The 72,089-nt window shown below is 49.5% G+C and overlaps 1 protein-coding gene across 1 annotated transcript; it reads left to right on the top strand.

The window, feature by feature from the left end:
• Positions 1 to 41,577: 41,577 nt before the first annotated feature.
• Positions 41,578 to 67,380, top strand: LOC139837991 (uncharacterized). Its single transcript, XM_071827337.1, has 4 exons — positions 41,578 to 41,677; positions 41,761 to 42,099; positions 42,334 to 42,647; positions 67,324 to 67,380. The coding sequence occupies exons 1-4, from the start codon at positions 41,578 to 41,580 to the stop codon at positions 67,378 to 67,380; spliced, it is 810 nt and encodes a 269-aa protein (XP_071683438.1).
• Positions 67,381 to 72,089: the final 4,709 nt, after the last annotated feature.

Raw genomic sequence — 72,089 nt, 5'->3', positions numbered from 1 at the left:
TTGTTATATGTACCTCCTGAAATCTAAAGATGAAGCTCTTGATCACTTCAAAATCTTTAAAGCTGATGTAGAAAACCAACTTGATCGAAAGATCAAGCGGCTAAGGTCTGATCATGGTGGAGAGTATTTTTCCAACGAGTTTGATTCTTTTTGTGCGGAACATGGCATTATCCATGAGAGGACGCCTCCCTATCCACCTCAGTCAAATGGGGTAGCCGAAAGAAAGAACTGTACTCTAACTGATTTGGTTAACGCCATGTTAGATACATCGGGACTATCCAAGGCATGGTGGGGGAGGCGATATTGACTGCATGTCATGTCCTAAACCGTGTCCCCACAAAGAAAAAACCATTATCCTTTTTGAGGAATGGGAAAGGAAAAGGTTGAAACTCTCTTACCTACGAACTTGGGGATGTATGGTGAAAGTAAATGTGCCGATATCCAAGAAGCGCAAGCTTGGACCGAAAACCGTGGATTGTGTTTTTCTGGGATATGCATTTCATAGCATTGGCTACAGATTTTTGATAGTAAAATCCAAGGTATCCGACATGCATGTTGGTACAATTATGGAGTCGAATGATGCAACTTTCTTTGAGGACATCTTTCCTTTGAAAGAAACGTCTAGCTCATCAATTCAAGAGATGCCCAGTTCATCTACTCGGGAATTATTTCCTGAACCTACCATGGCTATAGAACACTTTGATAATCCTTGAAAGTGCATGGAGCCCCCATGTGTGGTTTTGGTAATTAATGACAATCCCTATGGACTAATGTTTGCATTGAGTTATATTTGTAGGAGTTGTCCATAGGCAATGCTTGAACCATATGTTGGCTTCAAGGTTTCAATAAGAAGAAATTGATGAAGGATATCAAGTGTCAAGTATGTCTTGAAGATGAAGATGAAGTGAGCCCTCAAGTTACTTCAAGACATCAACATGATGAAGAATGAATAAATGAAGTGCAAGTTCAAGATGATCCAACTTGAAGAGATCATATGCTCGAAGCTTGCCATCCATATGGTGATCATGGATATGTGAAGATGCGCCGAAGAAGAAACTCTCCCATAGTGGGGTATGGGGGAGCATTTTGCATGACTTCATCAAGCAAGCACAATCAAGAAAGGCGTTCCATCTTGTTGCGGTCAAGATCGTCATCATCAAGATCAAGTGGAATGTCGCAAGGTTAAGGTTTGATCTTGATAGGGTTTCTTTCTCACCGGTCTCATGGTGTAGTTGGAGACCGGTTTATAGTTTAGTTGCCATACTATCAAGAGGGCTCTCGAGTGAGTAACTCCATCATATCCTTCGGAGAGCTCAAACCTTTGCATCCTTGCATCATATTTTTTGGTTGTTATTTGGATCTTATCCATGTGATATTTTAGAGCTTGTGCTTATTCTCATGACAAGTTCTAGTTCATCGAAAACGGATTCCGCATGAATCACTTGTTGCGTTTTCGATATTGGAGTTTTTCTCGGTTTCTCGTATTGAGAGCTTCACTCTAAATTACATAGAAAAACCTACCCCACTTTTTCTTAAGCTTTTCAATCTTTGTGGGGTAGCTCTTGTCATCCTCTTTACAACAAAATTGGTTTCACCTAAATCCAAGTCTCCTATCTCAAGTTGTTGCATTTTCCATATTGGAGGCTTTACCGGCTTGTCTTTTTTAGATAGGTCAAACCTTTCATCATTTTTTTCTATACTACCTTGTTGTACTATGATGGTTTCCTGCATGATATTTTAGAGCTTGTTCCTAGCTTTAAAACAAGCCCAAGATCATCAAAATCGGAGTCCGGATGCTAAAGTTATGCCCGTTTCAGTTTGATGTTTCTGCCAGTTTTCAGGGGGACGGATATTCCGGCCCAAGTTTGGGGCGGATAATCCCCCCCCCCCCCCCGGAAAATCCGGCCTCTGGAAAAATCCGGGAAAATATCTGGCCCCCCATCCAGGGGCATGTTTTTTCTGGTCCTTAGCCGTTTTTCGGGGGCCGAATATTTGCAAATATTCGGCCCCGGATAATCCGGCCTGAGCATACCCAAACGGTCATATTTCGATGGGAGGGGGTATTTAAGCTCCCTTCTTCCTCCTTGGGTTGTCATCTCTTCCCCCATTTGCTCTCCACCATTGTTGACCTTGAGAGCTTGCCATATCCCTCTACTCCTCCTATGCTTCTTGAATCTTTTTGAGGGAAAAGAAAGAGGAGATCTAGATCTACATTTCTACCAATCAAATCCCTCTCTTTGTGAGGGGAATCCACTAGATCTAGATCTTGGAGAAATTTGGTGTTCCTCCTCTTATTTGTTCTTCCTCTCTTATTCCCCCAATAGCTTTTTTTAGCTTTGTTGGAATTTGAGAGAGAAGGACTTGAGCATCTTTGTGGTGTTCTTGCCATTGCATTTGGTGCATAGGTTTGAGTTCTCCACGGTGATTCGTGGTGGTGAAAGCAAGAAGGTTGTTACTCTTGGGTTCTTGGAACCCTAGACGGGGATTCTAGGCCTTTGTGGCGATTTGTTGGGAGCCTCCAATTAAGTTGTGGATGTGTGCCCCAATCTTTGTGTAAGGCCCGGTTTCCGCGACGAAGGAAATCCCTTAGTGGAACCGTGACCTAGCTCTTTGTGGCGAGGGTCACCGGAGAATAAGGTGAGGCGCCTTCGTGGCGTTCGGTGTGCGGTGTGAGTACCGCATCTTGGGGTGAGGCCTTTGTGGCGTTTGTGTGCATCGAGCAACCACACCTCAAGGTGAGCCTCTTGTGGCGTTCGGGAGCACTAAGCCACCGCACCTCTCCAACCGAGATTAGCACTCGCAAGAGTGTGAACTTCGGGATAAATCTTCGTCTCCCGCGTGCCTCGGTTATCTCTATACCGAGATCTTTACTTATGCACTTTACCTTGTGATAGCCATCGTGCTTGAAGTTATATATCTTTCGATCACATAGTTGCTTGTATTGCTTAGCATAAGTTGTTGGTGTACATAGGTGAACCATAGTATATCTGCTTTGGGCTTGACAAAGTAAACGCTAGTTTTATTCCGCGTTTGTTAAGCCCATCTCGTAAAAGTTTATATCGCCTATTCACCCCCCTCTAGACGATATCCGTGTACTTTCAATTGGTATCAGAGCAAGGTCTCTCATTCTTTGGCTTCACCGCCTTGAGAGTAAAGATGTCGGTTAGGGGATTAGTGCACAATAACCTGTTTATATTTGATGGCACACATTATGATCTATGGAAAATTTATGTGCTTAATATTTTGCGGGGCATTTCCCCGGACATGGAGCAATTTCTTGACATGGGTTTTTCTTCTCCTAAGGATCCTCAAAATTTATCTCTTGAGGAGAAGAAAAACTCTTGCCTCGATGCTCTTGCTTCTCATGTGTTTTCCATTGTTGTGAGCAATGTAGTTACTTCATCAATCATGCCTTTTGGGAGCTCTCATGAATTATGGACAAAGCTTCAAGATAAATATGATGTGTCCAATATTATTGAGGATGATTGTATTGCTTCCACTTCCGGTCGTGATGAGTTCTCATCTTCATCCACTTCACCAATATGTGACAAGACACAAGGTAATGATATGGTGAGTGGTGATGGAAATTGCAATGTTGGTATTAAGCTTACTATTGACTTAAACACCTCTAGCACTATAAAGGAAATACATGCTTGTGTTGATAGTCCTTGCATATCATGTGTAAATTGCTTGAACTAATCTCATGATGATATGCTTGCTTTGTCTTGTGGCCATGATAAAAATGCTTCTATTTCCTCTAGTTGTTGTGTGACTAACAATATATAGGAAACCGAAGATTCTTTTGGTCAAGGCAACATCTTGTATGGAGCCTCAAGAAACTCCTCATCTTTATCTCACGGTTCTCATATATGCCTTATGGCCAAGGGTTCCACAGTATCTCCTACCATGGAATCTAATATTTCTCGTGGTGATAAGGATGAGGATGAGTATGAAGAATAGGATTGGGTTGTCTCTCTACGCGATAAGGGTAAGAGTGTATTCAAGGTTCTTTGCAAAGATACAACTGCTAGCTCTCACTTCTTTGAAATCTTGACTACCGCTATTGAGAACCAAAAACTTATTTGGATGCATGATAACACCATTAATAAAATGGGTGCTCTTGAACGAGAGTATGCCAATGATGTAGCATCCCTAAAGAATGATCTTGAAGAAGAACAAGAGACCGTAGCCTCTCTTGAGGAGCAACTTAAAACCCTTGAGGTGTCTCAAAATGAAATATTTTTTGAACTCACTAAGGAAAGAGACCATGCTAAAGCTAAATTAAAAATTCTTAAAAATGAAAAGTCCAAAGTTGGTGTTGGTCATGATAAACTTGTTAAGGATCTAGATGATCTAGACAAGGCCCACAAGGCCCTGGAGAGCGAACACTCTATCCTCACCAAGTGACATGAGCAACTACAAGCTTCATATTTAAAAGAGCATGCTATGTTACCCTCTCTTCTTGATATGTCTTGTGATGATGCTTGTGCTACTAACTCTACTTCTTGTGAAGCATCTATGTTGAAGGAGAATGTTGAGCTAAGGGCTCACCTTGAATTGCTAACTAGAAATTATGGGAAATTGGAAGAAAATCATGGAAAGCTTTCTAGCTCCCATGAGGATCTTCTAGCTTCTCATGATAGGCTAAAGTTAGCTCATGAGGCTATCATATCAAAGGCAACACCTTGTGAGCCTCATGTGGGTACTAGTTCTACTACTCAAAATGCTACATTGCCATGTGCTAGTCCTAGTAATTCATCCACTCATAGTATTGCTAAATCTTGTGATGAATTATCTTCCTTGCCTTGTTGCTCTAACAATGAAGGTTCTACTTCCTCTAGTACTTGTGTTGTTACTAACCATGTAGAGGAAATCAAAGAGCTCAAGGCCCAAGTCACTTCTTTGAAGAACGACTTGGTAAAGAGTCATGAAGGGAAATGCAAACTTGACAAGATGCTGAGTGTGCAACAATCCCCCAATGACAAGAGTGGACTTGGATTCAACTCCAACAACAAGAACAAGTCCAAGAACAACAAGATTAAGAAGGGCCAATTACAAGTCAAAGACTCGGCCAAGATTATTTGCTTCAAGTGCAAAGTTGAAGGGCATCATGTTAGATCTTACCCTTTGAAAAAGAAGCAAAAAGGGAAGCGGCCTCAAGCTCAAACTCATATTCAACCTCAAGTTGAAGAAATGCCACTTCCCAAGAAGAATCAAGCCAATGCTCCCATTATGGAGAAATCTAGTGAGAAGAAGGAGAAGAAAATAACTTGCTACATATGCCGCGAGAAGGGCCACATCTCCTCCTTTTGCACTATTGGTACCTCATCCAACTATTGGTGTTAGGAACATTGGAGACCGACTTGCTAGGCGGAGTAGAGTAGGGTGCGGAGCGCGTCGAAGGCGTCGGCACCGTAGATGGGGCCGCGCGGGGTGTGAAACACCCAGCTCCTGTAGCTCGACCTTTAATCTTTGCTTCGTTAGCCAACTGTGATTCAGCTTCTCTTGCATGATGTAACAATTGATTCATATTGGTGTAACTGTAGTGACGAACAATGCCTTTGATATCATACTTCCAGCCATTCAAAAAACGCTGCATTGTCATCTCAAGAGACTCACGGACACGGCCACGCTGCATAAGCATCTCCATCTCCATGTAGTATTCATCCACAGTCTTCACACCTTGCCTCAACAGGGTCAACTGATGTCTACGCCCCCTCCTTTTCCTGTAGACAGTGTTGGGCCTCCAAGAGCAGAGGTTTGTAGAACAGCAGCAAGTTTCCCTTAAGTGGATCACCCAAGGTTTATCGAACTCAGGGAGGAAGAGGTCAAAGATATCCCTCTCATGCAACCCTGCAACCACAAAGCAAGAAGTCTCTTGTGTCCCCAACACACCTAATAGGTGCACTAGTTCGGCGAAGAGATAGTGAAATACAGGTGGTATGAATAAGTAGTAGCAACGCAGTAAAACAGTAAACAAGCAGCGATAGCAGTATTTAGGAACAAGGCCTAGGGATCATACTTTCACTAGTGGACACTCTCAACATTGATCACATAACAGAATAGATAAATTCATACTCTACACTCTTGTTGGATGATGAACACCATTGCGTAGGATTACACGAACCCTCAATGCCGGAGTTAACAAGCTCCACAATTCAATGTTCATATTTAAATAACCTTAGAGTGCATGAAAGACCAACACGACTAAACCAAGTACTAACATAGCATGCACACTGTCACCTTCACACTATGTAGGAGGAATAGATCACATCAATACCATCATAGCAACAGTTAACTTCATAATCTACAGGAGATCATAATCATAGCCTACGCCAAGTACTAACACGGATGCACACACTGTCACCATTACACCGTGCAGGAGGAATAAAACTACTTTAATAACATCACTAGAGTAGCACATGGATAAATTGTGATACAAAACACATTGCAATCATAAAGAGATATAAATAAGCAATTCACTATGCCATTCATAACAGTGAATAAGTATTCTGTGAAATATAGCCTAAGAGACCCACACGGTGCACACACTGTCACCTTTACACACGTGGGACAAGGAGTCTCCGGAGATCACATAAGTAAAATTCACTTGACTAGCATAACGACATCTAGATTACAAGCATCATCATATGAATCTCAATCATGTAAGGCAGCTCATGAGATTATTGTATTGAAGTACATAGGAGAGAGATGAACCACATAGCTACCGGTACAGCCCCGAGCCTCGATGGAGAACTACTCCCTCCTCATGGGAGACAGCAGCGGTGATGAAGATGGCGGTGGTGTCGATGGAGAAGCCTTCCGGGGGCACTTCCCTGTCCCGGCGGCGTGCCGGAACAGAGACTCCTGTCCCCCAGATCTTGGCTTCGCGATGGCGGCGGCTCTGGATGGTTTCTCGTACCGTGGCTTTTTCGTGTCGAGGTTTTAGGTCTGGGACCTTTATATAGGCGAAGAGGTGGCGTCAGAAGGTCGAAGGGGCGACGACACTATAGGGGGGCGCGGCCCCCCCCTTGGTCGCGCCGGCCTAGGGTTTGGTGGGCCTGTGCCCCCTCTCTGGCGGTTCTCGGGTGTTCTGGATGCTTCCGGGCAAAATAGGAACCTGGGCGTTGATTTCGTCCGATTCCGAGAATATTTCTTTACTAGGATTTCTGAAACCAAAAACAGCAGAAAACAGCAACTGGCCCTTCGGCATCTCGTCAATAGGTTAGTTCCAGAAAACGCATAATTATGACATGAAGTGTGCATAAAACATGTAGATATCATCAATAATGTGGCATGGAACATAAGAAATTATCGATACGTCGGAGACGTATCAGCATCCCCAAGCTTAGTTTCTGCTCGTCCCGAGCAGGTAAACGATAACAAAGATAATTTCTAGAGTGACATGCCATCATAACCTTGATCATACTATTGTAAGCATATGTAATGAATGCAGCGATCAAAACAATGTAAATGACATGAGTAAACAAATGAATCATATAGCAAAGACTTTTCATGAATAGTACTTCAAGACAAGCATCAATAAGTCTTGCATAAGAGTTAACTCATAAAGCAATAATTCAAAGTAAAGCATTGAAGCAACACATAGGAAGATGAAGTTTCAGCGGTTGCTTTCAACTTATAACATGTATATCTCATGGATATTGTCAACATAGAGTAATATAACAAGTGCAATATGCAAATATGTAGGAATCAATGCACAGTTCACACAAGTGTTTGCTTCTTGAGATGGAGAGAAATAGGTGAACTGACTCAACATAAAAGTAAAAGAATGGTCCTTCAAAGAGGAAAGCATCGATTGCTATATTTGTGCTAGAGCTTTGATTTTGAAAACATATAGAGATCATAAAAGTAAAATTTTGAGAGGTGTTTGTTGTTGTCAACGAATGGTAGTGGGCACTCTAACCCCCTTGCCAGACAAACCTTCAAAGAGCGGCTCCCATTTTATTTTATTTTTGTTTGGCACTCCTTCCAACCTTTCTTTCACAAACCATGGCTAACCGAATCCTTCGGGTGCCTGCCAACAATCTCATACCATGAAGGAGTGCCTTTTTATTTTAGTTTTATTATGATGACACTCCTCCCCACCTTTGCTTTCTCAAGCCATGGCTAACCGAATCCTTCGGGTGCCGTCCAACAATCACATACCATGGAGGAGTGTCTATTTTTATTAATTAATTTGGGACTGGGAATCCCATTGCCAGCTCTTTTTGCAAAATTATTGGATAAGCGGATGAAGCCACTAGTCCATTGGTGAAAGTTGCCCAACAAGATTGAAAGATAAACACCACATACTTCCTCATGAGCTATAAAACATTGACACAAATCAGAGGTAATAAATTTTGAATTGTTTAAAGGTAGCACTCAAGCAATATACTTTGGAATGGCGTAGAAATACCATGTAGTAGGTAGGTATGGTGGACACAATTGGCATAATGGTTGGCTCAAGTATTTGGATGCATGAGAAGTATTCCCTCTCGATACAAGATTTAGGATAGCAAGGCTATTTGAAACAAACACAAGGATGAACAGGTGCAGCAAAACTCACATAAAAGACATATTGAAAACATTATAAGACTCTACACCGTCTTCCTTGTTGTTCAAACTCAATACTAGAAATTATCTAGACCTTAGAGAAACCAAATATGCAAACCAAATTTTAGCATGCTCTATGTATTTCTTCATTAATGGGTGCAAAGCATATGATGCAAGAGCTTAAACATGAGCACAACAATTGCCAAGTATCACATTATCCAAGACATTATAGCAATTACTACATGTATCATTTTCCAATTCCAACCATATAACAATTTAACGAAGAAGAAACTTCGCCATGAATATTATGAGTAGAGCCTAAGGACATACTTGTCCATATGCTACAGCGGAGCGTGTCTCTCTCCCACAAAGTGAATGCTAGGATCCATTTTATTCAAACAAAACAAAAACAAAAACAAACCGACGCTCCAAGAAAAGCACATAAGATGTGATGGAATAAAAATATAGTTTCAGGGGAGGAACCTGATAATGTTGTCGATGAAGAAGGGGATGCCTTGGGCATCCCCAAGCTTAAACGCTTGAGTCTTCTTGATATATGCAGGGGTGAACCACCGGGGCATCCCCAAGCTTAGAGCTTTCACTCTCCTTGATCATGTTGTATCATCTCCCTCTCTTGATCCTTGAAAACTTCCTCCACACCAAACTTAGAACAACTCATTAGAGGGTTAGTGCACAATCAAAATATACATTTTCAGAGGTGACATAATCATTCTTAACACTTCTGGACATTGCACAAAGCTACTGAAAGTCAATGGAATCAAAATATCCATCGAACATAACAAAACTGGCAATGCGAAATAAAAGGCAGAATCTGTCAAAACAGAACAGTTCGTATTGACGAATTTTATCGAGGCACCAGACTTGCTCAAATGAAAATTGTCAAATTGAATGAAAGTTGCGTACATATCTGAGGATCACTCACGTAAATTGGCATAATTTTCTGAGTTACCTACAGAGAATTTTGCCCAGATTCGTGACAGCAAAGAAATCTGTTTCTGCGCAGTAATCCAAATCTAGTATGAACTTTACTATCAACGACTTTACTTGGCACAACAAAACACTAAACTAAGATAAGGAGAGGTTGCTACAGTAGTAAACAACAAAGTACTGTAGCAAAACAACACATGGGTTATCTCCCAAGAAGTTCTTTCTTTGTAGCCATTAAGATGGGCTCAGCAGTTTTAATGATGCACTCGCAAGAAATAGTATTTGTAGCAAAAGAGAGCATCAAGAGGCAAATTCAAAACAAATTTAAGTCTAACATTCTTCCTATGAAGAGGAATATTGTACACAAATGAATTCATGAAGAACAAAGTGACAAGCATAAGCGGATAAAACACGAGTAACTTCAAGATTCTCAACATAAAGAGGGGAAACTTAATATTATTAAGATGCATACGACCATATTTCCCTCTCTCATAATAACTTTCAGTAGCAACATTGATGAAATCCACAATATACCCATCACTTAAAACATTCTTATCATGGTTCATATGCATAGAAGTATCATTAAATTTGGCATAAGAAGAGTTATTCTCATTAATAGTAATTGGAGCAAGATTATTATCAAGAATTTGAACATGGTAAACAAGTTGCATATTAAGGGAATTGTTTTTGGAAATCCAATCATGACTATGACAAGCCTCATAAGGATAGTTATAACCTATATCATAGCATTCTTTATAATAATTATCAAAGATCGGAGGCACAGTGTCATCATAAGAAATAGAATAGTTATCTTTCACAGTCGGTTTATCTGTGTCCACACCATCATTGTTATTAGAAGGAGATGTATCAAGAACATAATGACCAGTAGAAAAAGGATTTTCAAACACCTCTTCCCCAAGCTTAGAGCTTTCTATATCATTATGGGAGGAAGCATGGATAGCACTGACACTATGGCAATTATTATCATCATCTTTTTCAGAATTAGTTTCCCAGAGATTTGCAATATCAAAAGTAGTGTGCTCATTCAAATCATGATCACTAATGTATGTAGAGAGCATAGGAAGATCATCATATTCAGATTCATTATCACAATAATCATTAGGAGCAACATACTTACGGTTACCTAGCGTTATCTCATTCACGCGGGGATACGCCGTTACCTCTTTCTTTTTATTCTCCTTCTTCTTCTTCTTCGTTCCCTTTTTCTTTTTCTTCTTCTCTTCCTTCTCCTCGTTCCCTTCTTTAGGAGGAAGAGGCTTGAAGGGTGGCTTGTCCGCATAACCTGATTTACTTTCAGAAACAATAGAAGAAACTTGGGAGGATCCCTCCTTTTCATTAATTAGTTGAAAACACACAGCGGTCCTATCATATTTTGGCAAGGTGTCATCTTCTAAAATATTTTGTATGTAAGTATTTGTATGGCTATTATCAATGCAATAAGAAAAACACCCATGCAGGACATCATCAATATCAAGATCACTCATATGTAACAAAGAGATTTTTCTCGACAGTTCTTCACACCCCAAAAATAAAGTAAGTTCATCATGCTGATTAGGAGTAATTTCATCATCACAATACAAATTTGCAGCACTCATTGGGTTCAAATTATCATTGGAGGAGCATTGAAAATTAAAATGACCCACTTCATGGCAAACTTCACAAATAAAAGGATAGAGGGCACAAACTTTTTTACCAAGATCATCTAGAGCCCTAGACCACTTTCTAGTTTTTTCATTAATATGATGGATGCAATATTCATCTTTGACTTGATTAATCCCACAAGGCCTATGCATTCCACAAAAATTAACATGCTTATAGGAAATAGCATTTTTAGGAGTTTGAGCATGCTTATTGCAATAATTAACAACAATTTCATTCTTCATGCAAGCCTCTTTAAAAGGTTCATGATACTTATCAAAATTCTTTTTAGGCAATTCAAAATGAGAAGCAAAGGCTTTATAAAGATTTGCAGCAACTTGAGAGTCAAGACCATAAGTAGCACTCATATTTCGAAATTTATCGGTATCCATAAAAGCTTCAATGCATTCATAATCATAATTTATACCTGACTCTTTACCTTCATTGTTCTCCCATCCTTCAGCGTTGTCCTCAATCCGATCAAGAAGATCCCACCTAGCTTCAACCTCCTTGCTTGTGAAAGATCCCTCCGAACAGGCATCCAGATAGTCCTTGTGTTGTCCTGAAAGCCTCGCATAAAAATTGTTAACAATAACATTACGGGGAAGCTCATGAATGGGACATTTGAGCATTAGTGATTTCAATCTCCCCCACGCTTGAGAAATACTCTCTCCATCACGAGGATAAAAGTTATAAATATAATTCCTATCAATATGCACTTCATGAGGAGGGTAAAATTTAGAATAAAAGAGAGATGCAATTTCCTCCCAACCAAGAGAATGACTATTCTCCAACAATTTATACCAATGCGTCGCTTTACCAGACAGCGAGAAAGAGAATAGCTTCTTCTTCACTTCATCCATAGAGATACCTGCACACTTGAATAACCCGCATAATTCATGCAAAAACTGTAAATGATCTCCAGGATGGACAGTTCCATCCCCTTTATAGCGGTTATCCATAACACGTTCAATAATTTTTATGGGTATCTTGAAAGAAGTACTTGCAGTAGGTGGATTTAAAATATCACAAGCATTATTAGAGTTATCGCATATGGGAGATAAAGCATTATCAGAACAAATTTTCTCCCCTAAAGATGGGAAGCCAAAAAGATCACAGAAACTAGCTTCCCCAAGCTTAGACTTATTCATAGTATTAGCAGTGATTGCGTTCATACCAATAACATTGTTACTAGCATGCAATTGAGGTTCCATAGGTTTTTTAATTTTCGCATCACACAATTCATGTCTTAGCTTAGGAAATAAACTAAGAAGCTCATTGTTGTCCATTATGCCTAACTAGTGTAAAACAAGAAACAAAAAGATGCAATTGCAGGATCTAAAGGAAATAGCTTCGAGTACTTACAATGCGCCGGAAAATAGCTTAGTAGCCGAGATCCGGAGTGTGAGTACCTTTTACCTTTCCTCCCCGGCAACGGCGCCAGAAAATACTTGATGCTGTCCAGGATGGCGCGTGGTTGACGAGGGAGGAAATGGTGTAGCTTTCCTTCGTTCCCCGGCAACGGCGCCAGAAAATAGCTTGATGTCTACGCCCCCTCCTTTTCCTGTAGACAGTGTTGGGCCTCCAACAGCAGAGGTTTGTAGAACAGCAGCAAGTTTCCCTTAAGTGGATCACCCAAGGTTTATCGAACTCAGGGAGGAAGAGGTCAAAGATATCCCTCTCATGCAACCCTGCAACCACAAAGCAAGAAGTCTCTTGTGTCCCCAACACACCTAATAGGTGCACTAGTTCGGCGAAGAGATAGTGAAATACAGGTGGTATGAATAAGTAGTAGCAACGCAGTAAAACAGTAAACAAGCAGCGATAGCAGTATTTAGGAACAAGGCCTAGGGATCATACTTTCACTAGTGGACACTCTCAACATTGATCACATAACAGAATAGATAAATGCATACTCTACACTCTTGTTGGATGATGAACACCATTGCGTAGGATTACACGAACCCTCAATGCCGGAGTTAACAAGCTCCACAATTCAATGTTCATATTTAAATAACCTTAGAGTGCATGAAAGATCAACACGACTAAACCAAGTACTAACATAGCATGCACACTGTCACCTTCACACTATGTAGGAGGAATAGATCACATCAATACCATCATAGCAATAGTTAACTTCATAATCTACAGGAGATCATAATCATAGCCTACGCCAAGTACTAACACGGATGCACACACTGTCACCATTACACCGTGTAGGAGGAATAAAACTACTTTAATAACATCACTAGAGTAGCACATGGATAAATTGTGATACAAAACACATTGCAATCATAAAGAGATATAAATAAGCAATTCACTATGCCATTCATAACAGTGAATAAGTATTCTGTGAAATATAGCCTAAGAGACCCACACGGTGCACACACTGTCACCTTTACACACGTGGGACAAGGAGTCTCCGGAGATCACATAAGTAAAATTCACTTGACTAGCATAACGACATCTAGATTACAAGCATCATCATATGAATCTCAATCATGTAAGGCAGCTCATGAGATTATTGTATTGAAGTACATAGGAGAGAGATGAACCACATAGCTACCGGTACAGCCCCGAGCCTCGATGGAGAACTACTCCCTCCTCATGGGAGACAGCAGCGGTGATGAAGATGGCAGTGGTGTCGATGGAGAAGCCTTCCGGGGGCACTTCCCCGTCCCGGCGGCGTGCCGGAACAGAGACTCCTGTCCCCCAGATCTTGGCTTCGCGATGGCGGCGGCTCTGGATGGTTTCTCATACCGTGGCTTTTTCGTGTCGAGGTTTTAGGTCTGGGACCTTTATATAGGCGAAGAGGCGGCGTCAGAAGGTCGAAGGGGCGACGACACTATAGGGGGGCGCGGGCCCCCCTTGGCCGCGCCGGCCTAGGGTTTGGTGGGCCTGTGCCCCCTCTCTGGCGGTTCTCGGGTGTTCTGGATGCTTCCGGGCAAAATAGGAACCTAGGCGTTGATTTCGTCCGATTCCGAGAATATTTCTTTACTAGGATTTCTGAAACCAAAAACAGCAGAAAACAGCAACTGGCCCTTCGGCATCTCGTCAATAGGTTAGTTTCAGAAAACGCATAATTATGACATGAAGTGTGCATAAAACATGTAGATATCATCAATAATGTGGCATGGAACATAAGAAATTATCGATACGTCGGAGACGTATCATCAACTTATCAAAAATATTCCGCAAGTAATTTGTATGCACAAAGCGAGAAGTCATCGCCGCCTTCATAGCACGCCATGTGCGTATAGGTTGCTCACTATCCTCGTCTCGGTTACGAACAAATGCATCCCACCAACGCAAAGCATACCCATCAAATTCAGAAGAAGCAAGCTTGATCTTTCTATCTTCAGTGTAATGCGGATGTAAACTCCATAACTTCTCAATCTTGAGCTCCCAAGTGAGGTATTCTTCAACATCAGCACCTCCTTCAAACTTGGGTATAGAAAACTTGGGCTTACCCAATCCATCTTCCTCATCATGTCCACGACCATTGCGGCCAAGTGGAGCCCATCCTCGAGGACGATCACCACGTGGCGCACCACGAGCATTGTGTGCGTCATCTTGAAGCTCACGATCTTCATCATCTTCTTGTTGTTGTTGTGCGGTCAAATTCTCAACATCTAAGCGCAAATCAGCAAGACTGCGCTGTATATCCATCATTTGATCTTTCATCGTAGTGACGGTCTCAGATGTAGTATCCAGCTTCTGGGAGATCTCTTGGACCGTCCCTTTAAGCTCATCATCCTGAGTGCGGAATTCACGTCGCATCTCATTACGAAGAGCCTCATACTTCCTCCATGTGATGAGGTCTGCATAACTCTTGTTTTCCTGGTTAACAAGTTTATGATCACTAGCAGACATCGTTAGTAGATTAGTGCACTAAATCAAAAATATATGGTGGTACTCTCACAAATCACTCAAAAACTGATAAAAAAAGGAGATCTTACCGTTCCAAAGTAAATTAGTGTTGCTTACCACTTGTAGTAACAACTAGTGCACAGATGTAGCGAAGCGAATATCAAGGGTATAAGAACAAATCACACGACAAAGCAGGATATATGTGGGGCTGTAGGTAGGCTACCTATTTGCACCAATAACAAGCTCTAGCGCTGACCGTAGACAACCAATGATACTCACACAAGGCGATATAATGGGGCAATGCAACTATATGTGGGAAAAAGTTGCAATGCACAAGAGAGACGCTAGCAAAGCTCAAAGAGACAGGCACAAGATTGCTCAACTACGGGTGCAGTAAAGTAAACTTAGGCCTTCACTTGATTCTTTTAGCTCATCACTTTTTCTTTTTGTAGTTTTCTTTTTGTATAACACGCAACTATGTAGCTCTTTTTGCTTCTTTTCAATTTTTCTGTTTTTTATTTTATTTTATGACACACTCCTTGATAACACGACCCACAAGATATGCAAAGCACCAAAACCCTAATGAGCAGCCTGTCGAGCGGTAAAACTAGTCTCTTCTGGGGAAGTTCATAGTCACGTATATCGATAGGCTGTGGCTATGGTTGTGAAAAGCACACTGTACGCTATGTGGACTCGGAGTAACAATAACTAAAACTAGATGATAGTAGAGACTCAAACCCTTAACAATACTAGATGCAAGAAAAAGATACGCAAAAACAACTACGAAAAGCAACTAAAACTTGAAATTAGTGCAATCTAAGGCTATAGCAAACCCTAACCCTAATATTTTTGGCTTTTTCTGGATAGGAAAACACTCACAACTCAACTATGGGGTGGATTGTAGATGGCTTACCGAGGAAAACTGGAAATCTGATACCAAGATGATAAGGGGTGGCCCGATCTTCTTAGTAAGCAACGGTGTTAATGATGATCACGGGGTGATAGTAACGGAGGAACACGACGGTGTAGTGGATGATACTTGTATGACGCAACGAGATCTCTCGATTGGTCCTTGTCGCCAATGCAACAGCTCTCAACCCTGCAAGATATTCGCAACTCCACACACTTACGCACGTAGCCGCCGACCACGAAGCGGTTAGTTGCAACCATCTAATTCCCAATGGAACAACAGATCACACAAGACTTTATCAGAATCTACACAATATCAAGCAATATGGTGTTTTAGGGAATTCAATAGTTTTGCAGAGCAAACAACTAAGAACTAGGGTTTATCTTAAACGTGGTCTAAAGCAACTAGGGGGCATCCTGGGCACATATATAGGCGTCCGGGACGACTTCTGGTCGAAAATATACAAAAATAACCGACCCAGAATAGATCTGGTCGAGACAGACTCGGACACGGCCGGTCTAGGGGGCGGTCGACCTGGCCTGGGACCGGGCTGGCCGGTTCAAACCAGGCCAGGGACCGGGTTCCAACCGGGCTCGGGAATTGTGGCACAGTAACGTCCCCGGTTGGCATTAGCGTGGCGCCCGGTTGGCGCCGGGTGGATCCGGCCTGCCGCCCGGTCGGACCGGGCCAGGGACCGGGCGCGCCGGCGTGGCGGCCGGTCTGACCGGGTGCTGGGCCAGCCTGGACTTCGTCTTCTCCTCTCGCGCATGCCTCCCGCTCCTCCCTCGCGCGTCCATGAGATTTCTTCATGTCCAGCTCCTTGTCCAGCTACACGTCCATCTTCACGTCCAGCTGCTCTTCTCCTCCTCGTGCGATGCTTGTCTCCTCTTCATACCTGATGATACATAAGTAATGGGACTTAGGTAGTATAAAGTTATGATCAATCAAAGTATCGTTTAGGAACAAGTTCACCTGTTGTTTAAGTAGCTTCGCACGAGCCCTTGTAATAGGTCCAATTCGAACTTCATTGGACTTGAGCTTCACAACAGGTTCATCTTCAGTTGGTAATGACGGAGGTGATAGTGAGGTAGGGATGTCCTCATCAGTAGGTATAGCGAGTTGTCGCTAGGAAGGTGACTTCGAGTTGATCTTTGTATTCCCCTTGTAAGGCATTGCGAATAATTTAATAAAGAAGAAAGTTGTGTGCATCCTTTGAATGCAGAGGCTGGGGCTATGCTCCTTGATCGGAAAAATATATATTCATGAAATAAATTTTATGATTTTTTTGAAATATATAAGTACGATAGTCAAGTATTTTAAAAACCATGAACATTGGTGCTCGGGTGCACCATATCTGCTCTTAGTTCTTAGTCTAGTCTCTGCATCACCATTTTCTGCTAGCGTTTTTTCCTCAATGATTTATTTGAAAAAATCTCAAAATCCCTGAAGATATAATGTAGTCCTGAAACATGCGACGTGATTCTGAACTCTGGATAATCTGTTGACATAAAAATAAAACAAACGGAAATAAGATTGCACTAATATTTCTTAAGAATAAATAGTTGCGCATGCCGCACTGTATTCACTTCAGAAAAATAAACAAGAGCCATATATTTGTGCAAGGACGGAATCACACAAGGAATTGTACAGCAAGTAACTCATGATTCGTGAATGACTCAACTCATACAAGTCACGAGAAACCATTACTAGTGCATGACAACAAGGCAGGAATTAGATGATTAACTCATATAAATAGGTAGAAAAAGCAGCTTGTGTTGTCTCCTTGTGATAGTCGTAATGTTCTCATACCAACTTGAAATCAATATTGTGAGGTAGTGGAGTAGGACAAAAGAGTCTATAGTCTATCTTGTGCTCGTTCGCGCCAATGGCAAGTTGTAAATCCGCATTTCCCCCCAATCTAATCAAACAAAGTGCTCGAATTAGCGTGTCTAGGGTGCCGATTTCAGCTTTTAGAGGCAAACCATATATCCGGAGGTGGAGGCCAAAAGGGTTATGTGAATGAAGCAACATAGACTCTTATTGTCTACAAGTGGTTCGTGCAAGAGAGGAAGTATGCATCATCATTGTAAAATGGTACCATGATATTGTGGTTCCTATGGCCGAGCTAGGTGGGCTTCATCCACCTTGTTGGCCAAATTACCCTTGTTTTTCTCGCAGTCTTGATTTAGTGAATTCGTTGTCCAGAAGAACATCATGAAAGGTATGGTAGCGATGAAGTGCTCTTGTGCCTCGGTGACGATGTTGTGTATCCATAGGCGGTGTCCGTTGTAGAAACAACTTTGTCAAAGGTGATGTGTCCATTGCCAAGAGAAACAGGAGTGTTGGCCATTGGCTCCTAACTGGAGTAGTTGCTAGATTTGCACCACATTGTCTCGTATTCCTGGTTGAAGTGTTGTATTAGCTTCCGTTGAAAATAAAAACTACAGTACACAAAAAGTCGTTCGAAGTCGTCATGTTTCTCTTTTGAAGTATTTTGGAAGCTTTACCTTGTTATATTGTACATTATATTACCATTCACGACTCTTTTTTTCAGGAACTCTGGTGGAAGAAGGGGAAGTCTCCAAAATAAATTTAGTTTTCGCTTAGAGTTTTTCTCTGTAATAATGCTTGAGTTTTTTTTAGCGGAGATCTCGTTCTTTAAAGGATAAGTACACACCATTGCATGCCAGTGCACAGGCCAAGTAAGATCTATAGACTATAGTGATTGGAAACTTGGGGAGGCGTGTCATCTTCCCCTCCTCTAAACACAACGTATTTAAATGAGTTTTCTGATACTCTCTCCTAATCTAAACTGGCGGTTTGGTGTCTTAATCCTCTTGGTCACTGACACGTGGGTTCTAATCGTATTTTTAAATTGGAGCGCCACCTGGGCGGCTGGGCCACAGATGCATCGCCCCGCGCGGCAACAAGGGCGACGTAACACTCCAAGTCTAAGCTGCCCCCATTCCCAAATCTAAAACCCGCACTTCCATTCGCGCGCCGTCCGAGCAAAAACTCAAGGCAACGATGTCCGCCGCATGCCACTCCCCAGCTCGCCTCTCCGTCTTCTGCTCCTCCTCCTCGCTGGGGCGCCTGCTGAGCGTGGCCGTGGTGGGCAGCGGCCGAGGCGCTCGCCTCCGCGGGCGCCCAAGCGTTCCTCCTGGAGCGCAGCCCGGCAAGCTAGCTACCCAGCACGCTGGACGTGGATTTTACTCACCGCTGGCGGCCACGCTATTACGCGAGGATTCCACTACAGCTTCTAGCAGCTAAGGATGGCAATTTTACCCACGGGTACGGGTACCCGCGGGTACCGTACCCGCATGGGCAGGGTATGGGTACACTTTTATGCCCATGGGTAGTACCCATACCCTGCCCGCTAAGTCATGGGCAGGGCACGGGTATAGCCTCGTACCTGCGGGTAAACCCATACCCTGCCCGTTTATTGTTAAATCTTATGTGACACGTTTATTTTTGTTGACTTATGTGTTAGAATATGAGAATGTGATTTCTATATTATATTAATTGTTATGTACTCAACTACATGTTATTAAGTTGAGATAGTTAAATTTTATAATCAAATTTGTTATTGATAAATGTAAAATTGTGATTGACTTGTGTATAATTTATCCTACCCACCGGGTACCCAATGGGTACGGGTACCCGCCGGGTATGGGCATGGGTAAAGTTTTATACCCATGAGTACGGGTATGGGTAGAAATTTGTACCCATTGGCTACATGGGTATGGGTATGGTATTGCTCTACCCTGTCCATACCCTGCCCATTGCCATCCTTAGCAGCTGGATGGGCCATGGCCGCCAGCGGCCTTCCTCCGGCGTTCCTCCACGGCCGCCCTCCTCTTGTCCGTCCCCGCTGCAAGGGTGAGGGTGCGCTCGGCCTCCGCCGGCGTGATGGTATGGTTGCCGCTCATCTCGCGCTCACGCGTGGCGGCGCGTTCCGTAGCTTCCCATGCCTCAAGGCGGGCGAGGCTGGCGACCCGAGCCTCCTTGTTCCCCTGCTGGCGACGCAGATGCTGATGTCGCCCTATCTCCGCCTCGAGGCGGCGTTGCTCCTCACCTGCCTCGTGGGCGCGCCGCTCGGGCGAGGGCATCTGGAGGAGGCGGCAGGCAGCCACCTGGTCAATGAGCTCGTTCTTCCTCCCGATAAGGTCGCCTAAACGGCAGCGATCGGCTCGGACAGAGGCCTCGTGCTCCGTGTTCGCGCGCATCATCTCAGCGAGATGCTCCTCGATGGTGGCGTTGAGCTTCGCCATCTCGCGGTGGTGGATGGTGTCCGCCTCCTCCTCGACGACATGTTGGAACACGAGCCACACTGCATTGCTCCCGGGGTCGGGCGCTGGCGCCTCCTCCGCGGCCTCGTACCAGCCACCCCCGTCCGCCTCCATCTTCTCCGCGTCCTCTGCCTCCTTTGCCGCCCCCTCGGCGGCAACGCGGATCGCCTCGTCGTCGACGACCTATTAGGGGTCCTGCCGCTCCTCCTCCGGCGTCCGCGGGAACCTAGCGTGGGCGGCGAGGGAGAGCTTCGCCCACGTGGTCTGCAGGCTGCGCGGCATGGTGATGAAGGAGGAGAGGGTGCCGGAGGCTGCTGTGAGCTCTACGAGGCCACGCGCGGCGCCTTTTATGGCCGGCGGCCTTGGCGGGAAAATTGGGCGCGAGCACGCTCCCTAGTGCCCTTTCACGCCGGAACTTTCCCACGCGTTCTCCCATCCGCCATTGTTGTCCCGTGGAGGCCTGCCATGACGGAGGGCCGCCCAGGGAAGATGAGCCACGTGACGTCTTTTTTGGGTCGCCACGTTGAACGCAGCGTGCGATTTAAACGGACACGCAAATACGACTCACTATCCGCAAGTTCGCGAGGCCATCCAAACGGTCACAACCCGGGCACAGGAGCGTGCAGGTTTAAATCTCCCCATTGGAGATGCCCTAAAGAATTGAGGAGCTTCGACCAGAAACCTCATAGTGGCATACGTATGAGTTTGCTAATAGTTTGGGTAATGCGATTTTTGCAACCCTAAGATTTTGTTTACTTCTCTTGTATTTTTCTTCCCAATATGTATGGAAGTGGTAGGAGATTTGGTGTTCACTCATCCCCTTAAATATTCTTTCTAAAAAATACACTAGTACGATGGAGAGTTTTTAATTTAAGAAAAAAATATGGGGATGGAAGGGAATATCTCAGAATTATTTCGTCAAAATTGAAGAAGTAAACATACTAGTAGGGATTTTCGGGGATACAAAATAACCCATCCCATCCCCATAAATACACTAGCCGTAAACAAAGCCTAATTAGGATGTTCTCACTCGCTAAGATCTGGTGGAAATAAACCGAACATTTCTATGCGAAAAATATCTTTGGAACATGAGCACCACTCCTTCCAGCTGGAAAAACATATTTCTAGGATGAGAGTGGATTCGATGATCATGGGGTGCTTTTAGATTCGCTCTCCGTGAGTAGATGCTCACGGGCAATCAAACGTCCGTGAAATCTACTTTTCTGCCTCCATGCCTCTGAGCTGCATGTGCAGTAAACGAAAAGCTAATCCCGTTCGTTGAAAACTCTCTCAGTCGCTAGAGACGAAAACAACACACGAGAACTCTCGCAGCTGCGAACCTTTTTTTCCCTCGGTGTACTGTGCCTCCCATATGCCTCCTGCCATGGATGCCCCCAAGCTCTACCTCGATTCTCTGGCTCCGGTCGGCCATGCCAGTGCAAGTTGCTGCCGCACGCGCGCCCGCGAACCTCGACCCTGCGCCCCTCCCAATATCGCGCGGACGTCGATTCAGGCCGCGTTCCCCAACAAGCGGACAGCGCAGCGCCGGGCCTCTAGATCCGCGCCGGTTGTTGAAGTCGTGGTTCCAGGCCGGGAGTAGGAGGACGAGCGGCGGTTCCTCGAGCTGCAGGGGTGCGTGGGTTGACTTGGATTCGCACAAATCGTTCAAATCACCAAAACTTGATTTGTACCGGCTGTAGCAGGGGCACACAATCAGCAGCGCGGAGCGGCATGGTGTGATGTGGTTGGAGCCTAATGCGGGGAGAAGCGGCGGCGCTTGCGACTAGAGTGGAGGCAGCCTCATGATGCAAGCTTGACGACGGCCGGACGGCCGGCCGGCCGCTTCCCCTCCAGGAACATGCCCTGCGACGGCCTGCCCTGCGTCCGCGTGCTCAGGTAGAGGCAGCATCCCGATGAGTGTGCGGCGGCGGCGACCTCCCCTGCCTCCGCGTGCTCGCGTGGAGGCGGCGTCCCGATGTGTGCACGGCAACGGCGGCGGCCTCCCCTGCCTCCGCGTGCTCGCGTGGAGGCGTCCCGATGTGTGTGCGTGCTCGCGTGGAGGCGGCGTCCTGATGCGTGCGCGGCGATGGCGGCGGCCTCCCCTGCGGTCGCGTGCTCGCGTGAAGGAAGCGTCCCGATGCGGACGCGGCGACGACCGCGACCTCTCCAGCTCGGTGCTCCTCAAAGGTTTCGCCGCTGGCTCGGTGTTTCCATCGTGGTTCTCCAGCGACGTGACGTAAACGGACACGACCGTTTGTGTTCGCGTGAGCGGAAATGCGTCTGGGATCTGTTCCAGCGGGGCGACGCAAAATGACTGGGCCGTCCGCGGAGACGCAAACCTGGCCCAAATATGCGCCAGGTTTGCGTCTCGGCGGACGCTGCGCGGACGCGCAAAGTGTCCGCTCGGTCCTCGCGCGGGCCCGTCTGGCAGCGGCACAACTGTTTCGTCTTCCGCGGTATTACTTCTGGGTGGCGCGCTGCAGCCTTTGCAGAGGCCGCGTTAATGGCGTGCCTCGGCTTCCGCGAGCGTGCGCAGCTAGTAGGCGTTGCACTGACAGGCCATTGAAGGCGAGATGGCGTCGGAGCATTAAAGGGACGCCGTCGGCGCCCATTTCCCTGACCAAAACCATTGGCAAAATCCCACAGTTGCCACCACACCGACGCCATGGGGAAGAAATGCTGGCCGTTCCAGAAGACGAAGAACGGCCAGGAGGCTAGCGGATCGCGTTCCGGCAAGAAAGCACGGGTCGCCGGTACGTCCGCGTTGACCTCGCTCGGCAACTATGGGAGGAAAACCGGCCGGTACCATGGCCGGACGCGAACTTGCCGGGAGGGGGCTGGTACCTGAACTCGCAGCGCGTGCCGGTCCCCCCTAATGTCTACGCACGCTTCTTTTCCTGTAGACAGTGTTGGGCCTCCAAGAGCAGAGGTTTGTAGAACAGCTGCAAGTTTCCCGTAAGTGAATCACCCAAGGTTTATCGAACTCGGGGAGGAAGAGGTCAAAGATATCCCTCTCAAGCAACCCTGCAATCACGATACAAGAAGTCTCTTGTGTGCCCAACACACCTAATACACTTGTCAGATGTATAGGTGCACTAGTTCGGCGAAGAGATAGTGAAATACAAGTAATATGGATGGATATGAGTGGTAATAACAATCTGAATAAAATATGGCAGCAAGCAAACATGCAACAGAACAGTAAATAAACGGAGATTCGATGTTTGGAAGCAAGGCCTAGGGATCCTACTTTCACTAGTGGACACTCTCAACATTGATCACATAACTGAAACTACTCTACACTCTCTTGTTGGATAACAAACACCATTCATTGTGTAGGGCTACAAGAGCACCTCAATGCCGGAGTTAACAAGCTCCACAACATCCGATGTTCATATTTAAGTAACCTTAGAGTGCGTGATAGACCATTGCAATTATACTGAGTACTAACATAGCATGCACACTGTCAACATCAGCTATGAAAGGGGGAATAGATCGCATCAATACTATCATAGTAATAGTTAACTTCATAATCTACAAGAGATCACAATCATAGCTTATACCAAGTACTACATGATGCACACACTGTCAACATTACATCATGGAGAAGGAATAGACTACTTTAATAACATCACTAGAGTAGCACATAGATGATATTCAACTAGATCACAAAGAGAGAGATGAACCACATAGCTACGGTAGAGCCCTCAGCCTCGGGGGTGAATTACTCCCTCCTCATCATGGAGACAGCGATGGCGGTGAAGATGGCGGTGGAGATGCCTCCGGGGGCAATTCCCCGTCCCGGCAGGGTGCCGGAACAGAGACTTCTGTCTCCCAAATTGGAGTTTCGCGATGGCGACGGCTCTGGAAGGTTTTCTCGGGTTTCGACAATCGGTGTCGAAGATTTAGGTCAGGAGGCAACTTATAGGCGAAGAGGCGGAGTCGGAGGGGCCACGGGGCCTCCTCACACTAGGGGTGCGCGCCCCCCTGGGCCGCGCCGCCTACACGTGTGGGGCCCCCAGGGCTCCCCTCTGGTCCCCCTTTGACTTTCTGGAAGGTTCCGGGAAAAATAAGATGTTGGGCATTGATTTCGTCCGATTCCGAGAATATTTCCTTTGTAGGATTTCTGAAACCAAAAACAGCAGAAAACAGCAACTGTCACTTCGGCATCTCGTCAATAGGTTAGTTCCGAAAAACGCATCAAACGATATAAAGTGTGAACAAAACATGTAGGTATTGTCATAAAACAAGCATGGAACATCAGAAATTATAGATACGTTGGAGACGTATCAGCATCCCCATGCTTAGTTCCTACTCGTCCTCGAGTAGGTAAACGATAACAAAGATAATTTCTGAAGTGACATGCTACTTACATAATTTTGATCATACTATTGTAAAGCATATGAGATGAATGCAGCGATTCAAATCAATGGTAAGATAATGATTAAACAACTGAATCATATAGCAAAGACTTTTCATGAATAGTACTTTCAAGACAAGCATCAATAAGTCTTGCCTAAGAGTTAACCCATAAAGCAATAGATTCTAAATAAAGGCATTGAAGCAACACAAAGGAAGATTAAGTTTCAGCGGTTGCTTTCAACTTTCAACATGTATATCTCATGAATATTGTCAACATAAAGTAATATGATGAATGCAAATATGCAAGTATGTAAGAATCAATGCACAGTTAACACAAGTGTTTGCTTCTAAGATGGAAGGAAGTAGGTAAACTGACTCAACATAAAGTAGAAGAATGGCCCTTCGCAGAGGGAAGCATGGATTGCTATATTTGTGCTAGAGCTTTTATTTTGAAAACAAGAAACAATTTTGTCAACGGTAGTAATAAAGCATATGCATTATGTAAATTATATCCTACAAGTTGCAAGCCTCATGCATAGATTACCAATAGTGCCCGCACCTTGTCCTAATTAGCTCGGATTACCTGGATTATCACTGCAGTACATATGTTTTAACCAAGTATCACAAAGGGGTACCTCTATGCCGCATGTACAAAGGTCTAAGGAGAAAGCTCGCATTGGATTTCTCGCTTTTGATTATTCTCAACTTAGACATCCATACCGGGACAACATAGACAACAGATAATGGACTCCTCTTTAATGCATAAGCATTCAACAACAGATAATATTCTCATAAGAGATTGAGGATTGTTGTCCAAACTGAAACTTCCACCATGGATCATGGCTTTAGTTAGCGGTCCAATGTTCTTCTCTAACAATATGCATGCTCAAACCATTCAACTCATGGTAAATCGCCCTTACTTCAGACAAGACGAACATGCATAGCAACTCACATGATATTCAACAAAGGGTAGTTGATGGTGTCCCCAGGAACATGGTTATCGCACAACAAGCTACTTAATAAGAAATAAGATACATAAGTACATATTCAATACCACAATAGTTTTTAGGCTATTTGTCCCATGAGCTATATATTGCAAAGACAAAGAATGGAATTTTAAAGGTAGCACTCAAGCAATTTACTTTGGAATGGCAGAGAAATACCATGTAGTAGGTAGGTTTGGTGGACACAAATGGCATAATTCTTGGCTCAAGGATTTTGGATGCACGAGAAGTAATCCCTCTCAATACAAGACTTAGGCTAGCAAGGTTATTTGAAGCAAACACAAGTATGAACCGGTACAGAAAAACTCACATAAAAACATATTGCAAGCATTATAAGACTCTACACCGTCCTCCTTGTTGCTCAAACCCTTACCAGAAAATATCTAGACCTTAGAGAGACCAATCATGCAAACCAAATTTCAGCATGCTCTATGTATTTCTTCACTAATAGGTGCAAAGTATATGATGCAAGAGCTTAAACATGATCCTTATGAGCACAACAATTGCCAAGTATCAAATTATTCAAGACATTATACCATTTACCACATGTAGCATTTTCTGCTTCCAACCATATAACAATTAACGAAGCAGTTTCAACCTTCGCCATGAACATTAAAAGCTAAGAACACATGTGTTCATATGAACCAGCGGAGCGTGTCTCTCTCCCACACAAGCATGAATTTATTCAAACAAAACAAAAATAAAAACAAATAGACGCTCGAAGTAAAGTACATAAGATGTGACGAAATAAAAATATAGTTTCAATAGAAGAAATCTGATAAATTTTTGATGAAGAAGGGGATGCCTTGGGCATCCCCAAGCTTAGACGCTTGAGTCTTCTTGAAATATGCAGGGATGAACCACGGGGGCATCCCCAAACTTAGACTTTTCACTCTTCTTGATCATATATCATCCTCCTCTCTTGATCCTTGAAAACTTTCTCCACACCAAACTCGAAACAAACTCATTAGAGGGTTAGTGCATAATCAAAAATTCACATGTTCAGAGGTGACACAATCATTTTTAACACTTCTGGATATTGTACAAACCTTCTTAAAGTTAATGGAACAAAGAAATCCATCAAACATAGCAAAACAGGCAATGCGAAATAAAAGGCAGAATCTGTCAAAAACAGAACAGTCTGTAAAGACGAATTTTTAAGGTGCACCAGACTTGCTCAGATGAAAATTCTCAAATTGAATGAAAGTTGCGTACATATCTGAGGATCACTCACGTAAATTGGTAGATTTTTCTGAGTTACCTACAGAGAATTCAATCCAAATTCGTGACAGCAAGAAATCTGTTTCTGCGCAGAAATCCAAATCTAGTATCAACCTTCTATTAGAGACTTCACTTGGCACAACAATGCAATAAAATAAAGATAAGGAGAGGTTGCTACAGTAGTAACAACTTTCAAGACTCACATATAAAACAAAGTTGCTGTAGCAAAATAAAAACATGGGTTATCTCCCAAGAAGTTCTTTCTTTATAGCCATTAAGATGGACTCAGTAATTTCAAGGATGCACTCGCAAGAAATAAGAGTTGAAGCAAAAGAGAGCATCAAAAAGCAAATTCAAAACAAATTTAAGCCTAACCCACTTCCTATGAAAAGGAATCTTGTAAATAAACAAATTCATGAAGCACAATGCAACAAGCATAGAAAGACTAGACAAGCGCAACTTCAAGGTTTTCTGCAAAAAGAGAGGTGTTTTAGTAACATGAAAATTTCTACAACCATATTTTCCTCTCTCATAAAGATTTTCAGTAGCATCATGAACAAACTCAACAATATAACTATCAAATGAAACATTCTTATCATGAGTGTCATGCATAAAATTATTACTACTCCCAACATAAGCATAGTCATTCTTATTAATTGTAGTGGGAGAAAATTCAACGAAGTAGCTATCATTATTATTCTCATCAAGTGTAGGAGGCATAGTATAATCATAATAAAATTTATCCTCCATAGTAGGCGGCACCAAAAGACCACTATCATTATAATCATCATAAATAGGAGCCAAAGTATCATCAAAGTAAATTTTCTCCTCAATACTTGGGGGACTAAAAATATCATGCTCATCAAAACCAGCTTCCCCAAGCTTAGAATTTTCCATATCATTAGCAACAATGGTGTTCAAAGCGTTCATACTAATATCATTGCTACTAGCATGCAAAGTAGGTTTTTTAATTTTCGCATCAAACAATCCATGTCTTAACTCAGAAAATAGATTAAAAAAGCTCATAGTTGCTTTCCATTATGCCAAACTAGTGAAATAAAAACAAGAAACAAAAAGATGCAATTGCAGGATCTAAAGGAAATAGCTTCGAGCACTTACAACGGCACCAGAAAATAACTTAGTTACCTGGGACCGGAGTGTGAATGTCTTTTACCTTTCCTCCCCGGCAACGGCGCCAGAAAATAGCTTGACTGCCTACAACTGGCGCATGGTTGACGAGGGAGGAAATATCCGTGGTGAAGCTTTTCGGTCCCCGGCAACGGCGCCAGAAAATAGCTTGACGTCTACGCACGCTTCTTTTCCTGTAGACAGTGTTGGGCCTCCAAGAGCAGAGGTTTGTAGAACAGCAGCAAGTTTCCCTTAAGTGAATCACCCAAGGTTTATCGAACTCAGGGAGGAAGAGGTCAAAGATATCCCTCTCAAGCAACCCTGCAATCACGATACAAGAAGTCTCTTGTGTCCCTAACACACCTAATACACTTGTCAGATGTATAGGTGCACTAGTTCAGCGAAGAGATAGTGAAATACAAGTAATATGGATGGATATGAGTGGTAATAACAATCTGAATAACATATGGAAGCAAGCAAACATGCAACAGAACAGTAAATAAACGGAGATTCGATGTTTGGAAGCAAGGCCTAGGAATCCTACTTTCACTAGTGGACACTCTCAACATTGATCACATAACTGAAACTACTCTACACTCTTTTGTTGGATAACAAACACCATTCATTGTGTAGGGCTACAAGAGCACCTCAATGCCGGAGTTAACAAGCTCCACAACATCCGATGTTCATATTTAAGTAACCTTAGAGTGCATGATAGACCATTGCAATTATACCGAGTACTAACATAGCATGCACACTGTCAACATCAGCTATGAAAGGGGGAATAGATCGCATAAATACTATCATAGTAATAGTTAACTTCATAATCTACAAGAGATCACAATCATAGCTTATACCAAGTACTACATGATGCACACACTGTCAACATTACATCATGGAGGAGGAATAGACTACTTTAGTAACATCACTAGAGTAGCACATAGATGATATTCAACTAGATCACAAAGAGAGAGATGAACCACATAGCTACGGTAGAGCCCTCAGCCTCGGGAGTGAATTACTCCCTCCTCATCATGGAGACAGCGATGGCGGTGAAGATGGCGGTGGAGATGGCGGTGGAGATGCCTCCGGGGGCAATTCCCCATCCCGGCAGGGTGCCGGAACAGAGACTTCTGTCCCCCGAATTGGAGTTTCGCGATGGCGGCGGCTCTGGAAGGTTTTCTCGGGTTTCGTCAATCGGTGTCGAAGATTTAGGTCAGGAGGCAACTTATAGGCGAAGAGGCGGAGTCGGAGGGGCCACGGGGCCTCCTCACACTAGGGGGGCGCGCCCCCCCTGGGCCGCGTCGCCCACTCGTGTGGGGCCCCCAGGGCTCCCCTCTGGTCCCCCTTTGACTTTCTGGAAGGTTCCGGGAAAAATAAGATGTTGGGCATTGATTTCGTCCGATTCCGAGAATATTTCCTTTGTAGGATTTCTGAAACCAAAAACAGCAGAAAACAACAACTGGCACTTCGGCATCTCGTCAATAGGTTAGTTCCGAAAAACGCATCAAAACGATATAAAGTGCGAACAAAACATGTAGGTATTGTCATAAAACAAGCATGGAACATCAGAAATTATAGATACGTTGGAGACGTATCACCCCCCGTGCCGCGCGAGGGCCGAGAGCGGCGGGACGAGGTGCGGCGCCACCGCGCGGTCTTGCCGCCGGATCTGCGGGAGGATCCGGCGTACGCGCTAAACTCCTACAACTGGATTTCCTTCGGGACGTGGGAGTTCGACGCGCGGCGCCGCGCTGCCTACCTCGCCGACGTAGACTACTTCGAGCGCGAGATCGCCGCCGAAGAAGAAGAGAATGACCACGAGGACGCGGACGAGGACGAGGACGGCGACGTGACCATGCCGCAGTACGACCACGAAGACGGCGAACCGGCGTGGGATCCGGAGACCCAGCCGCCGGACATTTCAGAGGAGGAGACCATTGCCATGGCACTGGCCAACAGCGAGCAGGACGAGCTCAACGAGCTCGCTTTGTGGGATGGGCTCGCAATCCAGCTCCGCGAGTCAGCGCTCGCGCAGGGGAGGCCGGTGACTCCTCCGGCCACGCCGACGCGTTTCAACGTCCGCGCTCCTCCTGCTGCTCCAGCGTGGTATCCCTGGCCACAGCCTCCTGCCCGTGCGGCGGTACCTCCTCCACCGCCGGCGTACGAGCTTCCATGGCCGACGCCGCAGCTGATTGACCTCGTCAGCGACGACGACCAGTAGACAGCGCCTATTTTAGCACCCTTTTCTGGCTTTTTTATGTCCTTTTTATTATCATGTAAATTATGGCGTATGAATGAAAAAAAAATTATGCGTCGTGCCGCTGGAGCCACCCCCCGACGCAAACGGACACCCGGACACTTTCGACCATTTGGCCCGACGCAAACGGACACGACGCGTCCGTTTGGACGTCTGAAATGCGTCGCGCCGCTGGAGATGCCCTTAGGAGAGAGAGATAGAGAAATGTGTGGCTCGGAGAGAGATGCGGAGAGGATAAGGCGCAGCGGTTAATAAGGGGGACGTGCGATTTTTTTTCCGCCGCACATGACAGCCCGCCGTCCGGTGCTTTTCCGTAGATATTCTTATTTTTCTCTACTCTGCTGTTTTGCATCATCGAAGGGACATAACTAATCATTGCATACATGACCATCGAGTGCGCCGGCTAGACACGACATCCAACAGTGCTAACGGATTAATGGATGGCGTTACACACGTGTTGAGCAGCTAGGGGGTGCTCACGTACCCCTGATCATCGGGCTTCATTCGTTTCTAAGATTCAAGAAAAATGAAATTAAGCATATAAATATAAACATTTCATAATAAGGTAAAATTCTGGAGGAAAAATATTTTGTATTTTGAGCTATACGAAAAAGATAAATTTATGAAAAAAAAATCTATCATATAAACAGCCAGATTTTTTTTTCTTAAAGCTTACATGACTTTTTTTTTCTTAGCTCAAAATACAATGCAATTTCTACCGAAATATCGCACGAGTACTCAGGATATGTATATGTATTCATAAAGTAAAATTTAATATTTTTTGAACTATAGAAGTACGATAGTCAAATATTTTAAAAACCATGAGCATTGGTGCTCGATCGGGTGCACCATATCTGCTCTTAGTTCTTAGTCTAGTCTCTGCATCACCATTTTCTGCTAGCGTTTGTTTCCTCAATGATTTATTTGGAAAAATCTCAAAACCGTGCCACGTGATTCTGAACTATGGATAATCTATTGACATAAAAGATAAAATTGCACTAATATTTCTTAGGATGTGACTATTTCTCACTTGTCTGAGAATTACTTTCGTTCTCAGTTAGACGATGCCATCAAATTTTAGTTGCAACTCATGACTAGCACAAATCAAGATGCAAATTAAATAGTACAAAACTTAACTAACCACAAAGTTAGTTCTTAGCTAGGTGAGAACTAGCAAATCCCTATTTCTAAAACTAAATAGTTGTACATGCTGCACTGTATTCACTTTAGAAAAATAAACAAGAGCTATTTTTTGTGCAAGGATGGAATCACACAAGAAATTGTACAACAAGTAACTCATGATTCGTGAGTGACTCAACTCATACAAGTCACGAGAAACCATTACTAGTGCATGACAACAAGGCAGGAATTAGATGATTAACTCATATAAATAGGCAGAAAAGGCAGCTTCTGTTGTCTCGTTGTGATAGTCGTAATGTTCTCGTACCAACTTGAAATCAATATTGTGAGGTAGTGGAGTAGGACAAAAGAGTGTATAGTCTATCTTGTGGTCGTTCGTGTTCGAAAGAGCAGGTGCCTATGGCAAGTTGTAAATCCGCATTTTCCCCCAATCTGACCAAACAAAGTGCTCGAATTAGCGTGTCTAGGGGGGCGATTTGAGCTCTTAGAGGCAAACCATATATTCGGAGGTGGAGGCCAAAAGGGTTATGTGAATGAAGCAACATAGCCTCTTATTGTCTACAAGTGGTTCATGCAAGAGAGGAAGTATGTACCATCATCATAAATCTGTACCATGATATTGTGGTTCCTATGGCCGAGCAAGGTGGGCATGATCTACCTTTGGCGAAACTACCCTTGTTTTACTAGCGGTCTTGTTGAGGAGCCACCGGGTAATGCTTCACAGATTTAGTGAATTCGTTGTCTAGTAGACCATCATGGAAGGTATGGTAGCGATAAAGTGGTCTTGTGGCTCGGTGACGATGTTGTGTGTCCACAGACGGTGTCTGCTCTAGAAATAGATGGTGTCCGCTCTAGAAACAATCTTGTCAAATGAGATGTGTCTATTGCTAACAGGAGTGTTGGCCATCTGCCAGTGCCTTCTACCTGGAGTAGTTGCTAGATTTGCACCACATCTTTGTGTATTCCTGATTGAAGTGTTGTAGTAGTAGCTTCCATCGAAAATAAAAACTACACAAAAAGTCGTTCGAAGTCGTCATGTTTCTCTTTTGAAGTAGTATTTGGAAGCTTTACCTTATTATACATGATATTGCCATCTAGACTCTCTCTTTTCAGTAACTCTGGTGGAAGTCTCCAAAATAAATTTAGTTTTCGCTCAGAGTTTTCTCTGTAATAATGCTTTGAGTTCCTTTTTAGCGGGTTATTTGGAAGCTTTACCTTATTATACATGAGAGCATCTCCAGTCGCGTCCCCCAAACCGTCCCCCAAAGGGATTTGGGGCGCGCCGGACAGAAAATGCGTTCCAGCCGCGTCCCCCAAAGCCCTTTTTTGTCCGGCGCGCCCCTATACGGTGTCCGGCGCCCCGAGCCCGTCCCCGTCCCACAGGGGACGCTCCGGGGACGCCGGACACAACGAAAAGCGAGGCGGGGAGTGGCGGGGCCGACCCGTCAGCGGCACAATTAATTTAAACCTAACCGTCGCCTACCTCGCGACGGAAGTTATTGGCGCGCAGCGACGGTGCAGTTCCCGCAGAGGGCGCAGCGACGCGTCCCGTCGCGCCTAGCTCTGCGTGCCGGCGTTAATGAGCGCCACCGCTCCTCCGCCTCCCTCCGGCCTATAAAAAGGGGCGCCTCTCATCGTCCCTCTCACACACAAACCCTAGCGCCTCTCTCCCAAACCCTAGCCGGACGTCCTGTTCGAGTTCGTCCACGTCCTCAAGGGCGACCCGCGCGGCATCCAGAGGCTGCCGGACTCCTTCGCCGAGTACGTCGGCGGCGTACGCCCGCGCACGATGCATCTGCGGGAGCATTCGTGCGGCTACTGCCGGTGGATCGTCAAGGTGATCTACGACGCGCGCGGCAAGATGTACCTCAACATCGGCTGGGAGAAGTTCGCGCGCCACCACAGCCTCGAAGCCGGCTTCATCCTCGTGTTCTCCTACTTCGGCAACAGGGACATGAGCGTCAAGGTCTTCGACGAGAGGCGCTGCCTCCGGGACTACCACGTCGACAGGGACTCCCACGACGACAGCACCGACGAGGAGGACGACTGAATGAGTGTTGTTTCTTCGCAGCGAATACGTGCACGGAGGTTTCTGCCTGTTCGCCTCATCGGTAGAACCAACAAGGGCACCATCCTCCCGCTGGATTTTCCAGTTTAGGTGACTGGGTGTGCCCTCGAGTGTTCTTTCTTAGCAGCGAACACATGAAACCTTCGATGCACGCCCTAGTTAGGTTTAGTTTCTTTGCAATATTTTATATTTGTGTCCACCATGGTTCAAACTATGTATTAGTTTGTGGAAAACCATGTTCCAAACTATGTCTTCGTGTAAACCACGTTCCCAATTATGTATTAGTTTGTGGAAATTGAAATAAAAATGCCAGAAAAATTATTTTAAATGTTTGGGGGCGGCGTTTGGGGGACGCGGCTGGGGAGCGACGTCCCCCAAACGCGGCACGAACGAAACACGTCCCCTAAACGCTCGATCCGGCGCGGTTTGGGGGACGGTTTGGGGGACACGACTGGAGATGCTCTGATATTGCCATCTAGACTCTCTCTCTTTTCAGTAACTCTGGTGGAAGTCTCCAAAATAAATTTAGTTTTCGCTCAGAGTTTTCTCTGTAATAATGCTTTGAGTTCCTTTTTAGCGGAGATCTCGTTCTTTCAAGGATAAGTACACACCATTGCATGCCAGTGCACGGGCCAAGTAAGATCTACTATAGTGACTGCAAACTTGGGGAGGCGTGTCATCTTCCCCTCCTCTAAACACAACGTATTTAAATGAGTTCTCTGATACTCTCCTAATCTAAGCTGGCGTTTTAGGTGTCTTAATCCTCCTGGTCACTGACACATGGGTCCTAACGGTATTTTTAAATTGTAGCGCCAGAACGCATCGTCCCGGGCGCAACACGGGCGAAGCTACACTCCAAGTCCAAGCTGTCCCCATTCCCAAATCTCAAACCTCCACTCCCATTCGCCGTCCGAGCGAAACATCATGGCAACCATGTCCGCCGCCTGCCACTCTCCAGACTCCAGCCCGGCTCTCCGTCTCCTGCTCCTCCTCCGAGCCGGGGCGCCCGCTGCGCATGGCCGTGGTGGGCGGCGGCCCGACCGGCGCATCGGTAGCCGAGGCGCTCGCTTCCGCGGGCGCCCAGGCCTTCCTCCTGGAGCGCAGCCCGGCGGGGGCCAAGCCCTGCGGCGACGCCATCCCGCTTTGCATGCTCGACGAGTTCTCCATAGTTCTCCATCTGTAGAAGGGTTTTGAGAGAAGCCTCACACGTATAATGACGTGGGGTTCCGGTGTTTATATAATGGGCCAGAGGTCTACGGTTAGGTTACAATTACAATACAGTTCTACTGTAAATACAATATGTGCAATCTAACACCCCTCCGCCCCCCCCCCCCCCTCCCCAGTCCCAGCGGGAGGTTCTCGGACGTTGAGACTGGACCGAAAGTCGAGGAAGAGCTGACTCGGTAATCCCTTCGTCATGACATCCGCGAACTGGTGGGAGGACGGAACATGCAGAACACGGACCACTCCCAAGGACACCTTCTCGCCGACGAAGTGGATGTCTATCTCGATGTGCTTGGTACGTTTATGTTGCACCGGATTCGAGGACATGTAGATGGCGGAGACGTTGTCACAGTAGACAACCGTGGCAGAGCTCAGGGGGCAATGAAGTTCCTGGAGCAACTGGCGGAACCAACAGAACTCGGCTACGGCGTGGGCGACGACGCGGTACTCAGCCTCTGCAGAGGAACGGGACACGGTGGTCTGTCGCTTGGAGGACCAAGAGATGAGACTATCACCGAAGTAGACGCAGTAACCGGAGGTGGAGCGACGCGAGTCCGGATAGCCGGCCCAGTCGGCGTCGGAGTAGACCACAAGGGCGGTCGACGAGGAGGCGTGGAGCTGGAGGCCAAACTCCAGTGTACCCCGATACCGCAGAACACGTTTCACGAGAGCCAAGTGAGATGTGTGCGGAGCATGCATGTGAAGGCAGGCCTGCTGAACAGCGTAGGAGAGATCGGGGCGCGTCAGTGTGAGATACTGAAGACCGCCCACGATGCTCCTGTAGTCGGTGGCGTCGGGAAGAAGATCACCGTCGGAAGTAGAGAGCTTCGAGGACGTGTCGACCGGTGCAGGTGAGGGGTGACAGTCAGACATGTCAGCCCGCTGTAGAATATCCAGAGCATACTGTCGCTGTGACAGAAAGAGACCAGCCGAGGACCAGCTGACCTTCATACCCAGGAAGTAGTGGAGGTCCCCGAGATTAGTCATGGCGAACTCGCTATGTAGACGCGCAAGGAGTCCCTCAAGAAAGCTCGTCGACGAGGCGGTGACGATGATGTCGTCCACATAGAGCAGTAAGTATGTTGTGTCTGCCGCAGAGTGGAGGACAAACAGAGACGTGTCCGTGGCGGAAGCAACAAATCCCAGAGTGGCGATGTATGAGGCGAACCAGTGGTACCAGGCGCGAGGGGCCTGCTTCAAGCCGTACATGGACTTGTGGAGGCGACAGACGTGGTCAGGGCGAGAGGCATCAACAAACCCAGGGGTCTGCTGATAGTAGACCACCTCATCCAGGGAGCCATGCAGGAACGCATTCTTCACATCAAGCTGCCGTATGGGCCAGGAGCTGGAGACGGCAATGTGAAGAACAAGACGGATCGTAGCAGGCTTGACAACAGGGCTGAACGTCTCCTCGTAGTCGATGCCGGGGCGCTGGGAGTACCCACGAACGACCCATCGGGCCTTGTTGCGCGCAAGGGTGCCATCCGAGTGGAACTTCTGACGAAAGATCCACTTGCCAATGACGATGTTGGCACGCGGAGGGCGAGGAACGAGGGACCAAATGTTGTTGTTGACGAGAGCCTGGTACTCATCAGACATGGCAGCACGCCACTGAGGATCCTGCATTGCCTGGCGAAAGGTGGTGGGGACGACGTCAGTGACGGAGTCCATGGCGGAGTGGTTGAGCCTGTCCACGGGACGCACTTGTCGTCCGGAGCGCGTGCGGCGAGGGTTGGAGGCCCCACTGGAGGAGGCCGCCGGGGCAGCATTGGCAGCAGTGGCAGGGTCCGGTTGTACCGGACTGGGGAGCGGTTGTGCCGGCCCATGGTCCGGTTGGATCGGTCTGTGCGCCGGCGTGACCGGCACAGGGCCCGGCCTGGCCGGCCTAGGAACCGGCTGCTCGGCGCGGCGAGGCGGTGGGTCCGGTTGGACCGGCAGGTGCGCCGGCGTGACCGGCACAGGCCCGGTCAAGCCGGCACCGGCAACCGTCTGCGCGGCTGGGCGAGGCGGCGGCGAGGCAGGGGCGCTCGCGGTCGGGGCGGGCGCACTCGGGGCTGGCACAAGGGTGCGCGGTGGTGGCACGGTCGGCGTGCCGAAGAGGTCATCGAGTCCGCGCGGCGCAGGAGGCGCATGCGCGGATGACGAAGCTGCAGGCTGAAAAGGAAAACCCGTCTCATCGAAGACAACATGTCGTGAGACGAGAATTCTCCCAGTGACAGGGTTAAGGCAGGGGTAACCACGATGGTTGGAGGGACACCCACGAAAGACACATGCCATGGAACGTGCAATGAGCTTGTGTGGGGCGGTGGAAGCGATGTTAGGATAACAAAGGCAACCGAAGACTCGAAGATCAGTGTATGAGGGAGGACGACCATGGAGGCGTGTGTAGGGAACTTGGGATTTTATGGATGTACTAGGACGGCGATTAAGCAAGTATGTGGCAGTAGCCAGAGCCTCGGCCCAGAAAGGGGCTGGGATGTGAGCCTGGAACATAAGGGTGCGCATAGTATCATTAATGGTACGAATGGCACGCTCGGCTTTACTGTTCTGCTGGGAGGTGTATGGGCATGACAGCCGTAAGGCGGTGCCGTGGGTGGTGAGGAGAGCATCAACCGTCTTGTTGAGGAACTCGGTACCGTTATCTGTCTGGAGAGAGCGAATAGTGACACCAAACTGCGTGCGCGCAAAAGCAAAAAAGGTTTCGAGAGTGCGGGCAGTACAAGACTTGTTGCGAAGTGGAAAAGACCAATAAAAGTGAGAGTAGTCGTCGACAATGACAAGGTAATATCGAAAACCAGAGGTGCTTATAATTGGAGATGTCCACAAATCACAATGTATCAATGTCGTGGTATCGTCACGGCATATGCCATAGGGTGGCTAATCGAAGTGGTTCCTGAGGGATCTCACGGCGGTATCCGGATGCGGGTATGGGCACGAGCGACACGGCGACGTACCCAGGTTCGAGGCCCTCCGATGGAGGTAAAACCTCTACTCCTGCTATGAGTGTATATGATGATCACACAATACAATGGTGCTCCTAGAGCTGTGTCCGGCTGCTCCTGGGAGGCTAAGGGAGACGATGGTCTCTCTCACAGGGCAGCACTAAGGGTGGAATGAAGTGAGAATGATCGATCCCCTGCACGAGAGGGGGTAGTGCGGCTTATATAGGCACCGGCACTTTACATATAAGACCCTATAGTTTACTGGCCGGCTTGGCCGGCTCCGGCTTCCGCTCCTTCCCGAGGCGGTGACGTCAGGAGCCGTTGAGGCATCGTGGCCTGTCCCATCCGGCTGCCACGGTCAGCGGTATGGAGAGGAGGTGTCCCTGTCGCCGTCAGCCACGTAGCGCACGGATCGTCGTAAGCCCTGACGGCCTGTCCGGCGCGTGGCACTATTGCTCCACAGTGCCCCGCGCTTTACGGAAGATGGAGTCAGCGTGGACTTTGGGAACCCGGATCACCAACCCGGTTCCTTCCAGTGCAAGACTCGCCAGCCTCGAGTCGGTCTGAGGTACAAACCCCAGTCGGATATGGCTTGTAGAAGCCGGCCCAGCTACAGCATTGGTGGCCGTAGCCAGGCCGACTAGGACCAAGAGCCAGCCGGCTTCCGGACCAGCCGGCCACGGCGCCAGCCGGCTGCTCCTCAGCCGGCCTTTGCCGCGAGCCGGCCAGTGGCCAGCCGGCTGCTCCGCGTCCATTGCCCTATCTGGGGTCTTCCCCCGACATTAGCCCCCGAAGCTGGCAAGGTCCTGCGTCTAGAAGGACCTAGGCAGGTTTTCCTGGCTTCTCAAATATATTTGACGGCACTTGGAGGGGCCGACTGAGAATTTCCATTCAGCCGGCTGCGCCCTCATCCGGCTCGTTCCCGCCGGCTGCTTCTAGCCGGCCGCTTTTTACACTTGTGCAACTTTTGCTTTCTCGCAAGTTTTGGTGGCGTCTCCGCCTTGTTGACGACTTTTAGTCCGGGTTGAATTTATTGTCCGGCTCCGGCTTGCGGCGCGCCGGAGCCTCCGCCGCCTCGGGTCCTGCGCCCGACTTGACCGGTCTGACGCCTGGCGCCGCGGTCGGTTCGTCTGGTCACATCAATGTTCCTCCGGATCCAGTGCGGTAGTGGGGAGCGTGGTGTGGCCGTTTTCAGTAACCGTTGCGGTCGTGGGAGGAGTTACAGCGCAGTAAATCCCGATCGTGGCCCACGATTGCCACGTGGCCGCGCAACTGGCGCGCCAGGCGGCTATAAATGCCCCTGGTAGCGGTACCGAGGCGCCCTTCTTCTTCCTCGCACTCTTCGTTCTCTCGCTCAAGCTTTCTATTTTCTTCGCTCGAGCGTTCCGTCGCACGCCAACACTCCTGGCGAACTCCGGCGAGCAGCTGCCCCGACGTTCTCCCGCCGGGCCGCCGCCGCCACTCCACCAATCCGGCGCCACCGGGCCGCGCGTTTCCACGGAGCGTCCTCAGCCGCCGCCGTCGCCGCCGCCGTCGCAAGGCTCTTCGTCGCCGTTTCGCCTCTCGTGGTCAACTTCTTCCTCTTCCTCGACAATGGCCTCCGCCAGCGGATCGTGGAGGGGCTCATACATGCGGGAGGACGACATCGAGCGGCTGGTGCGCCTCCGCCGGATCCCGTCGGCGGTGGTCTGGCGGGCGCCCGGTGAGGAGACGGAGCCCGAGCCGCAGCCCGGCGAGCGCGTCGTCTTCGGCGCGCATCTTGATCGCGGGCTGGGCCTGCCGGCTTCAACCTTCTTCCGGCAGTTCCTCGACAACTTCGGCCTGCAGCCGCACCACCTGCCGGCCAACGCGTGCATCCTCCTCAGCTGCTTCGTGGCGTTCATGGAGGCCTACGCCGGCTTGTGGCTAGACATCGACTTCTGGAGCCGGCTGTTCTACTTGAAGGCGCAAACCACCGAGGGCCGCCTGCGGGCCTGCGGCGCCGCCTCGATCTACACCCGGCCTGGTACGCCCTTCCCTAAGATCCCCACCGTTGACTCGGTGAAGAACTGGCAGATGTCGTTCTTCTATGTGCGCAACGAGGGGCAGCTCGTCGACCGGATCAACCTACCGGAGTTCAATCCGGCTCCTCCCGTCGGCCGGATCAACTGGAGCTACAACGCCCGCACGTCGGATCCGGACGCCGAGGTGAACCAGCTCTGGGACTTCTTGGGGGCAGCCGTCGAGAACGGGCTGACTGCGGAGGATCTCCTCTGCACCATCGCTGAGCGCCGGGTGCTGCCGCTCCAGAGGCGCACCCACAAAATCGGGCACATGTCCGGCCGGTTCGACCCGAACCGGACGTCCAAGGCGGTGCTCTCCAAGGCCCAGGTGGCCAGCCGGGTGAATAACATCACCAAGGCAAACATGCCGGACGACTGGAACTACGGGCTGGCGCCCCGCGACAGGGACCACCCGCCCGAACGGGTAAGTTTATGTTTTCACCGGCTTCCGGCTTGCGGCTGCGAGGCCGACTTCCTTTTGCTTTTGCCGACTTCCGGCTTGTCGTTCACTCATGCTCTTTCTGTCTTTCTAGCTCTTTGAGCGCCAGAACGCCGAGGACGGCGACCTGGCGACGAGGAGGTGGACGCCGGATCACGTCGATCCGGCTGACCAAGCCGGCGACCAGGCCGGCGACGACGACCTGCTGCAGGCGCCTGATCTAGGCGGCCAGGGGGAGCACAATCCGCCCCCTTCACCGGAGCAGCAGGAGGACGAGGAGCCGGCGACGTCCGGCACGGGGCCGATCCCGGCCGTGCCTCTGCGCGCGAGGCCGCCAAGCACCACGGCGACTTCGGCGCGCCAGGGGAAGAAGCGGGCCAGCGAGCCCCGCTCCACTGCCGCCTTGGAGGCGAAGGCGAAGAAGCTCCGCCGGCAGCAGCCGAAGAAGGTTCCGGAGCAGGCCGGGTGAGTTTTCTTTCTCTTTCTTGTTTGATTCCTTTTCTTTCCTTACTTTTTATGCTTATCTTCTCCTTGTTTGTCCGGCTAGGGCTCCCATCAAGTTTGCCCAGGGCGGCGGCTCCCGGCAGGCTCCGCGCGTCGCGTCGCCGCCGCTGCGCCAAAGGAGGGAGCCAACGCCGCAGCCTTCATCGCGCGCTCCTACGCCACCGCCGCCTGCGGTGCTGCGCCTTCCGCAGGGCGCCTTCCTTCGCCGTGCCGCTGGCCTCAGCGCCTGATCGCGGCACGCGGACCGAGCCGACGCGGCAGCCGACGCTGGACGACATGTTCCCGCGCCGGACTCGCCTTCTGGACCCCGCCAGGGCCGGGCGGGGCATGCCGCCTTCAACCGGAGCCGGAGCCGGAAGGGCTGCACCGTCTGCGACTGGAGCTGGAGCCGGCAGGGCTGCGCCGCCTGCGACCGGAGCCGGCACCCCGCCAAGTGTGGTGGTGCTAGATGAGAGCCCGGAGGGGGCACCTCGGGCGCCGGAGACGGCGGCGCCGGCCCAGGCCATCTGCCGCTGGAGCGCCGCCACCACCGGAGCCGACGACAGGGGAGCCAACCAGGCAGGAGCCGGCAAGGGATGAGCCGGCGCGCACGGAGGGTGCCGGCTCACGCGCGCTGGTGAGGACGGGAGCCCCATCGGCGCCGCAGCAGGGCCTGCACGTGGCCAAGGGTGCCATGCTTCTGCATGTGCCATCCGCCTCCGACTCCAGCCTTGGCTCGGCTGGCACTATGGAGCAGGCGTGGCTCAGCGCCGACTCCTACGAGGTGACCAGCCGGGGGGGGAACCCCGGCCAAGCATCGGTGGAGATGTTCTTCTCCAGCCTGCAGGCCCACCTCAAGGCCAGGGCTGCCGAGACCGCGGCCAGCGTTGCCAAGGTGGAGGAAGCCGGCAAGGTAAGCTTTATCTGTTTTTGATTTGGTTATCATCCTGGTAGCCCTCCGAGGCATGGGCCGGCTGCTGGGAGCCGGCCCGGGTTTCGCCTAGCTGACTGACTTTCTTTTTTCCTTAGGCTGTGATGGATCGGCGCACCACTCTGTACAAGCGCGCCGTTACCCATTACCACAAGGCCAAGCTGGACCGGGCCGACTTGGCCCGCGAGCTGGAAACCGCCAAGGGTAAGCTCTATCTTCTTTCGACTCGATGCCTTATTTTCTTTTTAATCTTCGTTGGCTGACGTTTCTCTCCGGCTGCCTCGCAGTTGAAGCCGCCAAGGTCCCGCGGCTGGAGTCGGATCTCCGGGCTGCTCGCGCCCAGTGCGCCGAGAGCGAGGAGGCGGGCCGTTCTTCAGCCGCCAAGCTCAAGCTAGCTGAGCAGGAGCTGACACGGCTGCGCCTGCTGGAGCAGAACCACCTCACTGAGCTCAACTCCCTTAGGACGGCGGAGAAGGAGAAGGTGGAGGATCTGAGCCGGCGGCTGACGGAGGTGGAGAAGCAGCGGCTTGCGCTGCAGGAGGAGGTCACCGCCAAGTCCACGGAGCTGACGGCTACCGCCAAGCGCTGGACGGATGAGATTGGCGCGCTTGATCGCGGCTTGGCGGGTGAGTGCATCTCTATGTTCCTTTCCCTTTGCCGGCTTTCGGCTGTCGGCTGCCGGCTTTCGTTGGCAGCCGGCAGCAGAAACTTCTGATGTCTTTGCTATCTCCATCTTCGGGCTGGTGGCAGTCGGTTCTTGCCGGCTGCCGCCAGGCTTTTCCTTTTGGCTTAGGACTTCGAAAATTTGTATTTTCAGCTTATTTCGGCTTCGATGATTTCTGACTTGCTTCTTCTTGCAGCGGCCTTCCCGGAGACGCAGGACGCAGCTTTGGCAGCCGTTGGCGTTGCGCGCGAGGCCAGGAGGCAGGAGACCGGCGAGGGCAGCTCGGAGTATTTCTCCATGGAGGATCACATGGCGTCCATGGCTGCCCGCGTCGAGCCCATCACCAAGCTTGGCTGGGAGCTCCGGAAGGCGGTTGAAGAGCTGGCGCCGATGCTGTGGCCTGAGGAGGCGGTGCCGCAAGATATCTCCAGCCTCACCACCCTGATGGAGCGGGCGCCGGATCGCTTCCTCGACTGGAAGGAGTCGGCCACGCGCGCTGGTGCCGACATGGCGCTGTCCTTCGTCCTCTCGTGGTACAACGAGGTGGACCTGGGGCAGCTTGAGTTCCGGCGAGCCGGCGTGGAGGACAAGCTCCCCGCCGAATACAAGGCCGCCCGTCTTGCTCGAGCCAGCGCCATCGCCGACTTCATCGACAAGGCCCTCTTCGTCGCGGACCCGAACCCTCCTCCATCCGATGAGGACTACATGGAAGATGAGGAGGCGGAAGACGAGCCCGAAGACGACCTGGCAGCTGGCTCCGCGGACGCTCCTCCGGCTGGTCCTTCTCCAGCCGCGTCTTAGTTTTACCTGTCTTTCCAGTTGTTCTTTTGCCAAAACAATTTATTAAATCCCCGGGATGCCGGGTGCACATGTATGAATATTATAGTCCTTTAATTATGTCACACTTTAGTGTGTTTGTTAATCATTTGTGTGCCGAGTTGCTTTCTTTCGACTCGTTCGCTTTTTCCCATCCGTCCCACTCTTTGGCTGTGCTCTTGCCGGTCGTACGTCCGACTTGCGATCCGTCGCCGGATCAAGAGCGGGCCGCTGGGTGAGGCTGACAGTATTTCAGTCGAACGAGCTGAATTCGGCAATCCGGCACTTTTATGAAAAGTTGCAAGTCAACTCGCTTTTACTCTTTCCCTTAGTCGTTTTTCGCGTGTCGGCTCCCTAGGCCTTACTCCCGCCAGCCGGACAGCCGGGTTGCGGTCTGTAGCTAGATCGGAAGCCGGCTGTCGGAAACCGGATCACGTTACTGAGCCGACCGCGTGAGAGGGTTCAAGCCGATTGGCGAAACAAGGTAAAGTACGCGAAAAACTTGTCGGAAACGGCGCTCTTGGCGCGTGCTTTTTCATAGCTTACAAAAGGGATACAAGGGATACATACATTCCTGCTCTCATGTGTAAAATGGGCGGAGTAAGTTGACATTCCAGGGACGTTTAGTCTCCTCATCAGCCTTGTCCGGCTTTTTTTCTTAGCCTCTTGGGCATCTATGAGATAGTAGGAATCATTGCCTACTGCCTTGCTCAGGATGAAGGGACCCTCCCATGGGGATGACAGTTTATGCTGTCCGGCTGTCCGCTGGATCAGCCGGAGCACTAGGTCTCCTTCTCGGAATGCTAAAGGCTGGACCTTCCGGCTATGATAGCGTCGGAGGCTCTGCTGGTAGATAGTAGATCTAGACGCAGCCAGCAGCCGGGCCTCTTCGACCAGGTCAACTCCATCTTCGCGAGCTTCTTTGGCTTCGGCTTCTGTATAGAGCTTGATCCTTGGCGCGTCGTGCTCGATATCAGTCGGCAAGACGGCTTCGGCCCCGTATACGAGGAAGAATGGTGTGAAGCCGACTGAGCGGTTTGTCGTTGTGCGCAGGCTCCACAGCACATTGGGCAGTTCTTCAATCCAGCAGCCGGCTGCTCGCTCAAGCGGCTCCACCAGCCGGGGTCGGATGCCGGCTAGGACCAAGCCGTTAGCCTTCTCCACTTGTCCGTTGGACTCTGGGTGCGCCACAGAGGCTAGGGCCATCCGGATCCCCATTTCCCCGCAATAGCGAGAGAAGATGCCTTGGGAGAAGTTGCTGCCGTTGTCGGTGATGATGCTGTGGGGGTAGCCGAACCTCACGATGATTTCCTTGAGGAATGTGACGGCTGTGGAGCCATCCAGCTTCTTGATTGGCTTGGCTTCGATCCACTTGGTGAATTTGTCAATCATCACCAAGAGGTGTGTCATGCCGCCTCGCGCCGTTCTGAATGGGCCTACCATATCCAAGCCCCATACGGCAAACGGCCATGTGATGGGGATGGTTTTCAAGGCGGAAGCCGGCTGGTGTCTCTTCTTTGCGAAGCGCTGACAGCCGTTGCACTTCTTCACCAACTCTTCTGCGTCTCTGAGCGCAGTCGGCCAGTAAAAACCGTGCCGGAAGGCTTTGGCCACTATGGCTCTGGATGAGGCGTGATGTCCGCACTCTCCTTGATGGATTTCACGTAGGAGTTCAATCCCTTCAGCCGGCTCGACGCACCGCTGGAACACCCCACTTACGCTGCGTTTGTACAGCTGGTGGTTGATGATGGTATAGGCCTTGGCCCTTCTCTCAATCTGCCTGGCCTGGACTCTATCATCAGGCAGCACACCGTCGGTGAGGTAGGAGAGGAAATCTTGTGCCCATGAAGGTACGCATCTTATCTCGAATACGCTGACCAGCAGGGCCTCCTGCGTGGGAGCTTCCGGATTCGACTGCATGGTCGCCGGGTTCGGCTTACTAGCCGGCGGGTTCGGCTTGCTAGCCCCCGAGTTTGGCGATGAAGCCCCCGGGTTGGACTGAGAAGTCCCCGGGTTCGGCATGGTAGCCGGCGGGTTCGGCTTGTTAGCCCCCGAATTGGGCGATGAAGCCCCCGGGTTCGGCTGAACAGCCCCCGGGTCAGCCGGCACGAATATTGAATCCGAGTCCGGTGACGGTATGATGGACGGCTTCTTGAGAACCGCCAAGGCAATGCCCGGCGGAATGGCTTGCCGGGTTGAGCCAATCTTGGACAAGGCGTCAGCCGCCTCGTTGTTTGCTCGTGGCACGTGGTGGAATTCGCAGCCGTCGAAGAAGCCGGATAGCTGCTGGACATGGAAGCGGTATGAGGCCATGTTGGCGTCCTTCGCGTCCCAGTCGCCAGATGCTTGCTGTATAACCAAGTCGGAGTCGCTGAAGCAAAGTATGCGACGCACGCCAATCTCCTTGGCCAGCTTCAGCCCATGAATGAGCGCTTCATATTCCGCTACATTGTTGGATGCGGCGAAGTGGATCTGCAGGACGTAGTCCAGCCGGTCTCCCTTGGGAGAGGTGAGGACGATGCCGGCTCCCAAGCCGTTGCGCATCTTCGAGCCGTCAAAGTGCATCTTCCAGTGTGTGGAATCCGGCACAGGCGGCAGGTACTGCATCTCGGCCCAGTCGACGAAGAAGTCCGCGAGGATCTGCGACTTGATGGCTGTGCGTGGCTCGTAGAGGATGGTGTGGGCGGCTAGCTCCAGGGCCCACTTAGCAACCCGGCCGTTGGCATCCTTGCTGCCGATGATTTCCGCCAAGGGCGCTGTGGCAACCACCTTGATGGGGTGCTCTTGGAAGTAGTGCTTGAGCTTCTTGGCCGCCATGTAGACGCCGTAGGTGACCTTCTGGTAGTGGGGGTAGTTTTGCTTCGACTGGGAGAGCACTTCGCTAAGGTAGTAGACTGGACGCTGGACCAGCTGCTCCCTGCCGTCTTCTTTGCGCTCCACCACCAGGACAACGCTAACCACTCGATTGGTGGCTGCGATGTACAACAGCATCGGCTCCATTGAAGCCGGCGTTGCAAGGATTGGCGCGGTTGAGAGCACGCGCTTCAAGTCACGGAAAGCTTCTTCCGCCTGTGGTGACCAGACGAACTTGTCCGCCTTCTTCATCAATTGATACAGGGGCAGTGCCTTCTCCCCCAGCCGGCTGACGAAGCGGCTCAAGGAGGCCAGGCAGCCAGCGAACTTCTGGACGTCCTTGAGGCACTGCGGCAGTTCCATCTTCTCCAGGGCGCTGATCTTGTCCGGGTTGGCTTCGATCCCCCGCTGAGAGACGAGGTAGCCAAGGAGCTGGCCAGACGGCACGCCGAATGTGCACTTGGCCGGGTTGAGCTTCATCCAAAATCTTCTCAGATTGGTGAAGGTTTCTCTCAGGTCATCAAGGAGGGTAGTCGTCTCCTTGGTCTTTACAACGACATCATCCACATATGCGTGAACGTTTCTGCCGATTTGATCCTGCAAGCATTTTTGCATGCACCTTTGGTAGGTGGCGCCTGCATTTTTCAAGCCGAACGGCATAGTCGTGTAGCAATAAGCCCCGTACGGGGTAATGAACGAAGTCTTTATTTGATCAGCCGGATTCAAAGGAATCTGGTGGTAGCCTGAATAGGCGTCTAGGAAAGACAACAGTTCACAGCCGTGATCGAGTCTATGACTTGATCTATGCGCGGCAGGGGGAAGGGATCCTTCGGGCACGCCTTGTTCAGGCTGGTGTAGTCGATACACATGCGCCAGGAGCCGTTCTTCTTCAAGACCAGGACCGGGTTCGCCAACCAGTCCGGGTGCAGCACTTCCATGATGAAGCCGGCTGCCAGCAGCCGGGCGATTTCTTCACCGATGGCCTTCCTTCTTTCTTCGGCGAAGCGCCTGAGAGGCTGCTTCACCGGCTTGGCTTCAGGCCGGACGTGAAGGTGGTGCTCAGCCAACTCCCTCGGCACACCCGGCATGTCTCTTGGAGTCCATGCGAAGATGTCCCGATTCTCACGGAGGAAGCTGGTGAGCTCGCTTTCCTATTTCTTGCTCAAGCCGGCACCGATGGTGACGTACTTGTCCGGCTGCGCCGGGTCCAGCAGGATCTTCTTGGTGTTGTCGGCCGGCTGGAAGTGAGTCGTCCCAGCCGGGTTGCCTGCAGCCGGCATGTCTGTCTGCGCGGCCTTGGCGAGGGCGACGGCGTCGTGGATGAGCTGCTTCTCGGTGGCGATGACCAGCGTCTGGGCCATCTTGGAGCTCTGCGTGGCGCAGTCCATGGAGCGGCGATAGTCGCCGGCTACGGTGATGACCCCCTTGGGGCCAGGCAGCTTCATCTTCAGGTACCCATAGTGGGGCACCGCCATGAACTTGGTCAGGGCCGGCCTGCCCAGGAGCGCGTGGTAGGGACTCACGAGGTCCACCACCTCGAACTCGATTCTCTCGGTGCGGAAGTGGTCCGGCTTCCCGAACATCACCTCCAGCGTGATCCGGCCGATCGGCTGGCAGCAGTGGCCTGGCACGATGCCATGGAAGACGGTGGGGGTGGGACGCAACTCGGCCTCTTGGATGCCCAGCTTGCGGGCGGTGTCGCGGTAGAGGATGTTGATGCTGCTGCCGCCGTCGATGAGGACGCGCGAAAAACGCACGCTGCGCCGGGTTGTGCCGATGGTGGGGTCGAGGACCATGGCGTAACTGCCCGGCTTCGGCAGGACGGCCGGTGTGTCGCGGCGATCAAAGGTGATGGCCTGCTCTGACCAGTTTAGGTACTGGGGGACCGGCGGTATGACCGCGTTGACCTCGAGGGAACGGTGCTGCTGGCTCGTCTTTTCCTCGGGCTCGGAGGTGAAGATGATGTAGGTAGCATCTTCGGCCAGATATCGGCCGCCATGGTGCACTTGGTTAGCCTCGTGGTGCTCGAGGTTGGCGTTCTCTGCGCCGGCTTGGCCACTCGGCCCGCCGGCTGGTGGGGGCGGGGGTGGAGGCGGGAGAGGTTCACCGCTTGTCAGCCGCTTCATGAAGTGGCAGTCGCGGGTGGTGTGGTTGGAGGGGTTCTTGCCGCTGTGGTACTTGCACGGCGAGTCGAGCATCTGCTCGAAAGTGTACTTCGGCTTCCACTGCCGGTCTTGCTTCTGGCGGCGGCTGCCGCCTGCCGCGTTGTCTGCCACGGCAGCTACGTGGGCGGAGCCGTACCGGCGGTCCGGCTGGTCGCTGTGACGCTTGCCGCGGTAGTTGTCCCGCCGGCTGCCATGAGAGGCGCCGTCTGCCGGCTTGTGCTCAGCCGACTTGTGGTGGTCCCGCCTGGAGGGAGCCGGTGCTGGGTCAGTCGGCGCCTTGCCGGCTTCTTCAGCCAGCGCATATTTGTCCGCGATGGCCATCAAGGCGGCCATCGACTTGGGGTCACTACGGCGCAGCTTGTGCCACAGCATGGTGTTCGGCCGGCAGCCTCCCATGAAGAAGCTGATGGCCTGGATCTCGTGCACGCCCTCGCAGGAGTTGCGCATCTCGCACCAGCGCGTCAGGTACACGCGATCCATCTCGTCCGGGCCCTGCTTGCACATCTCAAGCTGCTGAGGGCGACCCGGCCGGCGGTATGTGCCGGTGAAGTTGCTGACGAAGGCCTCTTCGAAATCCAGCCAGCCGTTGATGCTGCCGGCTGGCAGGTTGTTGAGCCAGGTGCGGGCGGAGCCGACCACCATCAGGGGGGAGTAGCGTACCGCCCACCGCTTGTTGCCTCGAGAGATGCCGACTGCGGTGGAGTAGTCCTGCAGCCAGTCCTCCGGCTTGGCGGTGCCGTCGTACTTGGGCGTGTCGCGGGGGAGCTGGAAGCCGTCGAGCACGGGCTCGTTGGCGATGCGGGGCCCGAAGCACTTGGGGCAAGCCGGCGCCTCCTCTTCCGCGATGCGGGATTCGACCAGCCGATCGAGGCGGTCTCTGGCGTCGGTGGGCTCGATGCGGGGGCCCAGCCGGGAGCGTGCCGGCTGGTGTGTGCCGGCTGCTTCTGGAGCCGGCCGGTGCTGACGGCGGGGCTCGGAGTCTTGCTCCTGGTTCCGGCTTGGGGGAGGCCGGCTGCGGCTGCTGCCGCTCGGCTGGTGGCTCGGCCGGCCCGAACTTGCGTGCGTGGCCCGGGAGTCACGGTGCCGGCTTGGCCGGGGAGGCGGACTCGGCCGTGTCCCCGGCGCCTTCCCTGTCGTTACTGCAGCGCCACGAGCGTGAGAAGCTCGGGGGCATTGACATACAGGGTCGGCCGCCGCTTGTTGGCTGCGTTGAGCAGCTCAGTCACCCGCATGGTTTGGCGGCGTAACTCTTCGCCTTCAAGGCGGTTCAGCTCTTCTGCGGCGGCTTGTGCCGCGCGCATGTTCTTGTCGGGGGTGTTGTAGACGGGTAGCTCCGCGGACAAAGTCGGTGAAGGAGCACCGTCGCGGGCGATCTCAGCGCCAAGGTCGCGGCCCCTGTGGCGGATCTGACCGGCTCGGCTGGGACCGTCGCCGCCTGGAGTGAGGCCGTGGGCGCGATTGTACTCGCGCTGGGTGATCTCCATCTGGCGCTTAGCAGCAGCCAGTTCTTCGGTTTGCTTGAGGAGGAGCTGGCGGTGCGCCTCCAAATCCGCCTCGATGGTGGTTGGGTCGCCGCCAGGCATGAGCGGGGTGCTCAGCTTCGCCCGGACTTCGTCCAGCCGGGACGGTGGCGGTGGCGCCTTTGGGCCCGAGCCGGAGGCGTTGGGGTCGACGTTGCGCTCCAGGTTGGGGCCACGGGTGCGCGGGTTCCTGGTGGGGAGCTCCTCGCCAGCCATCATGACTTGCACGACGACGGGCTGGCGGGAGCGCTGCTGCCGGCTCGCGGAGGAGGGCTTGCGCAGCGCAGGACCTGCCGCGGGTAGCGCGGCGGTGCGACGGTAGCGACGTAGACGTCGTGGCCGCCGAAGGAGATGACGCTGCCGCCGGCTGGGAAGGGCCGGTCAGCGAAGCAGCCAGCGTTGTCGCTGACGCAGTCGAGGGAGCCGAATCTCCAGATCAAGCCTGAAGCGACTCGCTCGCCGGTGGTGACGGTGAGGCCCGTCCGGATGAAGACACCGGCCGAGGATGCTGAAGGCCCCACGGTGGGCGCCAAATGTCGTGGTATCGTCACGGCATATGCCATAGGGTGGCTAATCGAAGTGGTTCCTGAGGGATCTCACGGCGGTATCCGGATGCGGGTATGGGCACGAGCGACACGGCGACGTACCCAGGTTCGAGGCCCTCCGATGGAGGTAAAACCTCTACTCCTGCTATGAGTGTATATGATGATCACACAATACAATGGTGCTCCTAGAGCTGTGTCCGGCTGCTCCTGGGAGGCTAAGGGAGATGATGGTTGTAATGTCCCAGGTTTAGAGACGATCGAGGGGTAGATTTTAGAAAGGGATGTGCATTGCATAGTAAATTCTGGGGAAATTTCGCGCTTTTAAACAAAAACTGCATCGAAGGGGGACAAGTTTCTCTCTCGACACCTTACAGGGTTAGGGTTTCGAGAGTGCGACAAACTTGCATCTCACTTCACTAGTTTAGGGTTTTGAGAAGAGAGAGGAGAGTTTGCTTGATTGAATTCCAAATGATATGACATGGTTGAATTCAAACCAAGGTTGAATTTGAATTTCAAATTCAAACATTAAATAATTACTTTAAATAATTCAAATGAGGACATTCATTAAGAATATAATCAATAATAATCAAGATAAACAATAATATTAAAGTCAAGCTCATTAGAGAAAACTTTGAGCTTTATTGATCATCACACACATTACAATGTCATTACAATATTTAAAAGTGAAATAAAAGAATATTACAACACATCACATAAATGGGCAGAATAGAAAATAAAGAAAAATTTACAAGTTAATAGTCCTAGTCTAAACTCTACAAGGTCATCCTCATTTGATCTTGTATTTGATGAAGTCCTTGTCCAATTTGCTCAATTGTTGATCCCTGCACAAAAACACAACAAAGAGAAATTATGCCAAGTGGCAAAGCCACTTGGCAAGTTAGAAATCAAATGGAAAGGTAAAATGAGCAGATAAGCTCAATGTGGCCGAGCTGATCCAGGCCAAAGCCAGGTTCACAGGATCTGGTTCACACAGGCACACAAGCAGCACACACATCAGGTGTGCATGCTTAACACACAGGCACTGCCTGTGCATGTGGCACAACACACACACAAAGATCGGTGAGTCACCAAAGTGACCAGAGACAAGCTGTCGACCAGGGAAAGCATAGAGGCACCATATTTAACCTTTCCGAGCCCAAACCCTAGCCATTTGTTCATCCATCGACAAAGAGCAGTGGTAAGTTCACCAAGAACAGCCAAGAACACAAAGAATGTGAACAGCCTAGAGCTGTTTCATCTATTCACAATCACCAGAAAGTAAACCAAGATCTCAAGCTTGCTAGGAGGAGAAGGGCAAGCAAACCAAGCATCACAGAAGAAATCCCCTACATCAATACTTAATTCTAGGAGCTGGAGTGAGGTATACCACATAAAAACCTGAGCAAGATCATACCTTGCTCATAATTAAGCATACAATGCATCACTGGAGCACAGAAGGGTAGATTACCCTGTGTGTGTCATCATTTGGCTACCAAGCCATTTGGTGCAAGCACAGATGGGTAAGACCAATAGGTTAACATTCTAAGGGAACAACAGCTATGCAAATCCATGCATAACTAGAGGGATCCAGCCAAGAATGCAACCATAGTTAGTCTAAACCACTCACTAAGCACCTACAGCTAGCTAGGCCATCAGATTATAGACAATTACTTGTCTATATATTTTGTCAACACCAAAAGGTTACTGGAAGTCCAAGATTGGATCAAACCAGTGAACAATTATTCCATTCCAGCCAGCCAACACAAACTATGGCAAATCACAGATAGGGGAGCAACCAGGACAGCAACACAAGTGCTGCTGTGGCCACCTCAACCCTAAGCCAAGACAAGAACCTATACCTCATTATCCATTTGGATTCAGTAGAGGGCTAGGGTACACAACTGAAGGTTGGCATCCATCTAGCCCTGTCACAATTAATTAGATGATCACAACTGCAAAGCAGCTCACATCACTTATCCACTTCAGTAAAACTCAGGCAACACAGATAAGTGAACAAAACAAATGAATCAAAGCAACAGCAGTTGCTTAAGCCAACAAGAATACACACCAGGTTAAGCCTGTGTGATACACACACAGCACAGAGTGAGCAACAGTGAGCCATAGACACCAAAGAGCAGCTTTTACAAGCAACTGGTGATCATATGATCACCAGAAGCTTGCTAGAGCATGCTAATGCATGCTGGAACTCATTCCAAGTAATTAACACATAAACAGATAATTGATTAACTGAACAATTGCATCACAGATAAGAGCATCAGGCTTTATAATTGTATCCAGAAGCACATCAAAGGCTTGATGAACCAAAGGATCACAATATACAAGAAAAGCACATGTCAATCCATCACTGAATCACACTGCTAAGCCAACAGTATAGCTCAATGGAGCATAATCATGAATCTGAACTAAATGAACTAGCTCAGAGGCACTGGCACTTGCAAGTATGCAAGGATTAACCACCACAATCAAGCCAGGGACAGAATTAAGCACACACACAGTATGCCCTAGTTACAGTAAAAAGGAATAGGAGCATGCCAACAGGCCATGAGCATCACTGGATGCTCATGAGCAATCACAGGAGGGCCACAGCCAGAGATGGAAATGCACAACTAGAGCTAGGAAACACAGAAGCAAGTTTTCACAGGCATATAGCTTAGCAATCTTGCGCAGTAGCACACGCATAGCGTAGCAAAGATAGCATAACAGAACAGCAAACAATGGCGCCGCAGAAGAACACAGCAGTTGCTTGCGTAGGCAAGCACACCACAAAGAAGGTCTAGAGGTGGAAGAAGGTCGTGCACGAAGGGGAGCAGAAAGGAGGCGCACGTGCCCGGAGTCGAGGAGAACAGCGCAGCCATGGCGGCCACGGCGGCACGCGTCGGGCGAACGACGGCGCCAGGCCATGGCCAAGCCAGGTTGTCGTCGGGGCGCAGGGACCCCAGCAGCACCACGGCGGAGCACGCGGCCACGCCAAGGCGTCAAGCTCGTCGGCAGCGACGAGAGCGCGGCGACTCGCCCGCGGCCATGTCACCGGGGCGTTGAGGAAGAACGGCGGCGGCGAGGAAAAGCAGATCGACGCGGATCAATCGAAGCGCCGTCGAACGGCGGTTCGATTGATACCCATCTCACCGCCGGCGGTGGCCGGAGTAGGCCGGATTAATTCGGCGATGGCGGCGGCGACCACGGGTCGCCAGAGCACGGAGAGGATTAGGGTTAGTCGAGCGGCGCGTGGTGAGGGAGTGAGCGACCGCTCGGGTCGGTTGGACCCGAGCTGGTCTAACCCAACCCACTGGGCTCCACTGACAGGTGGGCCCAGGGGCAAAGTTGGTATTTCACAAATTCGATAAATACTGAAACTTTGAAAATTCATATTAAATGTTTAAAAGCTTCAAAAAAATAATTAGAAATATGAAAACCACTCAGTATAAAAATCTCTATCATAATAAAATATGAAATAGAATTTTTGAAGTTAAACTAGAATAAGTTCAAATTTGATGATTTAAATAATAATTTAAATCACACCTAATATTTTCAATAATGAAAATAAGTCCATTAATGCATTTGGACTTCAAAAACACCTTGACAACACTTCAAGGTGGTATCTTACTCTTAAACAAGTATCCTCAATTCATTCTTAGTATTAACCTCTTACAGGAAATAATAACGACATCGGAAGGGGGGGGACAAACCCTAAAAATGGAACCATGCATAAATTGCTTCTTTAACCATTGCCCTTATCGGACAATGATGCTATTTTTCAGAACAAGAGGACAAGGGTCAGTCCATACCTACCAACTGCAGAACTTTGCAGTGTTCAGGCAAGTTCATCACTTGCTCATGTCATTTGAGTATTTCTATCAAATTACTTGCAAAGTATTATGGTTATCACTATTGCATAAAAATCAAACCACTACTTTCATAACTATGAATATGACTATGTGGTGGGCAATGGAACCATGGATTGTGTTGAAATGGTGGAGGTTCCATTGCACGGGCTTATATCCATCTAGGATTAAACAACAAATGTCGCCAGTGATTCTTGTGCCGTAATATCCGTGTTAACCATAAGATCCGGAGTGGGACGGAGTAGTCAAAAGTGTTTCCACCTCTCGTTCATCAACGGATGCGCTTTACCGTAGACACTTGTATCTGTCAGGGCAAGCGGTGGGCTGGGGAAGCCTAAAGTCCCCACGGCATAGTCCGTAGACACTTGTCGCTCGAAGTGCAAGCGGTGGGCTGGGGAAGCCTAAAGTCCCCACGGTATTGCGGTCTATGATGGGTTGCAGCTTCCGGCGAAGGAGTTTGGTTCGATCCCAAACTGTCGTCGTGGTCGGGGTCCACCCCTGAGTGGGAGTAATGGGACCGGCGAGGACCCAGGGTCGGGGCATGCAACAAAGGGTGGGTGTTCGAGGTAGCGGAGGAACATGATTGGCTAGACCTTATACCGGGCCTCACACCTAAGGAAGTGTGGACGGGAAAGCTGCCCGGTTGGCACCAAGGTTAAGATCTCTTATGGGTAAAGCAACACACCTCTGCAGAGCGTAAGAATCGTGACTGTCACTCCCTGTTCCGGATTGAGGAACTGCGAACGCGGCCGGAAAGGAGCTCCATGAAGTTCTAGCAAACCGGTGAAGGCTGACGGACATAGCTCTTTGAAATAAAAGCAATCTCTTGAAGAAATGTTTATCAAAACTTGCATTGGTATTAGACTTTCTGGTCTAATATCGTAGCTAGTGCATTAAACACCTCTTATCTATAATGAACTTGTTGAGTACGCTCGTACTCATACCACTCTTAAACCCCATGCTTAGATTGTCTGAACCGTCTGGAGGAGGAGGACTACGACAGCAATGATGGAGCCGAGATCATCGGCTACGAGGAACCAGACCTCTCAGGAGGAGTGGAAGGCGTAGACTACATCATCGTCTACGGATCCGGGGAGGCTTCCGGAGGAGAACAAGCCTAGAGATCTCTGAGGAGTAGTAGTAGCCAAGCAGCACAAACTCTTACTACAGAGCTGCTTGATTAAATAAATGTTTAGTTTAATGAGACAATGGTATTGTAAGTTAAGTTGGGTTCGCCTCGAACCCAGGAGTTATCCTCTTAGGACCCAAGAGGAGCTCCGAGACGACTTGTGTATGATGATTGTAATAATATGTGAATGAGTTATGGACCTTGCTATGTTCTGTTGTACTACTCTGAGGGATGTAATATTTGCGGAATGGTACTTCGCGAATGTTATATCAACGACTGGCATACTACAACATGCAGTGGTATGCAGTGGTCACCACAGCTTGGTATCAGAGCAAAAGCTTTGACCTTAGGTTGGAACCTAGTAAATGGGACTAAACGTTAGGAGTCAAATAGGATTAGTAAAGAATTCTCTAAAAATATGGTGTATATTCAATTGAGAATACAACAACCATATCTTTTAGTGCGATAATTCTTTATTATCTCTATTTTGATGCATTATTACTAATCTTATAATCTTTCTATTTCTACAGCCAACATGGCAAGTGCACGACCGGGAAGAAACGTGAAAGTTATGGATTCCACACTGAACGAATACCAAGGAGGACTTGCTGATATCCTACGATCCATGTTGCTGGAATTTGGGTGTGATCCCCAGATTCCAGTAAAGAAGTACATGTTCTATGATGGACCGGTGTTGGCCAAGTGCAGAGTAGGACTGCGACTTCCCGAATCTTTGGGAATGAGCGTAGTCATGCCAGCTGGAGAAGCTAGGACAACCAACACAGCCTATCATATAGCTGTTATGAGAGCCATAACCGACATACGGGAACATAAGACAAAAGAGCTTATGGATTCCGAGTTCTCCCATATTCCTCATAATCAGGAGGAGGAAGATCCCTTGCTCAACCACTACAAATACGCCAAACGCAAACCCATAGCAGCGGCAAAATATATGGATAATAGCCGTAACTTCATATCATTACTCTTTCAACTGAATCATCATCTGATAGGAGCTATTGATACGATGCTAGAGGAATTTACCGAACCCAAGGAGGAGAGTAGGGGGAAGGAACCTATGGAGAATGTAGTGCACACACCAGTTTATTCAGCTGGTGACTACATCAGCTTTGATCCACTTGCACGTGAACCTACACCTGCTACACCTGGGAACTACCTGAATAGTTCCTATGGGGGATACGAAGGCGGAGCGGAATCCGGAAACAACCAGCGTTCCGAGACTCCGATCGAGAATTCTAGGGGTTGGCGTTGGGGTAGTGATACTGGAACTCATAGTACTACCGAGTATTATGATGGAGAGATGAACGATGATGCAACAACCCGGAACCGTAGCTATCCTAGTAATGAAGGAGTGGATGGAGGATATCCGACACAGGTTGAGTCGGGTATGGGTTTTGGTAACCCTTATGGTGGGGCTACAGGAGAGTACACCCGATGGGTGGACTATGATGCACTCAACGATCAGTTTGTGAACACTGATTTCTCCTTAGGGTCATCATCGGATTCGGACTACAAGCCAACGGGGAGACCTTATGTTCCAGGGTCTATCAGGAGGACGACACGTTCGACCGGATGGAAGCCTGGAATGTATCGGGAGTGAAGACCGATTAGAAGTCTACCAAGGGAGGCGTGGCTATAATACACAAGTACCACATGTATTATAGTTTGTAATATCTGTATAAATTTGAACATATACTTTAATAAGTGAGTTTGCATACTCACATCGACTTGAGTATTGTAATAAGACCACTTATGTATGTATATACAGGGTATATGTTTTGTATGATTTGGATTTGCTTCTTGATTTCCATTGCGTGACTAGTTCTGTGCACAAAGTTGAGCTCAGAAAACTTGCGCATGGAGTAATTATGAGAATCATCTTGTGTTGCAGAACTAGGGGGATTATGTCGGGAACGTTAGGAAACGAGACTGAAGCACAGCGCATGGAGCGCGAAGCAAAAGAGAAGGAAGAGGCTGAGGGTGCAGCTAGAGATCAGTTTCCACCACCACCACCACCCATGACTCAGCAGAACTTTATCCAGTACATGCAACTGGCGGAAGAGAGGCAGCGTGTAACACTGGAGCTGCAGAACAAATTCCTTCAGGATCTGATGCAGCAGAATAGGGTGGAGAGACCTGAGAACCAGGGAGTCACATTAGCAGACTTCCAAAACACCAAGCCAATATCTTTCGCATACGCGCCCGAGCCGATGGACGCGGAAGATTGGTTGATGGATACTGAGCGCAAGCTCAACACTGTTGGATGCAATGACCAAGAGAAGGTCCGATATGCTACCCATCTGCTATGTGGACCTGCCGCATCATGGTGGGACAACATTGTAGCCGTGTATCCGGCAGGAAAGGTATTCACCTGGGAGGAGTTTGCAAGGAAGTTCAGGGAATCCAATGTCCCCGAAAGTATTGTGGAACCGAAGCGTCGAGAGTTTGAGAGTCTCGAGCGAAGGATAAGGCAATCCTGACTTATGTCAGGGAGTTTTCAAAGCTGTCCCGGTATGCTGTTGAGGAAGTCAATACCGAGGACAAGAAGACGAAGAGATTTCTGAGGGGGTTAAGTCCCCAGTTTAAGGTGCAGCTACGGATGATGAGAGCAACAGAATTCCAAGAGTTGGTGGATGCAGCCATCACTCTTGAAGATGACTTTAAACAACTGCAAGAAGAGAAGAGGAAGAAGGCCAAGTATGAGCCTAAGAGGTTTGTTAGTAACAAGCCCAATACCAGCTTGAGTTTCAAGCCACGGTATAACAACAACAACAACAACAATAACAGCAATCGAGGAGGAACCAAGGATATCGATGCAAATCAGATTACATGCCATTCCCGTGGTTTAAAAGGACATGTCATGAAGGATTGTAGGAAACCCAAGATCATATGCTTTGGGTGTCGTCAGAGGGGCACATGTCAAGGACTGCCCCAAGAAGAATAGTGGAGGAGGAGGAAATCGAGGAAACACCGGAGGGAATTGGAAGAATAAGAAGCCCTTCGGCAAGCTGAACTGTACCAGTCTGGAGGAGGTGGTCAACTCTGACCAGGCGGTGATAGGTACGCTCCAGATACTCACTCATCCTGGCAAAGTACTTTTTGATACTGGTGCAACTACATCATTCATTTCTCAACAATTCATCATCAAACATGGGATTAGTTGCACTAAGTTAGATACACCCATAACCATACTTTCTGCGGGGGGAACGATATTAGTAACCCATGCCAAACAAAAACAAGTCATTATGATCAATAAGTGCGCGTTTGACGCGGACCTGTTCATTTTACCGATGAAGGACATTGATGTCATTCTTGGTATGAACTGGTTAGAAGCTAATGGAGCATTGATCGACTGTGTAAACAAGACGGTGTCACTAAAAAGTCCCGATGGAAGTAGAATGATCTACCAAGGCGACAAACATACACAGATTGAAGTGGAGCTACAGCTGAATAGCATGAAGGAGGTGAAGTTAGAAGATATACCTGTAGTAAATGAATTCCAGGATGTGTTTCCTGCGGAATTACCTGGTATGCCACCAGATAGGGAGATAGAATTCACTATCGACCTAATTCCAGGAACAGCTCCGATTGCTAAAGCACCATATAAAATGGGGCCTAAGGAATTGAAAGAACTCAAGGAACAATTGGATGACTTAGAACAAAAGGGATTCATTCAGGAGAGTGTTTCACCATGGGGATCACCTGTGATCTTCGTAGATAAAAGGGATGGAGGAAGAAGGATGTGCGGAGACTACAGGAATCTAAACAACGTCACAATCAAGAACAAGTATCCACTTCCAAGAATACAAGATCTATTTGATCAGGTTAGAGGAGCGGGAGTCTTTTCCAAAATTGATCTAAGATCGGGATATCACCAGATAAAGATCAAGAAGGAGGACGTTCTGAAAACTGCTTTTGTCTCAAGGTATGGACACCATGAATACCTTGTAGTACCTTTTGGATTAACCAATGCCCCAGCAATATTCATGAATCTCATGAATAAGATCTTCATGCCATATCTTGACAAGTTTGTCATCGTATTCATCGATGATATCTTGATATATTCCAAGAACAAGGCAGCACATGCCGAACATTTGAGGTTAGTGTTGCAGACACTAAGGGAACACCAACTTTATGCCAAACTTAGTAAGTGTGATTTTTGGCTAGATCAAGTGGAATTTCTTGGTCTTGTCATTAGTAAAGATGGAATCGCTGTTAACCCGAGCAAGGTAGCAGCAGTTTTAGAATGGGAAGCACCCAAGACTGTCAAGGAAATCCGAGGATTCCTAGGAATGGCAGGATACTATCGGAGATTCATTGAAGGATTCTCTAAGATAGCAGGACCAATGACAAAGTTGCTAAGGAAGAACACACCATTCGTGTGGTCAGAGGAGTGTGAGAAGAGTTTTCAAACTCTGAAGGAGAAACTCACCACAGCACCGGTGTTAGCAGCTCCTAAGTTGGCAAGGATTACACCGTGTACTGTGACGCATCCAAACATGGATTGGGTTGCGTACTCATGCAAGATCGGAAAGTGATATCTTATGGATCGAGGCAACTCAGACCTCATGAAGTGAACTATCCAACACATGACTTGGAATTAGCAGCGGTCGTATTCGCACTTAAAACATGGAGACATTTTCTCTATGGAGCTAAGTGTGAGCTTTATACAGACCATAAAAGCCTCAAATATTTCTTCACTCAGAAGGAACTCAACATGAGGCAGAAAAGATGGCTAGAATTGATCAAGGATTATGATCTGACGATCAACTATACACCAGGGAAGGCTAATGTTGTAGCAGATGCCCTGAGTAGGAAGAGTACGGGAGGAGTGGAACAAGAAATATCACCGGAGCTGAGGAAAGAAATAAGTCAAGCCCAAATACAACTTTGGGAGAAGGAAGCCCATGAAGGATTATCGGCGTTGCAAGTAGCCGATGAGTTGAATGTCAACCTGAAGAATGAGATAATGATGGGTCAGTTGGACGATCCATTCATTGTAGAAGAGATGAGGAGAATAGATGAGGGAAGACCATCAGAATTTCACCGTGGAGAATCTGGATCTTTGTGGTTCCAGAAGAGGATTTGCGTTCCGGATATTGCTGAAATCAAGGAAGTAATACTCCGGGAAGCTCATCAAACACCATATTCAATACATCCGGGAAGTACAAAGATGTACATGGATCTAAAGGAACTATTCTGGTGGAATAACATGAAGAGGGAGATAGCGCAATATGTGGCAGAATGCCATACCTGCCAGCGAGTGAAGGCTGAACATCAGAGTCCGGCAGGGAAGTTACAACCTCTACCTATTCCGGAGTGGAAATGGGAGGAGATAGGGATGGATTTCATCACCGGACTACCCATGACTAATAAAAAGAAGGACATGATATGGGTAATCGTGGACCGGTTGACGAAAAGTGCACACTTTTTAGCGGTAAACCAGCAGGATAAAGGAGAGAAACTTATTGATCTTTACATCAAAGAGATCGTGAGTAAACATGGAGTGCCTAAGAAAATAGTGTCGGATCGAGGATCCGTGTTCACATCAAGATTCGGAAGCAGCTTCATGAAGCTTTAGGATCCAAGTTGGATTATAGTACCGCGTATCACCCACAAACAAAGTGGACAAACTGAGAGAACCAATCAGATCTTAGAAGATATGCTTAGGGCTTGTGCCCTAGACTTCGGAGGATCATGGGAGGAGCATCTACCTTTAGCAGAGTTTTCATACAACAATAGTTACCAAAGCAGCATCAAGATGGCACCATTTGAAGCTCTGTATGGAAGAAAGTGTAGATCACCAATTTGTTGGTATGAAGCCGGAGCAAGCAAAGAATTCAACCCAGATTATGTCAAGGAAAAACAACAAATCATTGACATTATCGAGACAAAGCTCAAGATAGCCCGTAGTCGGCAAAAGAGTTACGCCGATCAGAAGAGAAGGACGTGGGAGCCACAAGTTGGAGACATGGTTTATCTTAAGGTAAGCCCGATGAAAGGACTCCAGAGGTTTGGAGTAAAAGGGAAACTCAGTCCTAGATATATAGGACCTTTCAAGATACTGAGTCAGAATCGAGGTTTAGCCTTTGAGTTGGATCTACCGGGAAGGTTAGCTCAAGTCCATAATGTATTCCATGTGTCACAACTTCGGAAATGTTTGAAGACCCCAGATGAACCAATATCACATGAGGAGCTCGAGTTACAACCAGACTTGACATACATCGAGAAGCCAGCCAAGATTCTCGAGGAAAGCTGGAAACAACTCAGAAACAAGGCTATCAAGTACTGCAAGATACAGTGGAAGCATCATCCCGAGAGGGAAGCCACCTGGGAAAAAGAAGAAGACCTGAGGAAAACATACCCCGAGCTGTTCAGGTATTACAACCACAACTTCGGGACGAAGTTTTCTTTAAGGGGGAAAGGCTGTAATGTCCCAGGTTTAGAGACGATCGAGGGGTAGATTTTAGAAAGGGATGTGCATTGCATAGTAAATTCTGGGGAAATTTCGCGCTTTTAAACAAAAACTGCATCGAAGGGGGACAAGTTTCTCTCTCGACACCTTACAGGGTTAGGGTTTCGAGAGTGCGACAAACTTGCATCTCACTTCACTAGTTTAGGGTTTTGAGAAGAGAGAGGAGAGTTTGCTTGATTGAATTCCAAATGATATGACATGGTTGAATTCAAACCAAGGTTGAATTTGAATTTCAAATTCAAACATTAAATAATTACTTTAAATAATTCAAATGAGGACATTCATTAAGAATATAATCAATAATAATCAAGATAAACAATAATATTAAAGTCAAGCTCATTAGAGAAAACTTTGAGCTTTATTGATCATCACACACATTACAATGTCATTACAATATTTAAAAGTGAAAAAAAAGAATATTACAACACATCACATAAATGGGCAGAATAGAAAATAAAGAAAAATTTACAAGTTAATAGTCCTAGTCTAAACTCTACAAGGTCATCCTCATTTGATCTTGTATTTGATGAAGTCCTTGTCCAATTTGCTCAATTGTTGATCCCTGCACAAAAACACAACAAAGAGAAATTATGCCAAGTGGCAAAGCCACTTGGCAAGTTAGAAATCAAATGGAAAGGTAAAATGAGCAGATAAGCTCAATGTGGCCGAGCTGATCCAGCCAAAGCCAGGTTCACAGGATCTGGTTCACACAGCACACAAGCAAGCACACACATCGTGTGTGCATGCTTAACACACAGCACCGCCTGTGCATGTGGCACAACACACACACAAGATCGTGAGTCACCAAAGTGACCAGAGACAAGTCGTCGACCAGGGAACGCTTAGAGGCACCATAGTTACCCTTTCCAGAGCCCAAACCCTAGCCATTTGTTCATCCATCGACAAAGCAGTGGTAAGTTCACCAAGAACAGCCAAGAACACAAAGAACAGGTGAACAGCTAGAGCTGTTTCATCTATTCACAATCACCAGAAAGTAAACCAAGATCTCAAGCTTGCTAGGAGGAGAAGGGCAAGCAAACCAAGCATCACAGAAGAAATCCCCTACATCAACACTTAATTCTAGGAGCTGGAGTGAGGTATACCACATAAAAACCTGAGCAAGATCATACCTTGCTCATAATTAAGCATACAATGCATCATCGAGCAATGCAAGGGTAGATTACCCTGTGTGTGTCATCATTTGGCTACCAAGCCATTTGGTGCAAGCACAGATGGGTAAGACCAATAGGTTAACATTCTAAGGGAACAACAGCTATGCAAATCCATGCATAACTAGAGGGATCCAGCCAAGAATGCAACCATAGTTAGTCTAAACCACTCACTAAGCACCTACAGCTAGCTAGGCCATCAGATTATAGACAATTACTTGTCTATATATTTTGTCAACACCAAAAGGTTACTGGAAGTCCAAGATTGGATCAAACCAGTGAACAATTATTCCATTCCAGCCAGCCAACACAAACTATGGCAAATCACAGATAGGGGAGCAACCAGACAAAGAACACAAGTACTTGCTGTGGCCACCTCAACCCTAAGCCAAGACAAGAACCTATACCTCATTATCCATTTGGATTCAGAGAGGGCTAGGGTACACAACTGAAGGTTGGCATCCATCTAGCCCCGTCACAATTAATTAGATGATCACAATCGCAAGCAGCTCACATCACTTATCCACTTCAAGAAACTCAGCAACACAGATAAGTGAACAAAACAAATGAATCAAAGCAACAGCAGTTGCTTAAGCCAACAAGAATACACACCAGGTTAAGCCTGTGTGATACACACACAGCACAGAGTGAGCAACAGTGAGCCATAGACACCAAAGAGCAGCTTTTACAAGCAACTGGTGATCATATGATCACCAGAAGCTTGCTAGAGCATGCTAATGCATGCTGGAACTCATTCCAAGTAATTAACACATAAACAGATAATTGATTAACTGAACAATTGCATCACAGATAAGAGCATCAGGCTTTATAATTGTATCCAGAAGCACATCAAAGGCTTGATGAACCAAAGGATCACAATATACAAGAAAAGCACATGTCAATCCATCACTGAATCACACTGCTAAGCCAACAGTATAGCTCAATGGAGCATAATCATGAATCTGAACTAAATGAACTAGCTCAGAGGCACTGGCACTTGCAAGTATGCAAGGATTAACCACCACAATCAAGCCAGGGACAGAATTAAGCACACACACAGTATGCCCTAGTTACAGTAAAAAGGAATAGGAGCATGCCAACAGGCCATGAGCATCACTGGATGCTCATGAGCAATCACAGGAGGGCCACAGCCAGAGATGGAAATGCACAACTAGAGCTAGGAAACACAGAAGCAAGTTTTCACAGGCATATAGCTTAGCAATCTTGCGCAGTAGCACACGCATAGCGTAGCAGCATAGCATAACAGGAACAGGCAAACAATGGCGCTGCAGAAGAACACAGCAGTGCTTGCGTAGGCAAGCACACCACAGCAGCAGGTCTAGAGGTGGAAGAAGGTCAGGCACAGAAGGGGAGCAGGAAAGGAGGCGCACGTACCCGGAGTCGAGGAGAACAGCGCAGCCATGGCGGCCACGGCGGCACGCGTCGGGCGAACGACGGCGCCAGGCCATGGCCAAGCCAGGTTGTCGTCGGGGCGCAGGGACCCCAGCAGCACCACGGCGGAGCACGCGGCCACGCCAAGGCGTCAAGCTCGTCGGCAACGACGAGAGCGCGGCGACTCGCCCGCGGCCATGTCACCGGGGCGTTGAGGAAGAACGGCGGCGGCGGGGAAAAGCAGATCGACGCGGATCAATCGAAGCGCCGTCGAACGGCGGTTCGATTGATACCCATCTCACCGCCGGCGGTGGCCGGAGTAGGCCGGATTAATTCGGCGATGGCGGCGGCGACCACGGGTCGCCAGAGCACGGGAGAGGATTAGGGTTAGTCGAGCGGCGCGTGGTGAGGGAGTGAGCGACCGCTCGGGTCGGTTGGACCCGAGCTGGTCTAACCCAACCCACTGGGCTCCACTGACAGGTGGGCCCAGGGGCAAAGTTGGTATTTCACAAATTCGATAAATACTGAAACTTTGAAAATTCATATTAAATGTTTAAAAGCTTCAAAAAAATAATTAGAAATATGAAAACCACTCAGTATAAAAATCTCTATCATAATAAAATATGAAATAGAATTTTTGAAGTTAAACTAGAATAAGTTCAAATTTGATGATTTAAATAATAATTTAAATCACACCTAATATTTTCAATAATGAAAATAAGTCCATTAATGCATTTGGACTTCAAAAACACCTTGACAACACTTCAAGGTGGTATCTTACTCTTAAACAAGTATCCTCAATTCATTCTTAGTATTAACCTCTTACAGGAAATAATAACGACATCGGAAGGGGGGGAACAAACCCTAAAAATGGAACCATGCATAAATTGCTTCTTTAACCATTGCCCTTATCGGACAATGATGCTATTTTTCAGAACAAGAGGACAAGGGTCAGTCCATACCTACCAACTGCAGAACTTTGCAGTGTTCAGGCAAGTTCATCACTTGCTCATGTCATTTGAGTATTTCTATCAAATTACTTACAAAGTATTATGGTTATCACTATTGCATAAAAATCAAACCACTACTTTCATAACTATGAATATGACTATGTGGTGGGCAATGGAACCATGGATTGTGTTGAAATGGTGGAGGTTCCATTGCACGGGCTTATATCCATCTAGGATTAAACAACAAATGTCGCCAGTGATTCTTGTGCCGTAATATCCGTGTTAACCATAAGATCCGGAGTGGGACGGAGTAGTCAAAAGTGTTTCCACCTCTCGTTCATCAACGGATGCGCTTTACCGTAGACACTTGTATCTGTCAGGGCAAGCGGTGGGCTGGGGAAGCCTAAAGTCCCCACGGCATAGTCCGTAGACACTTGTCGCTCGAAGTGCAAGCGGTGGGCTGGGGAAGCCTAAAGTCCCCACGGTATTGCGGTCTATGATGGGTTGCAGCTTCCGGCGAAGGAGTTTGGTTCGATCCCAAACTGTCGTCGTGGTCGGGGTCCACCCCTGAGTGGGAGTAATGGGACCGGCGAGGACCCAGGGTCGGGGCATGCAACAAAGGGTGGGTGTTCGAGGTAGCGGAGGAACATGATTGGCTAGACCTTATACCGGGCCTCACACCTAAGGAAGTGTGGACGGGAAAGCTGCCCGGTTGGCACCAAGGTTAAGATCTCTTATGGGTAAAGCAACACACCTCTGCAGAGCGTAAGAACTGTGACCTGTCACTCCCTGTTCCGGGATTGAGGAACTGCGAACGCGGCCGGAAAGGAGCTCCGTGAAGTTCTAGCAAACCGGTGAAGGCTGACGGACATAGATCTTTGAAATAAAAGCAATCTCTTGAAGAAATGTTTATCAAAACTTGCATTGGTATTAGACTTTCTGGTCTAATATCGTAGCTAGTGCATTAAACACCTCTTATCTATAATGAACTTGTTGAGTACGCTCGTACTCATACCACTCTTAAACCCCATGCTTAGATTGTCTGAACCGTCTGGAGGAGGAGGACTACGACAGCAATGATGGAGCCGAGATCATCGGCTACGAGGAACCAGACCTCTCAGGAGGAGTGGAAGGCGTAGACTACATCATCGTCTACGGATCCGGGGAGGCTTCCGGAGGAGAACAAGCCTAGAGATCTCTGAGGAGTAGTAGTAGCCAAGCAGCACAAACTCTTACTACAGAGCTGCTTGATTAAATAAATGTTTAGTTTAATGAGACAATGGTATTGTAAGTTAAGTTGGGTTCGCCTCGAACCCAGGAGTTATCCTCTTAGGACCCAAGAGGAGCTCCGAGACGACTTGTGTATGATGATTGTAATAATATGTGAATGAGTTATGGACCTTGCTATGTTCTGTTGTACTACTCTGAGGGATGTAATATTTGCGGAATGGTACTTCGCGAATGTTATATCAACGACTGGCATACTACAACATGCAGTGGTATGCAGGGTCACCACAATGGTCTCTCTCACAGGGCAGCGCTAAGGGTGGAATGAAGTGAGAATGATCGATCCCCTGCACGAGAGGGGGTAGTGCGGCTTATATAGGCACCGGCACTTTACATATAAGACCCTATAGTTTACTGGCCGGCTTGGCCGGCTCTGGCTTCCGCTCCTTCCCGAGGCGGTGACGTCAGGAGCCGTTGAGGCATCGTGGCCTGTCCCATCCGGCTGCCACGGTCAGCGGTATGGAGAGGAGGTGTCCCTGTCGCCGTCAGCCACTGTAGCCAGTACGGATCGTCGTAAGCCCCGACGGCCTGTCCGGCGCGTGGCACTATTGCTCCACAGTGCCCGCGCTTTACGGAAGATGGAGTCAGCGTGGACTTTGGGAACCCGGATCACCAACCCGGTTCCTTCCAAAGGCAAGACTCGCCAGCCTCGAGTCGGTCTGAGGTACAAACCCCAGTCGGATATGGCTTGTAGAAGCCGGCCCAGCTACAGCATTGGTGGCCGTAGCCAGGCCGACTAGGACCTAGAGCCAGCCGGCTTCCGGACCAGCCGGCCATGGCGCCAGCCGGCTGCTCCTCAGCCGGCCTTTGCCGCGAGCCGGCCAGTGGCCAGCCGGCTGCTCCGCGTCCATTGCCCTATCTGGGGTCTTCCCCCCGACAATCAAATCGAAGATGGCACTAGACGCGGTAGTAGACTGACGACACGGTAAACGGACGTGCTTGCCAAGCTCACATGCATGACACTCCCGAGTACGACTAAATTTATTACACTTGATAAAATCTAGACGCTGAAGAGCCAACATGACATCATGCCCAGGATGGCCAAGACGCTGGTGCCATAGCTCGGCGGTGGCGGTGACAACCAAAGCGGTGGAGGAAGAACGGCGAAAGCTGGTCCTCCCGGGAAAGGTGTAGAGATCTCCGTCACTATTGCAACGAAGAATCACGCGACGGGTCTTTAGGTCCTTCACGGAGAAACCAAAGGCGTCAAACTCAATGGAACACATATTATCGCGGGTAAACTTGCGAACCGAAAGCAAATTGCGAATAATGTGCGGTACTAGGAGTACATGGTTGAGTCGAAAGACGTGACCAGAAGGTGTGCGAAAGGAGGTGAAACCAGAAGAGGTAATGGGGATGGTGGTTCAATCCCCGACGGTGATGAAGTGAGGAGTGCGAAGGTGGGAGGAACGAGTGAGGTTACCATCGTCGTTGGTCATGTGTGAGGATGTGCCTGAGTCCATGACCCAACCACCTTGCTGAAGCGCGAGGTTGTTTAGGGCGGCGATGAGAGCCGAGATGTCCCATGTAGTCGCCGAGGTCGACGGCGCGGTGGCGGTGTAGGCCTGGGGGCGAGGGCCCAGGATGCCCTGTCTAGAGGAGGGGCGCGCCACTGGCCAGCACCCGGGGAGAAGCAGACCCACGGGCCGGTCAGGGCCAGCGTGCGGGCGGGTTGGGTGCCCTGGGTGGCGCCTCCACCCTGGCGTCCGCCGGTGCGGCCCTTCTGCTTGGCCGACTGCTTGCCTTTCCTGGCGCCCGCACCAGGGGCGGGACCGTCACCGCGGCAGCCGGGGCCGGGGCATGGAGAGGCGGGACAGCGGGCCTGGGCGACGAGGGCGGTGTTGGCGGAGGTGGCCGCCGCGTTGGCCTGCTGCATCTCCTCCATCAGAAGCATGGCCCTGGTGCGGAGGAAGGTTGGCAGCGGATCGGTCATGGAGATGACCGTGGCGGCGGAGGCGAAGCGAGGGCAGAGGCCGCGCAGGGTGTTGAGGACGAGGGCGTGGTCGCTCACGGGAGAGTCGTTGTCGGAGAGCGCATCGGCGAGGTGCTTCTGGCGGCGACAGTACTCGTGGATGGAGAGGGATCCCTGCACAAGCTGGCGAAAGTCTTTGTCAAGGTAGATGGCTTTGTTCGCCTTGTTCACGGTGAAGAGGTCGCGTGCCGCGAGCCACAGCTGACGCGCGGTCTGATTCCCCGCAAGGATCATGTCCGCGACATCTTCGTCGATGGCGGCGTGGAGGTTGTTGAGGACGGTGTAGTCGGCGGTGGCCCACTCAGCGTTGGTGGGGGCGGCAGCGACGGTGCCATCGACGTGGCCGAGGTAGCCGGAGCGGCCCAGGGAAGCGCGCATGTAGATGCACCACTTGGAGTAGTTCCCGGCGTCGAAGGAGAGCAGCACGGGGCCGGCGTGACACGGGGCGCCGGCGGGTACGATCGCGGCGGCCGAAGCAGCCGCAGGGGCAGAGGAGGTCCCGTCGGTGAGGGCGGTGAGCTCCATGGCAGCGGAAGGTGGGGTGGGGCTAGGGTTGGCGGCGGCCCGACCTAGGGCGGCGGCGGCCGAAGAGGCGGCGGCGACTAGGGTTGGGAGGGGGCGGCAGCTAGGGTAGGACCGAGATTAGTCTGATACCATGTAGAAGGGTTTTGGGGGAAGCCTCACACGTATAATGACGTGGGGTTCCGGTGTTTATATAATGGGCCAGAGGCCTAGGGTTAGGTTACAATTACAATACAGTCCTACTGTAAATACAATATGTGCAATCTAACACCATCCCGCTGTGTCTCGTCGACCACCGTGTCACCCGAATCTTCCTTCGCACCCATGCTGCCGACGCCGGCACCCACCCTCCTCCCGCGCCTCGTCACCTATGTTCGTGTATATGTGTAAATCAAAGCAGCACCAGTTGTGCTTAATACTAAGGCCGTCTCCAACGGCGCATGGGCGCATCCCAAAGATAGATGCCCGCGGCGTCTGGGATGATCCAAAATCAGCTCTTTTCTGGACCAGGTTTTTGTGGCCGTAGACGCTGAGGACTGGCCTCTCGTGTCCTCCCCTTGTCCTCCGTGCTCCGCGTGTCATAGAAAAATGTATATTGCATTAATATTAAGTAGATTATATTTTTTACTTAATACTACTACCTAGGCTAGCTACTCATGACACGGCCGTGGATTTCACTCGACGCCGATGGCCTTTGCGCGAGGATTCGACTCCAGCTTCTAGCAGCTGGATGGGCCATGGCCGCCGCCGGCATTCCTCCGTGGCCGCCCTCCTCCTGCCTGTCCTCGCTGCGAGGGCGAGGGCGCGCTCGACCTCCACTGGCGTGATGGTGTGGTTAACGCTCATCTCGCTCGCGCACGGCGGCGCGTTCCATAGCTTCTCGTGCCTCGAGTCGAGCGAGGCCGGCGACCCGGGCCTCCTTGTTCCCCTGCTGGCGACCCAGACGTTGCTGCCGGCCTAGCTTCGCCTTGAGGCGGTGGTCCTCCTCACCTGCCTCGTGGGCGCGCTGCTCAGCGAGGGCATCTGGAGGAGGCGACGGGCAGCTACCTGGGCGATGAGCTCGTTCTTCCTCCCGATAATGTCGCCTAAACGACGGCGAACAGCCCGAACGGAGGCCTCGTGCTCCATGCTCGCGCGAGTCATCTCAGCAAGACGCTCCTCGATGGCAGCGTTGAGCTTCGTCATCTCGCGGTGGTGGATGGTGTCCGCCTCCTCCTCGGCGCCTTGGTGGAACGCGAGCCGCGCCGCGTTCCTCCCGGGGTCGGGCGATGGTGCCTCCTCCGCGGCCTCGTACCAGCCACCCATGTCCCCTCCATCTTCTCTGTGTCCTCTAGCTCCTTCGCCGCCTGACGTGGGCATTACGCTTCGGGTAACCGACATTTCCCTATCCTGTATAATCTAGCTGGAGGCCCATGAAGGCACTTGAAGGCAAGGCGGGCCACCTGGATGGCGCACCAGAAGGTTCCTTGGCGGACAAGACAAGGAAGCAGCCGAACAAGGAAAGTTTAGATTTAGAACTACTGTAAATCAAGTCGTACTCGGTTAGACCTCTTGAGACCTGGCCTCCTATATAAAGGCTAGGAGAGGGGCTGCCGAGGGACACAATCAATCATAGCAATCTTAGCCACCAAGAAGTCTAGAGCTAGGTCGCCGCAGCACTTAGCCTCTCAACGAGATCTCAGCCGAATCCTTCGGCACCCCATTGTAACCCAATATTCTCATAATCAAGATCAGACAGGCAGGACGTAAGGGTTTTACCTCATCGAGGGCCCCGAACCTGGGTAAATTGCTCTCCCCGCTTGTCTGTGAACCGATGTCTCGTGTCAGCTTACATGATTCCATCAACCCTAAGCCCCAATCGGAGGGCATTGTCGAGGAGTACCCTCGACAATTGGCGTCGTCTGTGGGAAGCCTGTCGGCACCAGGCAAGTCATCGGCAGTACCAGTCACATCTCCGGCATTCTTACTCGAGTCACCAACACCATCAGATCCAAGAGATTCGATCCGCTGCGGGTCCTTCGAGTTCGTGCCGCATCCTGAAGCGTCGCACCTGATCCCTGCAAGATCGTCTGGCGACATGGATGCTACTTTCGGTGGTGTCCACTTCATCATAGACTCCGGAGGCTTCCTTCGCCTCCCTGGAACCAACGCATCCGGCCCGAAGACCTCAGTGGGGGAAGGTGTCATTCCTATGACAATCCTAAAAATTCCATCCAGAAACATACAAGAGAGCGACCGAGGAAGCTTCGACGTCACGGCAGGGCGAAGGAAAAGACGAAGGGACTCGCACCGCGAAGAGGAAGAACGAACAGCAGCTCACCTTCGTTAGTTCGAACGAGGATGCCACGACACGTTATCGATCAAGGGTCGCACTCGCTCACCGTATCTATCGGCTACGGAGCAGCTCGAGGCACCATGTTATCTTCACTCCTACATCGATCCGAAGGATGGACGAGAGAAATCCAGTCACCTGTTAAGGAACTGTCGACATTTTCTGGAAATTCGGCAGTTCTGCGACGACCTCAGAGCCGAGGCCACATCAAGAGTTTGCACAATGGAGAGAAGGACAGGGTCCTACAGTTATCCGCCAGAACCATACGTACCAGAGCCGTACGTGCCAGTAGGAGGAGGCGAACATGTACCAACCGAGGTGTTCCCAGAACCATGCGGGCAAGTCAACATGATCCATAAAACCAGCTTTTCAAAGAGAGAAATCAAAAAATTCTCCCGAGAAGTAAAGTATGCGGAAGTTGCCATGGTCGATACACCCGAATTCATCGACTGGTCAGATCAGAGTATCTCCTTCAGTAGGGCGGATCACCCGAAAGCTGTTCCAAGGCCTGGTCATGCAGCCCTTGTTCTTGAAGCACAGATTGGAGGGTACAGTATGAGCAAAGTATTCATGGATGGAGGAAGTGGCCTGAACTTGTTATTCGCCAGCACAATGAGAGCAATGGGTTTAACAGTCGACATGCTAAGAGAGTCCGACACCGGATTCCACGGCATTATACCGACTCGACCCGCTTATTCTCTTGGTAAAACATCATTGGATGTGGTCTTTGGCATGCCTAACAATTTCAGGAAAGAAAAGATCGAGTTTGAAGTAGTTGACTGGGAATCTCAGTATCACGCCATCCTCGGCAGGCCCGCGTTTGCCAAATTTATGGCCGTACCCCATTACCGCGTACCTAAAACTCAAGATGCCAGGCAACAACGGGACGCCGATAACCGTTCATGTAAGCTTTACCCGATCAGACAACTGCGACAGGGACTTCC

This window comes from Lolium perenne, chromosome 3, assembly GCF_019359855.2.
Source record: "Lolium perenne isolate Kyuss_39 chromosome 3, Kyuss_2.0, whole genome shotgun sequence".
NCBI classification, from domain to species: Eukaryota; Viridiplantae; Streptophyta; class Magnoliopsida; order Poales; family Poaceae; genus Lolium; species Lolium perenne.
The sequence above is the reverse complement of the archived record's forward strand: the minus strand, read 5'-3'. Positions and strand labels throughout refer to the sequence as shown.

What these genes read in the sequence shown, in the direction of transcription:
- LOC139837991 (XM_071827337.1), top strand. Translation starts at nt 41,578, where the DNA reads ATGGATCGGCGCACCACTCTGTACAAGCGCGCCGTTACCCATTACCAC. An exon ending in GCTTGATCGCGGCTTGGCGG is followed by an intron (nt 42,100 to 42,333) that starts GTGAGTGCATCT and finishes TTCTTCTTGCAG; the next exon opens with CGGCCTTCCCGGAGACGCAG. An exon ending in CGCGCGCTGGTGCCGACATG is followed by an intron (nt 42,648 to 67,323) that starts GCGCTGTCCTTC and finishes GATAAAATCTAG; the next exon opens with ACGCTGAAGAGCCAACATGA.